The sequence below is a fragment of the Mauremys mutica genome, chromosome 12 (genome assembly GCF_020497125.1).
Source record: "Mauremys mutica isolate MM-2020 ecotype Southern chromosome 12, ASM2049712v1, whole genome shotgun sequence".
Classification (NCBI taxonomy): Eukaryota; Metazoa; Chordata; order Testudines; family Geoemydidae; genus Mauremys; species Mauremys mutica.
In genome coordinates this window covers 48,565,001-48,637,089 of record NC_059083.1, presented here as the reverse complement: position 1 = coordinate 48,637,089, position 72,089 = coordinate 48,565,001, and the positions used below count along the sequence as shown (strand labels likewise).

General features: G+C 43.1%; 2 protein-coding genes and 1 pseudogene across 2 annotated transcripts; 2 read left to right on the top strand and 1 right to left on the bottom strand.

The window, feature by feature from the left end:
- Positions 1–24,377: 24,377 nt before the first annotated feature.
- LOC123346841 (olfactory receptor 6M1-like) lies at positions 24,378–26,343 on the bottom strand. The gene is made up of 2 exons (XM_044984289.1): positions 26,230–26,343; positions 24,378–25,343 (listed from the first exon to the last, which is right to left on the bottom strand). Exons 1-2 carry the CDS (start codon positions 26,341–26,343, stop codon positions 24,378–24,380), a joined length of 1,080 nt encoding a protein of 359 aa, XP_044840224.1.
- A 14,426-nt stretch (positions 26,344–40,769) lies between these two features.
- Positions 40,770–41,721, top strand: LOC123346839 (annotated as a pseudogene).
- A 13,872-nt stretch (positions 41,722–55,593) lies between these two features.
- On the top strand, positions 55,594–56,547 carry LOC123346838 (olfactory receptor 10A7-like). Its single transcript, XM_044984288.1, has one exon. The coding sequence runs from the start codon at positions 55,594–55,596 to the stop codon at positions 56,545–56,547; it is 954 nt and encodes a 317-aa protein (XP_044840223.1).
- The last annotated feature ends 15,542 nt before the right edge of the window (positions 56,548–72,089 follow it).

Here is a 72,089-nt window from a genome sequence, read left to right as displayed (position 1 = left end):
AGAAACCCAGTCTCTATTCATAATGACTGTCTTTCACCCTTCCCTCTGGTAAATGCCACAGGGTAAAAATCTGCCTTGTTTAAATCAAAGGGAATTTTTTATTCCATGGGACCAGGATTTCACCCTTAGTGTCTGGTGTCCAGCAGGACCTGGGAACAGCAAACAGGCTACTTTTACCTTCGAGATCAAGATTAAAAACAGTGAATACTGAAAATATATCCCCTCTGGCCACTTGGATGAGAGCTGGAGGCTTTTGACACCACCATAATGAATTTAAATAAGGGGTCACTTCACTACATCAGCTGTTGATAATAATAAAAAATTTTGATGGTCTAGTTATTTTCTGTTAAGAAAGTATATAGAGCTACTTGGATTTACATCAACTGAAGATCTGGATCCAAGTTTTCAATTGTTCTTTTGTAAGACAATCCATCCATCCATCTAGGCACTCAACCACTATATCCATCCATATTTTACAATGGAACATTTTTCCACTGGAAAATGCCATTTTGTTGAAACCAAAACTTCCCCAGGCAACATGATAATTTTAATTATATTTAATTTCAGTTTTCTGAAAAAAATTCTTTTTGATAATGTTAAAAATGTTTTATTCTAATATTTCTGGAACTGAACATTTTGATTTTCCATTTTAAAAGAACTTTTCGTTTCAAAATTTCTTTAATAGCACGCACACACAGACACACGTATATATACACACATATATATATGGGTGTGCGTGTGTCAAAATCAAAACAAAATGTTTCAGTTTATTAAAAACAAAATATTTTGATTGATCCACATTTTTTTAAAAAAATATTGCTTCAGAGGAAATCTTAGTTACTGTTCCAATTCAGAACAAGAGCAGATTTTGAATCACTGAATTTCCCTCAAAATGGAAATTCTGGTTCCCACACAGCTTTAATTCATCAATCCACAACACCATTATTCTAGCTGTAGCCTTCATTCTTCCTCCAAGGTACTTAGAAAGCGCCTTTCTCTGGAATATCTAAATGCCTGTGCTTCCCCCCTTCCCCCCCCCATTGCGCTGACCTGTTTACAGCTAAGTGACTGGAGTCTGCCTCACTAACTGCAAAAGGAAGATTTACACAGGACACCAAATTAAACAGAAGGGAAAATGGAGACTCACCTGTCACTGTTACTCGGATGGGGTTGCTCTCTTTACATGGGATCTCTCTACTGGATTGCTGTATCCCGTAAATGCATGTGTAGATTCCAGCATCTGCCATACTCAATGCAGGCAACTGAAGTAATTGGGTGTGACTGAATGGAGATGACAGGGCCCATGTGGAGTCTAGTCTCCACCCTTCCCTATGAACTCCCATTGCAGATACCGTGGCTCCCTCGGGAGCAGAACATGTCAGAGCGACAGCTTCTCCAGCTACGTAGACAGGATACTCAGGAGTCAGGGTGAGAGAGGGGGATGCTAGGAGGTGTAGAATATACAAAGAGGGGAAGTGATCATTACTTGCCCAAGGATGGGGTACGGGGTGGTGAGGACTTTTTTTTCCAAGTGGAGTCACGCTTGCTGACTGAATAGAAGGGAATATCAGCGAATGTGTCCATGATCCATGGAAACAAACTTCTTTCAATCTCACTGCCCAGTGCTGTAGGCCAAACTGCCATGCAATCCAATACAAACTCATATAACTGGTCAGAATTTTTTTCCCAAGGGAAATTTTCCATTTTTCAGTGAAAAATCAATAACTGAACATTTTGGGGTGGGGGTGGGGGTGCAGGGGAGGGACGTGAAAATGTTTGGCCAATAAATACATAAAAATCTGAAAACTGAAAAAATGTCATTTGGAAGTGCCACCATGGTGCATCATGGGAGTTGTAGTTCAACTGCCTCATGTTCCCATTCTCCTCTTTTGGTCTTGCACCCTAGCCACACTACATCTCCCATGATACACCCTGGTATCCCCTCTTGCAGACCTTCTGTGTTGCAACAGGGAACTCCCTTGGTGGTGGTGTATTATGGAAGACGGGGAGCTCAGCTCCCAAAGGAGAATGGCCACATTAGTCATCTGAATTACAGCTCCCATAAGGCATCCTGGCGGCATTTCAGAATAGATATTTTAACTGAATATTTGGTTTTCTGACTAAAAATGATTTCAGCTTAATACAAAAATATTGAAAACACCTACTCCTCTAATTACTACACTGAGTGTTTGTTTTTCTAAATCAGAGTTTCAAAATGTTTAATTACAACACTAACAGAATACAGTTGGATAGAGATAATAAAATTAGAGTCTTCAATCTGTATTAAGGAGAAGCTGCCTTTAATGATTTTGAAAATAACATATCTCAACTATTATATTATGTCATAATATGATGATATGTCATATTATCCTATGACCAACATGATATAGTATGCCATGTACTACTATGACTGACGTTTCATGAAAGGATGAAAAAGATAACAAAATAAAATAAAAAATAAAATAAAATTTTCATTTCCAAACAACACTTTGAAAGTTTCAAAAACAAATTATCTCTCCATTTTGTGGGCAATTATGAAAATAATTTTTTTTTATTTGGAATTAAAAACAAAATTCAAATGTCAAAATTTCTCATGAAACAGAACTTCCATTTTTTTCACTAGTTCACCTTACAGAGCACTAGATTAAGTGTATTGGCTCAGGAAAGAGACCTGAGCTTTGTTGTGGACAACTCAATGAAGACATTTGCTCAATGTGCAACTGCAGTCAGAAGAGCAAAACAAGATGTTTGGATGGGATGGAGAGTAATACAGAGAATATCCTAATGCCTTTACGGAAATCAGTGGTGCAGTCTCATCTGCATACTGTGTGTAGTATTTGCCACTGCATCTCTGAAAGGATATTGCAGAAATAGAGGAAGTTCAGAGAAGGTGAATGAGAGGAATCAAGAGCTTGGAATATCTCTCACATAGAGATTGAAAAGACTGTGATTGTTACCTTAGAAAAGAGACAGAGAATATGTATAACAATGCATGGTCTAAAGATGGCAGATCAGGAGCTTCTGTTCTCCTTAACACAAGAGCAAAGGGGCATTCAATGAAATTAAACAATGGCAAATCCAAAACTAGTTAAAGGAAATGCTTGCTTCACCCAGTGGGTGAATAGACTGTGAAACTCATTGCCACATGCCACTGTTCTGGCCAAGAATTTAGCAAGATTAAAAAAGACTGGGCATTTATTTGGATATCAAGAATATCCAGAGAGATCAATCGATGATAAGAAAACTTCTGGAAGAGATATTAAACCTCAGGCTTCAGGGTTTAAGCCAACCTCTAACTATTAGAGACCAGGGTGAGACCTAATAGAGGCCCAACTTCAATGTATACCCCAAATGAAGAAAAACAGTAAAAGAACTAAAAAAGAGCCACCGTGGCTTAACAACCATGTAAAGGAAGCAGTGAGAGATAAAAAGACTTCCTTTAAAAAGTGGAAGTCAAATCCTAGTGAGGCAAATAGAAAGGAGCACAAACACTGCCAACTTAAGTGCAAGAGTGTAATAAGAAAAGCCAAAGAGGAGTTTGAAGAACGGCTAGCCAAAAAGTCCAAAGGTAATAACAAAATGTTTTTTAAGTACATCAGAGGCAGGAAGCCTACTAAACAACCAGTGGGGCCCCTTGACGATCAAAATACAAAAGGAGCGCTTAAAGATGATAAAGTCATTGCGGAGAAACTAAATGGATTCTTTGCTTCAGTCTTCACGGCTGAGGATGTTAGGGAGATTCTCAAACCTGAGCTGGCTTTTGTAGGTGACAAATCTGAGGAACTGTCACAGAATGAAGTGTCACTAAAGGAGGTTTTGGAATTAGTTGATAAACTCAACATTAACAAGTCACCGGGACCAGATGGCATTCACCCAAGAGTTCTGAAAGAACTCAAATGTGAAGTTGCGGAACTATTAACTAAGGTTTGTAACCTGTCCTTTAAATCGGCTTTGGTACCCAATGACTGGAAGTTAGCTAATGTAACGCCAATATTTAAAAAGGGCGTTACTTTAAAAAGGGCTCCAGAGATGATCCCAGCAATTACAGACCAGTAAGTCTAACGTCGGTACGGGGAAATTAGTCAAAACAATAGTTAAGAATAAAATTGTCAGACACATAGAAAAATATAAACTGTTGAGCAATAGTCAACATGGTTTCTGTAAAGGGAAATCGTGTCTTACTAATCTATTAGAGTTCTTTGAAGGGGTCAACAAACATGTGGACAAGGGGGATCCGGTGGACATAGTGTACGTAGATTTCCAGAAAGCCTTTGACAAGGTCCCTCACCAAAGGCTCTTACGTAAATTAAGCGGTCATGGGATAAAAGGGAAGGTCCTTTCAGGGACTTAGAACTGGTTAAAGGACAGGGAACAAGGGTAGGAATTAATGGTAAATTCTCAGAATGGAGAGGGGTAACTAGTGGTGTTCCCCAAGTGTCAGTCCTAGGACCAATCCTATTCAATTTATTCATAAATGATCTGGAGAAAGGGGTAAAAAGTGAGGTGACAAAGTTTGCAGATGATGCTAAACTGCTCAAGATAGTTAAGACCAAAGCAGATTGTGAAGAACTTCAAAAAGATCTCACAAAACTAAGTGATTGGGAAACAAAATGGCAAATGAAATTTAATGTGGATAAATGTAAAGTAATGCACATTGGAAAAAATAACCCCAACTATACATACAACATGATGGGGGCTAATTTAGCTACAACGAGTCAGGAAAAAGATCTTGGAGTCATCATGGATAGTTCTCTGAAGATGTCCACACAGTGTGCAGAGGCGGTCAAAAAAGCAAACAGGATGTTAGGAATCATTAAAAAGGGGATAGAGAACAAGACGGAGAATATATTATTGCCCTTATATAAATCCATGGTACGCCCACATCTCGAATACTGTGTACAGATGTGGTCTCCTCACCTCAAAAAAGATATTCTAGCACTAGAAAAGGTTCAGAAAAGGGCAACTAAAATGATTAGGGGGTTAGAGAGGGTCCCATATGAGGAAAGATTAAAGAGGCTAGGACTCTTCAGCTTGGAGAAGAGAAGACTGAGGGGGGATATGTAGAGGTATATAAAATCATGAGTGATGTTGAGAAAGTGGATAAGGAAAAGTTATTTACTTATTCCCATAATACAAGAACTAGGGGTCACCAAATGAAATTAATAGGCAGCAGGTTTAAAACAAATAAAAGGAAGTTCTTCTTCACGCAGCGCACAGTCAACTTGTGGAACTCCTTACTTGAGGAGGTTGTGAAGGCTAGGACTATAACAATGTTTAAAAGGGGACTGGATAAATTCATGGTGGCTAAGTCCATAAATGGCTATTAGCTAGGATGGGTAAGAATGGTTTCCCTAGCCTCTGTTCATCAGATGATGGAGATGGATGGCAGGAGAGAGATCACTTGATCATTGCCTGTTAGGTTCACTCCCTCCTGGGCACCTGGCATTGGCCACTGTCGGTAGACAGATACTGGGCTAGATGGACCTTTGGTCTGACCTGGTATGGCCGTTCTTATGTTCTTATGTTTAAACGTGGGGGACAGATTATCTCATATTTGCTACTGCTGACCACTATTGGAGACAAGATATTGGGTTATATGGATTTCAGGTCTGATATAGTCTGGAAATTCCTGTGTTCCCCTGTGTTCCTAAGACTCATAGATTTATAGACTCTAATGTCAGAAGGGACCATCATGATTATCTAGTCTGACCTCCTGCACATTGCAAGCCACAGAACCTCGTCCACCTACTCCTGTAATAGACCCATAACCTCTGGCTGAGTTACTGAAATCCTGAATTCATGATTTAAAGACTTCAAGTTACAGAGAATCTGCCATTACACTAGTTTAAACCTATAAGTGACCCATGCCCCATGATGCAGAGGAAGGTGAAAACCCCCCAGCATCTCTGCCAATCTGACCTGGGGGAAATTCCTTCCTGACTCCAAATACTGTAATCAGTTAGACCCTGAGCACGTGGGGAAGACCCATCAGCCAGAAACCTGGGAAAGAATTATCTGTAGTAACTCAGAGCCCTCCCCATCTAGTGTCCCATCACCAGACATTGGGGATATTTGCTGCTAGCAGTTGCAGATCAGATACATATCATTGTGCATAGAGTTCTCCCTTTCCTAGTGTAGACTTACCACAGATAGATATGGAGACAGGGGCACTCTCTGAGGATGAGATTTCCTGGAGCGGCGTATTCAATACTTGCAGGTGTACGAACCTGAGTCCTTCAGGCTGACCTTGTGTAGCTGGTAACTCCAAGTGTCCTGCTGTGGGTATTGTACTGAGGCCACTTCTGACTTCTCCTTGACGAACTGGAATCTGATCAGTGGGTACTTTGCATGCACAGAACATCTGAGAGTAATGGAGTCCCCAATGAGGTAATTTTGAGGGGACACAGTGAGTGTTGGGACTGGGATAGCAATGCCTGAAAACAAAAGGGAATTTAAAAGAAGACCAAAAAATTAGGAATAGACCTGACTGGATTTTTTGGCAAAATTAAAAAAAATGGACTAGAATTTTCAGAATGAAACAAATTGAAAATTTCCATTGAGTTTCTAGTTTAAATTTCCTTTTTATTTTGGTTGTTGAAAACTGATTTTTTTTTATTTTAAAATTTGGGATTTTTATTTATTTTTGCCTTTTCCTCCATGAATGAATCATGTCTAGGTTGGGGAGGAGGTTGTTCTTCACTTATTTATTTTACTTTTCATTTCTCTTTTTCCATTCTATATGTTTAGAACACTTCCTCGACTTTAGACAAGGTGCAGAGCAGCAAATCAAAAAACCAAAATCTGTAACTCTGACACTCACTTGCTTTTCCAAATTTGGAGAAGTTCTGAAATGTTTCAGAGGGGAAGGAAAATTAAAACAAATTAAAAATAAACAAACCCATGACCCTGGACATTATTCATTTTAGTGCACTCAGTGGAAAAAGGGAAAAGAGAGGGAATGGGCAGAAAAGACACAAATTCATAATATGTGAAATTTTGAATTTTTCAAAACAAAAGTGAACATTTTTGAAAAAAATGAGTTTTTCTGTTTCAAACAGTGAGCAATTGAAATAAATTTTTAATTTCAAAATTGTTCATTCAATTGTTTGCCCATTTTCCAGTTAGCACTACTCCAGAGGATGGTAGATACTAATTTTATTTGTTTATTATTTATACTGTGATAGTACCTAAGTGCTCCAGGCACAGACTAGGACCCCACAGTGCTAGATGTTGTACAAACACAGAACAAAAAGATGGTTCCTGCCCCAAACAGGTTACAATCTAATTATAAGACAAAGAAACAACAGGTGAATATGGAAAGACAGAGAAATAGCTCGCAGTTTGATCCCTAGGGCTCAATCCGGCCTCTCTCTGAATCTTCCTGTGATGATACCTCTCATAAGGCTTTATGGAAATATGCTTATGAATGTATATATATAGCATAACTAGAATGTGTTTTATGCTACATATCCCATGTAACATATATCTGTAAAGGTTATAATCCACTGAATGTATTAATCCTATTTATATGTATGTATCATTTTTGTATTCAAAGTTATGAATATTGCCTGTATTGGCTTGATTTCTAAGTAACTTTAGTAGAGCGTTTGGTCAGTTCCTGGAGAAAGGGATGTTGAAATTAAGTACCTAATCAAAAAAACACTTAAAGACCAATGAATCTTGGAATGCTCTAATCCACATAAGAAGTCTACTTGAGGATGCTCAAGTTAGCATGTGACCCATGGCTGCTACCTGGTAAGAAACTGTGAGTCATGCATGGACATGTGACTTGCCCAGGTGACTCCAGAACTCCATCTTGGAGCTGTACTTTGCATAGGAGAGAGGAGGGGGTCTCCATCCACAAGAGAAAATCTATTTAAGCCCATGGGAGACTCCTACATTTTGTCTTCAGCTGACTAAAGAGAGAGCCTCTCCACCCCTAAAGATACCTGAAAGAAACTGGAACAAAAGACAGTAACTACAAGAGGGTGTGAGTGATTGCTGGACCTGGACTAGAAGAAGATTAGTCTGTAAAAGGAAGCTTACTGGAACTGGTGAGATTTTATCCGTACTCAATGGTATTCAGTAATATTAGGCATAGATTTGCGTGGTTTATTTTATTTCATTTGGTAATTCACTTTGTTCTGTCTGTTACTATTTGAAACCACTTAAATCCCACTTTCTGTATTTAATAAAATCACTTTTTACTTATTAATTAACCCAGCGTATATATTAATACCTGGGGGATGGGGGGAAAACAGCTGTGCATATCTTTCTATCAGTGTTATAGAGGATGAACAATTTATAAGTTTACCCTGTATAAGCTTTATACAGGGTAAAATGGATTTATTTGGGTTTAGACCTCATTGGGAGTTGGGCATTTGAGTGTTAAAGACAAGTACACTTCTGTAAGCTGTTTTCAGTTAAGTCTGCAGGTTTTGGGCACTTGGATCAGACCCAGGGCCTGTGTTGGAGCAGACGAGTGTGTCTGGCTCAGCAAGACAGGGTGCTGGATTCCCAGGCTGGCAGAGGCAAAGCAGGGGCAGAAGTAGTCTTGGCAGATCGCTTGGCAGTTCCTAAGGGGGTTTCTGTGATCCAACCTGTCACACTTCCCATATAGAAAATTTCACGGTTGTTTCTAAAAGGCCGTTCCATTTTATTGGGTAACTCTCAATTTCACATCAGCCTCAGAGTCTGTGGTGAGTTGCATCTCCAGGGAGGTTGGAAACAGAGAAGGTAGAACTGGTTGGAACACAGCAAACCATGTTCTAGTAGGAGACAAAGGAGAAGTGATTGTATTTACTTATTTGCTGTTTATACCCTGGATCTCCCCATTCTTCATTCAAGGCATGTATCCCCTTCAACACTACATCTTAATTGGCCTGAAGAGGTTAACTGTTAGGTCTTAACAGAAGATAGTTGTGAGCGGAGAATTATTCACATAAACCACATTTCCTCTGCTACTGTGGATCTATTTATAACTTATATTTTAAATTACTGCTGAAAGGCACCAGCTCAACTGCTTCTCAAGCCTTTCCAGTGGGTGATGGGGACTCAGTCTTCTTGGACCAGTACATTCTCATTACCTTTACTGAGGCTGCCCAAACACAGGGTCACTTAGGGTACGTCCATGCTACCCGCCGGAGTCGGCGGGTAGCAATCGACTTCTCGGAGTTCGATATATCGCGTCTCATCTAGACGTGATATATCGAACTCCGAACACGCTCCCATCGACTCCGGAACTCCACCACCGCAAACGGTGGTGGCGGAGTCGACGGGGGAGCTGCGGACTTCGATCCCGCGCCGTCAGAACGGGTAAGTAGTTCGAACTAAGACAGTTCAACTTCAGCTACGCTATTTGCGTAGCTGAAGTTGCGAACCTTAGTTCGACCCCCCCCCCGCCAGTGTAGACCAGGCCTTAGTGCCCGTTGTGTGGTGTGGGCATCTGTCCTGCTGGGAATGAGGCTGAAAACTCACCCAGTCATTTCATACAGGAAACAAGATGTAGCTATCAGAAGAGAACTAGAGCTCTTTCTTTTTCTACAGAAAATGACTTTTTGACAAAAGGGTAGTTGAAAACTGAAAAATCCCCCCAAAAAATTCTTCATTTTTCGACCCTCCTGCCTCAAAACTTCAACTAAAAAATTCAACAAAAATGAAAAACAAAAGAGATATGTTTGTCATCCCCCCCCCAAAAAAACAACAACAAACAAAAAACAACATGGAAAAGAAGTAATGGGCTTAATATGCAGCAAGGGAGGTTTAGGTTAGATATTAGGAAAAACTGTCTAACTGCAAGGGTAGATATGCTCTGGAATAGGCTTCCCCTGAAGGTTGTGGAATCTCCATTATTGGAGGTTTTTAAGACCAGGATGGACAAACACCTGTCAGGGATGGTCTAGGTTTATTTGGTCCTGTCTCAGAACAGGGGGCTGGGCTCGATGACTTCTCGAGGCCCCTTCCAGCCTGCCATTTCTATGATTCTATGAACCTGAGCAGCTCTAATGATCTGTGGTCTTTTAGTCTCCACTGAGCCTGGGCCTGGAAGGAAGTTTGATGTGAAACAAGATCCTGTGAGTGGAGAAACTCCAGGAAGGTCACAAGATGCCCTTCCCTTAGCTATAGACTAATTCCCTGAACTTTGAAACCGCACAATGAAGGTGGGAGAGTCACAGATTCCAAGACCAGCCCCCTGTGATCCTCCAGTCTCTGACCTCTAGCACAGCACACAGCAGAGAACTTTCCCAAAATAATTCCTGTTTGAACTACAGCAGATTGTTTAGGGAGAAAAAAATCCAATCTTGATTTTAAAATTGCCAGTGCTGGAAAATTCATCATCAACTTTGGCAAGTTGTTCCAATGGTTGTTGTAAGACAGACCTACCTACCCCTTTCCATTTGCCTCCTGTATATCCCCACCCCAAAATAGCACCACAGAAAACACAGGAAGTTACCTGCAGGGGAACCAGCTCAGGAAAAACCTGAAGACAGACTGTAAGAGAAGCAAAGAAAGGGAGTGAGAAATCTAGGCATTAAAGAAAGGTGGCAAAGTGGGGAAGAGACCCTGCGAACAGAGGGTGTGGGGTAAGGAAACCTGGAGATGGAATTAAAGGAGAAAGGGGTCCCAAAGTGTATTTATTTTGTGTTCTGGACATACACAATGTGGGGCAGGGAACTCAGCAGATGATAGAGAAGGAAAAAGTGTTATTGGTTGGTTTTGGTAGATGTTCTGGGGTGACAGGAGATGGGTAGGCTTGGCAGAATTAGATTTTAATATTTTTATAATTTGATGGACAATATCAATTTTAAAGCAATTTTATCAATTTAAATGTTCATAGTTGAGCAAGATTTTGGGTTTTAAGCATTTCCCCCCATTTTTATCAATTTAAATGTTCACAGTTGCAGAATATTATGGAGAGGTCAGAAAATGGAGAGAGTCAGAAAATAATTACTGAATGACATTGAGAGCTAAAGAGCTAAAGCTTTATAACCATTCAAATACATATTGTCAACATCATATGTAAAATATACACTGTAAATATCCTTCAGTCAAATGCTAATAAATTATAAACCAACATTCTTCTTACTTTGCATATCTGTAAATGTAAGTTATTATTGATGGAAATATTTTTTCATCATTTTAGGTGTGTGTGGTGAAATTGATGTTTACTGATAAAAGTCTAATCCTTCCAAACCTAGATATGGAGAGGCAACTCTAAGGATGAGATTGTGTGGGAAAGGGGAGTTGCAGTAGAGGGTAGGGTGTTGTGGGATACAGAGTGTAGTCCACTAAACCCTAGGCATGGAATGGAAGAGGACGGGGTCTCAAGGTGAGGAAGAGATGCTCTAGAGAGAAGGGCAATGGGACAGGGAATTCCAGGGTCGATCAATAATTGTTCTAGGGGAGGAAAGAAAGAACTTACCCAGAGTGGAGAAGAGGACATTTATTTCCATGGTGACTGCAGCCATCTGTGGCTTGAAGCTGGATCTCTAGAGCAGGGACCTGTCCTTGCTAGTGAGAATTACAGCCACTGCTCCTCTGATGATTGCAGACTAAGCTCCACACAGGTAGCACAGAATACGTGCACAGAGAGATGTGGGGGACACCAGGCATGCCAAGAAATAAGGCATCAGTCTTACAGGAAGCACTGCAGCCATTCTGGTCAACTGACCTCAAGCTGGGTTCTCACCTCCCCGTTACTCACAGTGACTTGCAGCCGGGACTGGACGATTGACTCAAAGCACGGCAATATGCACAGTTTCAGAATTGATTATGTGTCTTCAATAGTCCCCAGTGTTTGTGAAACTGAGAAGATGGTTCTGTGGAGCTATTTAAATCTGTTCATTAATAACTTTCACTATATATTAAATCATTCACAGGCCAGATCCTCGTTGTCATGGAGCTGCATTAGTTCATAGCTGGGGATCTGGCCCCAGTGACTCCAAAGGTGTTACAGCTGATTTACACAGCTGGGTATTGATTTATTGTTTTCATTGGAGTCACGCTGATTTACACCAGCTGGGGATCTGACTTATTGACCTGAACTGAGTGACACCTGTTCACACCCTTTGGGGACCTGTCCCATTGACTCCAATGGAGCTACACCAATTTGGAAAGAAATATGAATGGAATAAACATCTCTTAATTTATTGTGGAATATCTATTTTACGCTGATAACTTGGGTTCTTCCTGCTCAATGTCACTCCCTTCAGGATGGGACTGGAATTGCAGGAAGCTCTGATTTAGTGAGTCCACATAGGAGATAAGTCTAGGAGGCAAAGCTCACCGCATATACCACTGTTTTCCTTCCTGCTCATGGATCCCCAAACAACTCCCCCTGCCTGCCTCTAATGGGAGGGTCAGAGGGGAATGGCATAGACAGCACCAGAGGCTCCTCTGAGAATCCATCTTCAAACCCCAGTGGCATGGAATTAGATATCTAGCACCTGGAAAAGGAGAACTGACCTTCCTTCCTCTTGGTCTATCTGTATCTCTCTGGAGCAGCCTTCTGTCTCTTCCAATCTCCATTGTCTGATGTCGCCTGCAAAGAGTGCTATTCACTCTAACAAGTTGTTTTGGGGATAGCAGGTTTCTGGCTGGGGGTGGGGAAGAGGGAGGCTCCCTTTTGCTCATGCGGTGGGGCTCAGAAGCTCAGGGAGTGGTTATCTATAGGGAGCAGCCAGCATAGAGGATGCAGGCTGCTCCCCATACCTCAGACTCTCAATTCACAGGATTCTCCTGTGGGATAAAACTTCAGCATCATCAAACCAGGGTTGTTTTAAAGGAAATCTGTTTTGATTACAGGAAATTTTTCACAGAAAGTGTCTGTTTTCCTCAGAAATATTTCATTTTTCATTGGAAAACCCCAAACTAATAAATTTTGGCCAAAACCAAAAATAATTAGGTTTTCAGATGAAACTTTTGGAGGGTTCTCGGCAGTTTTGGATGAAAACTTTTTGTTGTCAGCCGTAACATCAGTTTTTGGTTCCCCTCAAACTGTTGGGGTTTTTTTTTGGCTTTTTTGATGATGGAAATTTTCTTTACCCTGAAAATATAGATAAAAATTATTATTGTTTTGGTCAAAGTTTTCAATGGACAAAATAACCAAGAGCATTATCTTGCCTGCTGCAGCCCCATAGTTGAGCCAACAGCTAATATCTGAGATCCCACCTAATATCTGAATATTGAATAATCTCCATCCCTGCTACCCTGGGTTCTCTGCACAGCTCATACTGTTACACGGTGTCCCGTCACTAATGGGGATTGAGCCAGGTTCTCTGGATCTAAGAGTACAAACCTCAGCTGAAAGAACCAGCTCTGTTAGCCAAGCTAGCAGCTTTCTATGAAGCTCCAACCTTTCTGTGAGGCTCCACAGGCACCACAGGGGACAGAGGCCACACTGAGTGGGAGTGGGTAATACCAGCAGGACTCACACTTCGGCAGCTGCCAACCTCCCTGCTCCGCCTGGACCTGGAAGCACAGGGGTCACTGATGGCTTTAGTGGTCTTGCTGCTGCTCTGTGCCCATGCCCTGGAAGAGGAGATGAAACTGCAATGCCCCCTGGAGCAGTGCCATGCCTATCCCAGCTGGTACAGGGATGGGGACCACATCATCAGGACTGTCTTATTCCTCCGGAGCCCTGAAATATCTCAGGAAACATGGCAAAGGTAAGGTTTTTGTGGTGCTTCTTGGGATCTTCGTCTTGACCATAGCTGGGAATGTAGTCATCATCTCAATAGCTCTGGTGGATCATCACCTCCAAACCTCCATGTATTTCTTTCTCAGGAACTTCTCCTTCTTGGAAATCATCATAAGCCCCAAAACACTGGCTAACCTCTTGACAGAGAGAAAGACTATCTAATTAGTGAGGTGTTTCACCCACCTTTCCTCTTCTTCATCTTGGGGTTCACAGAGTTCTTCCTCCCATCTATGATGTCCTTAGATTGCTATGTTGCTATTTGCAAACTGTTGCACTATGCTACTATTATGAACAGTCCTGTATGTGCCATGTTGGGTCTATTGTCTTGGGTTGGGGCATCACATTAATTATCAGCCCACCCATTATACTGTTCCCCTTGCCCTTCTGTGGCCCAAATGTCATTAACAATTTATTTTGTGATAGTTCATCACTGATTAAACTTTCCTGTGCAGCACACATTTCCTGGAGTTTATAGGTTTCACTGCAGTGACTGTGACTTTAATAGGTACCTTAATGATAACCACTATCTCCTACATCAACATCATCTCCACTATATTGCGCATCCCATCTGCCAAGGCGAAGACAAAAGTCTTCTCGACCTGCTCATCACATACCACTGCAGCTGCATTTCCATGCACTTGAGACCCAAGCAAGGTGACAGTCTAGACCTCAACAAAGCAATGGCCATTCTCAACACTGTGGTGACATCCTTGGTCAACCCCTTCATATACACCTTTATGAATAAGCAAGTAAAACAAGCCCTGAGAGATGTATTCAACAATGTGTTGGATAAGGATAGGGGCCTGACTTTGGGCACTAGGTAGAGACTGGGATTTTCAAAGGGGCCTAAGGGATTTGGGTTCCCAAGTCAATGGGAACTAGATGCCTCGTCACCCTGTTATAATCTCCTCCAGAAGGAATGGGGAAATTCTACAGTCTGAGATTCACTTTATGAGACAGATCCTCAGCTAGTGGGGATCTAGAACAAGATATCTCCTCACTTCTCTAGGATGGAAAAATCAATGTGCTACTAAAATACAGATAATAAATTATTAGACTTATACTCACATCACTGACTTACCATGGGTTGCAGGTTCTGAGGGGTCAGGAGCTAAGGACAGAATCTCAGGTGGGATCTTGTTGAGACCGTATAAAGGACTCACCTCTTCCTACTCAAGGATTCAACCCCTTACAATTCCAGTAGTCTTTTTTACTTATGGTACTTGCCAGAATCTCATTCTACTCCATCTTCTACTCCAGGTGCTAAGCTGGTATGAACTGGGTTTAGCTCTATTTACTCCAATAGTGCTACATTAATTTACTTCAGCTAAAGATCCCACCATCTATGAGAAAGTGGGATTATTTATTTATGGGATTCTAGGCCAGAATATTTCATGACGCTGCACAGTAATTTTTCATACCGTATCAGTGGAAAGATTCCTTTTGTGGTGTCAGTCTCCATCAGCCAGTTATTCAACCTTATATTTAGGCTTGGAAAGACTGGATTTTAATTGGTAAATGTTGATTTCACTGTATACATGCAACCACTGAAAAAATATTTCCATCGCTGATAATCAAAATTTAAAGAAAAGAAAAGTGAAAAAATGCTGCTTGAGAACTTTTTAGAGTAAAAATCCAGTGATTTAGACTTTCAGATTAGGGCTGTTAAAAATGAACTAGCAAATGAGTAGTAGAAACAGGTATGATTTGTTGATTTAAGGCTATTCACTGTGTATATTTTTGTTGTGTATTTGGTTGTCATGGTTTTTGTTGCTATGGCAACTGAGTTAGATTATTATGGGTTAGCTCAGCCAGCTTCAGCCGGCTGAGTGAGCTCTCTGTCTCTGTAAATAAAATGGTGGTTTTGTTAGCTGTCAGCTCTCTGGCCTCAACTGATTTCTTCCTAAACCGGCTGCCCCCAAGGATATAACAATTTTGACATATGATGTTGACAATTTGTGTTAATAGTTTATAAAGCATCAGCATCTTGAATCTCATTGTCTTCTGTCATTAAATAATTCACTGACCCCCCATAATTTTCCACAATTTTGAAAATTAAAACTAAAAATCTAAAAAATTATTTAAAATAAAAATTGATATTATCCATCAAAGTTAAAAAAAAAAATCAAATTCTGCCAAGCCTACTTACATTGTCTGAATGCTCTGGACTGGGGTTTTCAGTGCAGTTTAAGGGAGTGAGATGCCCAAAATGTATTAACTGTCAATGGGATTTGGGGGCTAGATTCACACTAGGCACCTAAATCCCAGAATCAGTCTGCAGGAAACTGATAAACCAGGGAAAGAAAGGCATTCCTTGGCTTAACTCACCTGCAGGGCCTGATCAGCAAGTGTGCTCAGAGCTTGCTTACTGGATTGGGTCCCTTTAGGTGATCTTCCACAGAATGGCCAGAAGGAGGAGAATGTATCCATAACTTTGAGCCCACCGGTTAGGGTACTTGCCTGGGAGGAGGAAGACCCCTGATTCAAGTCCCACTGTGATGGAGGGGGAGCAGGGATTTAGACCTGGCTCTTCTACATCTCAGCTGAATGCCCTAACCACTGGGCTATGGGATAGTCTGATGCAGGGCTCCTTCCTTCTCTCCTGTTGAAGCTGTTGTACTTTGGATAAAAAATAAAAAAGTCATTGGTATGGGGGAGCCTAGGTCTCCCATTTGTCAGGTGAGTGCTCTAATCGTTGGGTTACAGAGTGATTCTCACACTTGCTCTTTCTCTTTCTTTGGCCCAATGATTATTTCATAATTTAAGTCAGAGTGGAACAGCTTCAATGGGAAAGACCGAGGGAGCTGTTTGTCAAAATATCCCACACTTCACTGATGGTCGGACAAGAAGCAGTGGGCTTAATCTGCAGCAAAGATTTGGTTAGATTAGATATTTGGAAAAATATTTCTAACTCAAAGGGTAGTTAAGTTCTGGAATAGGCTTCCAAGACAGGTTGTGGAATCCCCAGCACTGGAGGTTTTTAGGAACAGTTTGGACCAATACCTGTCAGTGATGATCTACGTTTACGTGGTTCTGCCTCAGTGCCAGGGGCTGGACTTGATGACCTTTTGATGTCCCTTCCAGCCCTACATTTCTATGATTCTATAGTCCAGGAGTTAAGGCACTCACCTGAGAGGTAGGAAATCCCTGCCCCTGCTTGGGCAGAGGGGGAATTTGAACCAGGGGCATGCCACATCTCAAGTGTGAACTTTAACCACTGGTCTAAAAGTTATGAGGGAAGGCCTCTTTCCCCATGCCCCTGGCTTCTTGCAAAAACAGTGTAGGCCACTAGTGTCGAGAGAAGGTTTGCAGCTGAGACTCTCAAACACAGGGAAGCACCTCCAGGACTTAGACACCAATCTCTGCAAGAGGGACACTCCCTCAGGTTGCCATCTCTGATTGGCTAAGTTAGTCAATGAGCTGCCTAGGGTGTTGGCATTTGTGGATCCTCTTCTGAAGTTCCCATCTGTCCCCATTCATTGCATGGGGACCTAGATGCCTAACTTAGGCTTTGTGCTTCACAGTGATTTTTTTTCTGAGCCTAAAAGTTAGATACGGTGAAGAAAATAAGAAGTGTCTTTGTCCATCTAGCCCTGGGTGCCTAACTCTCCTATGTGCCTTTGGAAATCCCAACCATAATTATTAATTATCATACAAATATTTAAAAATGTGGAATAATGATACTTTCCTCTGAAATCTATACATGAAAAATGCTGTAGAAGAGTGAATCATCATTATCCTTTAAAAGCTTTGTACATATCCTGATTACAAAGTTTACCACTTGTGATTCCAGCACTACAGAGGAAGAGTAATTTTTCAAATGTATCTGTAGGTGGAATTTTCAGAAATGTTTAAGTAATTCCAGATAGCTCAGTGGTTTGAGCATTGGCCTGCTAAACCTAGTGTTGTGATTTCAATTTTTGAGGGATCCACTTAGGAATCTGGGCAAAAATTAGTCCTTCTAGTGAGGGCAGGGGGCTGGACTTGATGACCTTTCAAGGTCCCTTCCCGTTCTAGAAGATTAGTATATTTTCAATTATTACCTTTTTTTTAGTGTAGGGGTGTTGAAAGTCAAATGAGTTGCTAAGGATCAGAATTTTAGAGGTGTTTAAGCATCTAAATGGGCAGCTAGATGTCTCGTGGGATTTGCGAAAGCACGCAGGTGCCTAACTCCCATTAAATCTTTTGAGAGCTAGGTGACTAGGCACTTTTGAAAAATCCTGTTTGGTGCCTCTATCATTCTGTAGGCACCTAAGTACACATAAAAATCTAGCCCCTTGAGGGGAATTTTCAAAAGCACTCAAGTGAGATAGGCGCTCAAGTCCCAGAAGAGCCAATGGGATTTGGGCATGTATCTCCCTTAGTCTCCTTTTGAAATCCAAACCATCTTAAAAATATATATGCTGTAGAACCGTTTTCACCTCCCTCTGCTGACAAGGAACTGACCCAAGACCGCTGACATCAAGAAAAGTGACAGTCACAAAGGCAGAAGGCTTCATGCTTTCCATGTGTCGCATCTGAATGTTGAAATATGTGATTTTCCTTTTGAACCAAGTGGGGAAATGAAATTTGAAGTAGTTGAACTGATTTGAAAATAACATTTTCTTACACTGATAATTACAACATGGCCAAACAGCATTTGAAGAAGGATAGAAAGCAGTGGCCTGTGTTATGCCGGTCAGACGAGATGATCCAAGTGGAAACATTCTGGCCTTAAACTGTATGAATCAAACTTGGTCTTGAGGCTAAGGCACTGCGCCAGAACTAAGGAAAGCTAGGTTCAATTTTACACTTTGCAGCACACGCCCTGTATGACCTTAGGTTAAGTCGGTTAATTTTCTCTGCCCCAAGTTTCCCATCTGTAAAACGTGGATGACAATAATAAAGTTTTCTCAAAACATTTGTCTGTCTTGTTATTTAGATTGTAACTCTTTGGATCAGGGATTATCTTTTGCTATGTATTTGTACAGTGGTCAGCAGAGTGGAGACTGTGATCTCATTTGGGGTCTCCGGAACAAAATACAATTAGTGCTAATCAAAAAAATTATTAAACAATTATATTTATTAGGAAAATGTATTTACACAATATAGAGTGGAAGAAGAGGCCACCTAAAAACTCTGAGATCATTCAGGGATTTTTTCCCCCTTTTATGATATAAAATGTGATGGAGTATGTGATGTAGGAGTTGGGCATCACATTTGTATGTAAATAATTGTCCATATACAGTAGATACAAATAAATACATGAAGATCCAAACTCTGGAACTGTGGAGTGAAACTACAGTAAATAGGGCTGGTTAAAACATCATTTCATTGATCTTTTTCAAAGTGTTTTGGGCAAAAAAAATCTTTTGGACTTTTTTTTCAGGATTTTTGCAACATTTGAGTTTCTATCAAAAATCATATTTTTTGTGTGTGTGAAAAAAAAGGAAAAATACATTTTTTGTCCAGCTATAATGGTAAACAATTAAGTCTGATATTTTCAAATCCTTCTAAAGATCAATTAATTAATTTCGTATGGAAATTATTTATTAAATCCATTTTGCAGATTCTAAAATTTCATTCTGTAAGTTTTATTACATTTAATAAAATACACTGTGTCCATAAAATAAACTGCCTTTAATCAAAAATGGGTTTCCCCTCCCCCCAAAATTGACATTGTTGAAAAGTTTATTAGAGAAGGTGAAAAATGAACACTGTTTTTTGAAAAAAATAAGAAATGCTAATGTTGTTTTTATTTCTATGTTTGAAATTAGCCCGTTTTTCATTTGTGCAAATAGTTTTAGATTTAAAAAAAATATCAAAAAGGTTGTCATTTTTTGGTAAACAAGAATGTAAATAACCAGTTTGATAATGTTTTCAGTAACAAAAATCTGCAAAGTGCATGAAATTCTCCATGAAAACTGCCATCAAAAGGCAATTTTTGATTAAAAAAATGGATATTTTCATCAAAAAGTTTAATTTGTGATGGTCTTGTTATGTTTATATGGTGGGGTTATTATTCTAACAAGCACAGGTGATCAGTAATTGGCTTCAAGACTCTTGTGAAAAACAACAAATTCGGCACATCCCTCTCTTTCCATATCTATCTACCTATTCCCATGCTCCAACCCAATATACCCCACTCTCCTATGACACCCAGGAATAGATCCCAGTAATCTCAACTTCCAAGCAGCTATTCTGTCTCTGTTGGCTATGGTTACATAGGATATAGTCTGTGCCAAAATCCCATTGATTTTCAATAGGATTTGGGCACTAAAGTCCCTTTGAAACTTCCAGCTTGAATCTCATTGAGTTTTAGCAGCGCATTTGCAAAATAGGGAAGATTATACTCCCTTCTCCCCACAGGTGTGTCTCTTGCTTACTTAAATTTAAGTTCTATAGGGCAGGAAGTATCTCTCACTACATGTTTGTAAAGTGGCTAGAGCAAGGGAACCTCGATCTAGGTTGATGGAAGTGTTTATATGCTCATATAGAACCAATATTGCTCCTAAGTATTATTATTAAAATATCAAATATGAAATTCAAACATCTCTGTGCTGTAATTGAGAGATGAACAAAACCTTCCAGCAACCACAAAGAAATAGATATTGTGCTGGTAGCATAATGTGCAGTACTAAGTAGTTGGAAATGTGAGGCCAGTTGGGTTACATTGGCAGACCACCAGTGAAATCAACAGAACTGCTCCAATTTACAGGAGCTGAGAGAGTGCCCTCCTGATCTGCTCCATTCATCACAAGGTATTTGTGGTTTAATCAGAATCATTTACAGAAATGTGAACACCACAAGTTTCATTGGGAAAAATACAGTTAATCTAATGATAAAGTGGGGGTGATATAGGCTAACATCTGGTGTGATACTGACCTGCTAAAATAGTTCTGCAGCACCATATGTTTTATATATTATATCTTCAAAACTGTGCTTCTATTTCCAGGAACTAATGGATATTGAGCTAGTGTGATCAAGTCAGTGTTTGGAGGTAAAAACACCCAAGATCCCTAAAGATGAATGTGTCACAGACAGATTCTTAGAGGACTAAATGTAGAAAAATAATCAAAGAGCAGAATAAAATGGAATGTTCTTGTTATTATTATTGGATTGTCTTTATTCAGAAACTTCTTTTTACATTTCTATATCTTCTATTTCAGGATCACAAACTAATTAAAAATGATTAGTGAATGTAATTAATTCTACTATGGGTTCGGACTGAAGGGCATTGGCAAACGTGTGGGGAAAGCCCAGACCTGGGACTGTAGTGGACTCTGGGCTGGTATGCAGGGACATTGGCAGAGCTGGGATAGGGGGCTGCAGGTCACTGTTAAGGGGCATTGACTAAACTAAACTTTCCTACAAATTATGCTTTTGATGATCCTTGTCGCCCTTTTATATTTGACCTTTCTTTGAACTTTCTCTCACATTAAACTTTTTTCTTTTAATTTGAATTTGAATAAAGGATTGTTTAAAAGGTCCGAATTAATCCTTGATATAGCTCTGCTGAAGTCGTTCTCCAGGGATAATTTCAAGAATTGAGGTACAATTTTCAAACTAAGTTGAAGGGCCAGATTTTTAAAGCTAGTGGGATTTTCAGAAGCAACTAAGTGTCCAACTCCCATTGATTTCAATGGGCTTTAGGTACCTAGTTGCTTCTCAAAAATTGCACTAGGTGTCTAACCATTTTAAAAATGTGACTTATGAGATTCATTCATAGTTTCAAAAATGTCTTGGGTTCTTTTTCACAGATTCCAAGGCCAAAAGGGACCATTGTGATCATCTAGTCTGACCTCCTGTATAACACAGATGAGAGAACTTCCCCAACATAATTCCTAGAGCTGATCTTTTGGAAATGCACCCAGTTTTGATTTAAAAATTGTCTGTCATGGACAATCCACTATGACCCTGGGTAAATTGTTCTAATGGTTAATTACTTTTGCTGTTAAAAATGTAAGCCTTATTTTCAGTCTGAATTTGTCTAGCTTCAACTTCTAGCCATTGAATCATTAAAGACCTTTCTCTGTTACAGCAAAGAGCCCGTTATTAAAAATGTGTTCCCATGTAGGTATTTATAGATTGTAATCAAGTCACCCCTTAGCCATCTCTTAGTTAAGTTAAATAGATAGAGATCTTTGGATCTGTCACTATAAGGCAGGGGTGGGAAAAATTTTTGGCCCAAGGGCCACATTGTAGTTGCAAAACTGTATGGAGGGCCAGGTAGGGAAGGCTGTGCCTCCCCAAACAGCCTGCCCCCTGCCCCTTATGCGACCCCTCCCACTTGCCACCCCCTGACTGCCCCCCTGAGAACCTCCATCCATCCAATCCCCCCGCTCCTTATCCCTTAACTGCCCCCTCCTGGGACCCCTCTCCACTAACCTCCCCAGAACCCTACACCCTATCCAACCCCTCTGCTTCCAGTCCCCTGACTGGTCTGACCCCTATCCACACCCTCATCCTCTAACAGGCACCCAATGACTCCCACACTTATCCAAACCCCCATCCTCTGACCACCCCCCAGAACCTCCACCCCATCCAACTGCATCCTTCTCCCTTTCCCTGGATTGCCCCCTGGAACTCCGACCACTTATCCAAACCCACGGGCCCAGCCCCGTTACCATGCCTCTCAGAGTAGCATGTCTGGCAGCTGCACCACCCGGCCGGAGCCAGACACACTGCCGTGCTGCTCGACAGAAATGTGCAATCCTGCTGCCCAGAATGCTGCCCGAGCGGCAGCGTGGCCGCAGAGGAGGGGGAACAGCGGGGGGCAGGGGCTATTCTTCCTGGCCGGGAGCTCAAGGGCCGGGCAGGATGGTCCCACAGGCCGCATGTGGTCCATGGGCCGTAATTTGTCCACCTCTGCTATAAGGCATGTTTTTCTAATCCTTTAATCTTTCTCATGGCTCTTCTCTGAACTCTCTCCAATTTAGCAACATTCTTCTTGAACTGTGGGCACAATTCGAATATTGGTATGAGGCTGCAGAATGTGTTAAAGCAATGGCTAAAACCTGCTAGGCTTTTTTGAAAATCCACCAACAACTCCCTTTGAATATCATTGGGATCTATGTAACTAACTCCCTTAGGTTCCTTTGAAAATGCATCCTCATTTTCACATAGGGCATTGTATAGGCCAATACATCCTTACTAGAACTGGCCAGAGAATGGAGTTGCTTCAATGCATACTGCAGCCTCATACTAACATAGGAATTGTTACAAAGGCTTAGATCCAGGGTCCATGCAGCTCAATATCCTCTCTCTGACAGTGGCCAGTGTCACATGCTTCAGAGGAAGATGTTAGAATCATATCAGGCAGATGCGGGATACTCTTACTCACGTGAATAATGGTGGATAATCAGCTGAACACGAATTCCCGGTGTGACGCTGTGGTCAAAAGAGCTAATGTGATCCTGGGATGCATAGACAGGAGAATCTCGAGTAGGAGAAGAGAGGCTATTTTACCACCATATTTGGTGCTGATGGGACTGCAGTTGGAATACTGTGTCCAGTTCTGATGCCCAGCATTCAAGACAGATGCTGCTAAGTTGGAGAGGATTCAGAGAAGAGTGTCAAGAATGATTAAAAACTACTAGAAAAAAAGCCTTATAGTGATAGACTCAAGGAGTTCAATCTATTTAGTTTAACAAAATGAAGGTTAAGGGGTGACTTGATCACAGTCTATAAGTAGGTACATGGGAAACAAATATTTAATAATGGGCTCTTCAATCTATGGGAGGAAGATATAACATGATCAAATGGCTGGAAGTTGGAGCTAGACAAATTCAGACTGTAAATAAGATATAAATTCTTAATGGGGAGAGTAATTAACCACTGGAACAATTTACCAAGTGTCGTGGTGGATTCTCCATCACTGACCATTTTTAATCAAGATTGAATGTTTCTCTAAAAGATCTGGTTTAGGAATTATTGTAGGCAAGTGCTATGACCTGTGTTATACAGGAAGTCAGACAAGTTTATTACAATTGTCCTTTTACAATCTGTGAATCCATGATGAAGAGCTCATTCTGACTATTAATACTGAGACACTCAGTATTTGGGATTTGCAATGGAGCCTAAAAGAGTTGGGTCAGATTTTTAATAGTATTTAGGCACTTAAACATGCAGATGGACACTTAGTGGGATTTTGAAAAGTGCCTAGTTGCCTATCTTCCATTTAAATCATTGAGAGTTAGGCACCAAGGGCCATATTTTCAAAGGTATTTAGGCAGTGGGGTTTTCAAAAGCATTTAAATTCCTAGAGCCCATTGAAATCAATGGCCCCTCACCATCAAACCTCATTTCAATTTATTAGAAGGTGGGTGACTAACTCCCTTAGACCCCTTTGAAATTCTACATGAATGCCTGTAAATAGAGATTGGGACCCCATTGTGCTAGGCACTGTATAAACGGATGGTGACAGGAGACAATTCTTGCCCTGGAAAGCTTATAGTCTAAGAGTGGGGATGTCAAAAGCAATGGATTGATTGAGGAGTTGGGACTTGAGCTTTTAAATTACTTAGATATTTGGAAAATCCTAACCTAAATGAAAAAAAGGGTGGGAGGAGAAACAGACTCTGCTAAGGTCACACAGCAGGTCCAGGGAATCCTGAGCCTAAGTCAAGCTTCTACCCCACTAAATAACAATGACACTCAATGGATAAAAGCAGCAATTCAATATTGAGATTAAGAAGTATCAAGGCTCTGGTTGCAGAACAGAACTCTTTCTAGTCAAGTATTCCTTGAGGGCCTCTTTGACCTTCTCATTCCTTAAGGTGTAAATGAAAGGATTCAATAAAGGGCTCACTATGATCGTGAACACAGCCACCACTTTCTGGAGGTCCAGGGAGTGGCCCTGACTAGGCCTAGCATACATGAAGATGGCACTGCCGTAGAAGATAGAGGCTACCGTGATGTGGGAGGTGCAGGTGGAAAAGGCTTTTCGCCTGCCTGTGGCTGAGGGGATGTGCAAGACTGTGACGATGATGTAAAGGTAGGAAACTGCAGTAAAAGACAAAGATGTGAGCAGAACCACCGAGGAGAGAACATACTCGATCATGAGGAGGAAGTGTGTGTCGACGCAGGATAGTCTCACTAGTGGGGCATAGTCACAGAAGAAATGGTTTATCACATTGGGGCCACAGAAAGGAAGCTGGCACAGCAAAATAAGTGGGCAAAGGGGGGAGAGAAACCCAATCAACCAACAACCCATGACCAGGAAGACACAAACATGCCCACTCATAATGACAGGGTAGTGGAGCGGGTGGCAGATGGCCACGTAGCGGTCGAAAGACATGACGGCGATGAGGATGAAATCCGCAGTGCCCAGGAAGAAGTAGAAGTAACACTGGGTGATGCAGCCCCAGAAGGAAATGGCTTTGGCCTGGGAGAGCAGGTTCTCCAGCATCTTTGGAGTGATGGAGAGGACAAAGAGTATCTCCAAGAGGGACAGATTGCAGAGGAAGAAGTACATGGGGGTGTGGAGGCGGAGATCCACATACACAATGGTGATGATGGCCATGTTCCCCATTAGAGTCAAGGCAAAGATGGCCAGTAGAAGCATGAAAACCAGGAGCTCCATGGGCTGTGACAGCAAGAAGCTCAGAAGCACAAACTCCATCACCACATTGCTCTGATTGTTCGTTCTTATTTCAGCTTTCGCCTGCAGAATAGAGGAAGTTGAAAAAGCCCGAATGTCAAGTTTTTGACAAATTGATTTCAATAAAATAAAATACTAATGAGAATACAAACAAATGAAATAACTGTTTCTAGGGTTTTTTCTGGCCAGTTACAGAGCTCATAAAATTTTATGACACTTTAAAAAGTTGGCAAAATCTTGACATTTTCAAAGATATAGATTTTCTGGAAAAAAATATTTTCTATTTTTAAATTCCCATTGAAGTTTTTCCATTCTATTAACCACAACTGGAGAAAAATTATTATTATTTACAATGAACATAAACCTTCATTCTAAAACTTTTTGCTAGGCTCTCTCTGGGTGGGATCGGAAAACCAACAATGCAATCAACTTCTCAAGGGGTCCTATGGTGGCCACATAACTGCTTCCCAGTTTAGCACAATGAAAGAATGATCTAAAAGCCAAGATATGTTTCTATTAGTGTCAGACATATTTTATGAAGTATCAGTTTTGACAGATAGATTGGTACCTAGATATCCAAAAGTATCTATACACACATGAATAATCAGACAGAAACACACATACATATATGGGTCTGCATGGGGATAGATAGATAGAGGGACTGAGGGAGGGAGGTAGAGACAGATAGAATTATGCATTTCAATCCCTTTCACTCTTCAGTGCTCTTCAAAAAATCATGCATAGAAAAAAAAATTGGAATGTTTTACCTTACGCCATAGGTGTAATGTGGTTGAGACCTTGGCTTCTGACTTACATGGAAATCTGTTTCTGTGTCTGTACATCCCAAGTTTGTCTCCCATCTTTCTATCTCCCAAGATTCTGTATAATATGCAGGGAGAAAAGTGCTCCTCTGTTATTTATATTTTCCTCTTGATTCCTAGTGCCTTACCTTTGTTACATCCAAAGTGTTCATCTCCATTCGCAGAATATCACAAACAGTGAGTGAAGGTGGTGATTTAAATTCATACTGCTGGGTACCTAGGGAACCATATACCTGCACCATCTAAATTCAATTCAGATAGGCAAATGTCTTTGAGACAACAACACTGTGTAAACACAGCCCTTCCTTGAATTGTGCTCAGCACTGGCTTTGGTGGTGAGAGCATCCCATTCTGCTCCCTGGAGCACAATTCCCCCTAGCACCACACTGGGGCATTGGGGTCAGCACTGACTGTAAGGGGAGAGCATCAGCTATTGAACCCCACACCATTCCTTGCAACAAGGCACCCCCCAGCACCATGCTGGAGTACTGGGCTCAGCATGACTGTGAGGGGAAAGCACGTACTGAGTCATGCACACTGCTCCGGAAACACAACCGCCTCTAGTGCTGCACCAGGGCATTTGGATAAGTAGTGGCTGAGTCACCATCACAAATGCAGTTTCCTACATTTATGGTATTTATTGTTGGTGCCCCATCTAAATGTTGCCCCATCCAAAATCAGGAAGTGATGTAAAAGGTCCCAGCTTAAGGCAGGTAAATCAATAGGTATATGTTACCCAGGTGCTTCTGGCACAGATTTCATAATGCACCAAAGACACAAAGTGTGCTGGATATATTGGACAATAGATGGTTAATGAGTCAGATCCTCAGATGGGATAACTTGGCATAGCTCCATCAAAGTCAATGGGCTAGATCCCCAACTAGTGAAAATCAGTTGTCCCATCACATAAGTGAATAGGACATATCCTCAGCTAGTGTAACTTGACATTAAAGTCAGTGGATCCAATCCACAGCTGGTGTTAATCAGCAGAGCTCAATTGGGCCTTGATTGATCAACACCAGCTGAAGATCTGGCACCAGCTGAGGATCTGGTCCATTGCTGACCTGTCAGAATCTTACTGTATTTCTACAGCTTCTGCCAACGCTAGACCCTGTCTTTGAATTGATCTCGGAAGGCTTTTGGTATATGGGGCATGGAACAGGAGAGCTGGATTTATGGAATAGTTTCTCTAGCTGGACAAGAAAAGAGGTCACCAAAACAAAAAACAAAAATTAGGGGCAAAGATTTTCCAAACTGACTAGAGATTCTGGATGCCCCAATTTCTGGCAACCCACTTTGAGATGCCTTAAAAGGAAGCTGCTTTTAAGAAAGTGCTAGATGTCTGTCCTTAAAAATCAGGTATCTCAAGTTGTGCACTCTAGTATCCAAAGTTATTAGTCATTTTAGAAAATCTTGGCCTAAAAGCCCACTCATCTCAGTGTTGGCACACTGGAAAAGAAAAGAAAAGAAATGTCAGCGGCTTCTAATCTTCTGTCACAGAAGCAAGTTACCAGAGGTTAATTCCCAGCTTCAAAACCAGTGCCAAACTAAATGAACTTTCCTTAACTTTATTCCCAGAAGTTTTAATTACCAAGAAACAAAAGTTTTAATGACAAAGACAAGCTGTGTCGCTTTGAGGCATCTATACAAACAAAACATTGTGAATTGGGAGAGTCTTGGAAGTAACTAGTTGCTGAAAATTTTGGGGAAGACAGTCCACCAACTTTTCCTGAAGTGCCTTATGTCACCAGCTTCTGAAGCAATCAGAACAAGTGAAGATCACTGTTATCCAGGTTCAGCCTCAACTTTGCAACTGGACCTTGCAGAAAATTAGTTCTAATGCTTATCTTTCATGACCCACATTTTCACCTTAAAGGGACATAATTTGAAGAGGGTGGGTGCTCCACCCTTTTTGAACATCCGGCCCCTTGAATGTGTCTCAGGTTGGACACAATAAACAAATAAATCCATAAACCAAAGCAGCAAAAATCACTAGTCACTTTTGAAAATGAGGGCCTCAGACATCCAGCTAGATAGGGCTGGCACAGAGATGTTGATTCTGCTCCTACTCAAGTCAATGGGAAAACTCCTGTTGACTTGAATGGCGCAGGATCATACCATAGTTGTTAACAGTCTCAGTGGTTAAATGACCCAGTTTGTTTGGAGGTTACTCTTAGTCTATACTTGGAGGTTAGGAAGAATTTTACCCTGGAGGTAGTTTATCCCATACCTGACTGCACTGCACAGTTATTTGTGTTGTCAGATGCCACCAGTGTGGTGCTCTGCTCTATCCAATGTTGATAACAGTTGGCTGCGTGCGTGTGTTCCCTCTGTGTGCTGCCCCGGCTCTGTGCTGATCGCTGACACAGAGAGAACCCCCAATGACCACAGACTCCGATAAGGTACAAAGGCACCCGGCCAGGTTTATTGGCAAACGAAACACAGTCTCTAGCTCCCGAGATCAGATGTCTACAGTTCTGCTAGTACATATGTGCTCCCTGATAATGGACATAGCTCAGTCAGTGGCAGGACACTCCACTGCCCCCTAGGCACAAAGACACCACCCCAGGAATGCATTCTTATACACAGGTACAAACAAGTTACCCATCACTCCTGATGTATTGAGGTGCAACCCCTGTACGTTGCAAGGTGCTGCCTCTCACCTTGCACATGTTGGTTTGGGTCCTCTGATGGTGTTGCTAGAGTAGATATGGAGACAGAGTAGGCAACGAGGTTTGCTATAGGGATTGGTTCCTGGGTTGGTGTTTCTGTGGTGTGGTGTGTAGTTGCTGGTGAGTATTTGCTTCAGGTTGAGGGGTTGTCTGTAAGCGAGAAATGGCCTGTCTCCCAACGTCTGTGAGAGCAAGGGATAGTTTTCCAGGCTAGGTTTTAGACAGGGCCTGCTCCAGGCACCAGCGCATCAAGCAGGTGCTTAGGGCGGCCAACGGAAAGGGGTGGCACGTCTGACTCTTCGGTAGCAATTTGGTGGCGGGTCCCTCGGTCCCTCTCAGAGGGAAGGACCTGCTGCTGAATTGCCATTAAAGAATGAAGCAGTGGCAGTAGAGCTGCCACCGAAGTGCCGCCGATCACAGCTTTTGTTTGTTTGTTTGTTTTTTCGCCACTTGGGGTGGCAAAAATGCTGGAGCCGGCCCTGGTTGTATATTGTTTATAATGCACTGGAGAGTTTTTATCTGGGGTCTGTGCATGATGGCCAGTGGTGTTCTGTTATTTTCCTTTTTGGGCCTGTCATGTAGTAGGTTATTTCTGGGTACCTGTCTAGCTCTGTCAATCTGTTTCCTCACTTCCCGAGGTGTGTGTTGTAGCTTTAAGAATGCTTGATAAAGATCTTGTAGGTGTTTGTCTCTGTCTGAGGGATTGCAGCAAATTCGGTTGTATCTTACAGCTTGGTTGTAGACAATGGATTGTGTGATGTGTCCTGGATGGAAGCTGCAGGCATGTAGCTAAGTATAGCAGTCAGTAGGTTTCAAGTATAGAGTGGTGTTTATGTGACCATCATTTATTTTCACTGTAGTGTCCAGGAGGTGGATCTCTCGTGTGGACTTGTCCAGGCTGAGGTTCATGGTGGGGTGGAAACTGTTGAAATCCAGGTTGAATTCTTCAAGGGCCTCCTTTCTGTGGGTCCATACAATGAAGATGTCATCAGTGTAGTGCAAGTAGAAGAGGGGTGCTAAGGGATGAGTCAGGGGTCGGCAACCTTTCATTTATTTACTCTAATTTAAGGTTTTGCGTGCCAGTAAGACATTTTAACATTTTAGAAGGTCTCTTTCTAAAGTCTATAAAAGGGGTCGGCAATCTACGGCACACGTGCCAAAGGTGGCATCTGAGCTGATTTTTTATGGCACGCGGGGTGGGCTGAGCCACTCAGCCTGCTGCCGCTCTGGGGCTTTCTGCCGTTGGCTCCTGCCAGCCGGGGTCCCGCTTCCAGTCCCACTCAGCACCCGCTGTCAGCCTGGGTGAAGGAACCCCAGGCTGGCAGGGGGCTGAGACCCAGCTGGCAGGAGCTGGCGGCTGAAACCCCAGAGTGGGGTGGGCTGAGCTACTCAGTCGCTGCTCTGGGGTTCTGGCTGCTGTGCCCTTGTCAGCCGGGGTCCCCCTCTGCCAGAGCCCCATTCACCTTGTGCAGGCCCCCTGACAGACAGGGTCCAGGACTCCAGCCCTGCTCAGCCCTACCAGCTGCCAGCTCCACTCACTTCAGCTGCCGATCTGGGGTTCCAGTCGCTGACCTCCTGCCAGCCGGGGTCTGGATCTCCAGCCTTGATCAGCCTGCTTTCTGGCCTGGAGTCCCAGCAGACCACCCTGGGCTCTGCTCTTAGCCTTGTATCAGTGCTCAGCAGCCTCCCCGCTGTGGCCCACTGTCCCCAGAGTGGGACAGTGAAAATTGCACACGAGGCAAGAGGGGGTGCAGCTCAGCACCCCCATCTTAAAATTGCTTATCTCAGCCCATGCTGCGTTTGACCTTGTGCCTGCCTTCTATCGCCATTTTTTTTCCTACTGAGAGTTGAAGGGAACATTTGACAAAATGGCAGCTCCTAAGAAAGCGAAGCTACATGTCCAATCATTTCAGCCTGCTTGGACATGCAAAAACTGGAATCAGAATTTTCTGACAGATTTCAAGATTTCCAGCGATTTGGCCCAATGCTTTCTTTTCTAATTAAACCTGAAAAGTTAAACGAAAGCGACTTGGATTTGTCTGTATTTCAGTGGATGGGTGTTGAAGATTTCGAAATGCAGCTCATTCAGTTAAAAAGCTCAGAATTGTGAACATCAAAGTTTAGAGATATGTGGAGTGCACTTGAAGCTACCGAGAGAGATCACAGGGCTTCTATTCTGACCTGCTGGATGTCCCTTCAGTGAAATTTAACTGTTTGCAATGCGTTTGCAATGCTTTCAGCATTTGGATCCACATACGTGTGTGAACAGATAGTTTCACACATGAAATCTGTCCTATGTCCCTCTCGGAGCCGGTTAACAAGTGATCACTTAGAAGCCTGTGTGCAGCTTAAAGTATCCAAATAGGTGCCAGACATTGGAAAACTCAGCAAGGAGAAGCAGGGGCAAGGATCACACTAAACTGATAAGATCTGCATTTTAATTTAATTTTAAATGAAGTTTCTTAAACATTTTGAAAACCTTGTTTACTTTACATATAACAGTAGTTTGGTTGTATATTATAGACTTATAGAGAGACCGTCTAAAAAACATTAAAATGTATGACTGGCACACGAAGGCTTAAATTAGAGTGAATAAATGAAAACTCGGCACACCACCTCTGAAAGGTTGGCTGGTCTATAATATATAACTAATACATAACTAAACTACTGTTGTATGTAAATAAATAAGGTTTTTTAAAATGTTTAAGAAGCTTCATTAAAAATTAAATTAAAATGCAGAACCCCCCTGTTCTGGGACTGGAGGGGAAGGAGAATTCTGTGTCTCACTTAATCATTTCCCTGCCATTTTGAGGGCCGCGGGCATTGGTGGACCTCGGTCCCTCCTGTCCCCTGTCTGTGGCACATCATAGTCTAGTCTCCTGTGGGATGTGATACTTTGGTCTCATTTTGGTTGTTGGGGTTGGTGTGCGGGTGATGGGTGGCCTGTGCTACATGGGAGGTCAGACTAGATGATCTGGTGGTCCCTTTTGGGTTCAAATACTATGGCTTTATGACTGAATCCAAATGAAAACTTGGAGAGAGGGGGAAAGGAGGAGGAAGTTGACAGATCTGGGATTTGGCCAGACTTGAAACCTTGAGTACAGGGGTCATTGACAGTGGAATTTTCAAGAGACCCTAAGGGCTCTAGGTGTCCAACAACTATCCTACTTCAGTGATATTTAGGTGCTCCACTCACTTAGGCGCCTTTCAAAATCCAAGCCATAGAAATTACAAGCTGAAGGGCATCGATGTTATTTTTCAGCCAAAAGATGGTGCATCCTGCCATTCATCGTCCACTTGCCAAATCCTAGGACACTGGTATCAACAGCGCCACCCATGGAGCCCCCACCCTGGTCTCTGCAGCACAGCACGCCCTAGCACTGCACTGGGGCACTGGGCCTAGCACTGACTGCTGGGGGGAGCTCCCCCTATGGAGCCTCCACCCCAGTCCTCGCAGCATGGCTGGATATCGTGGTCAGCACTCACTGGGAAAGCAGCAAGTTTTGTCACCCACACCACCTCCTATGGCACAGTGCCCTCTAGTGTCACACTGGGGTCAGCAACAGGGTAGTACTCTTTACTGAGCTTCCCACTCTGTTCCTTCCCATTGCACAGCTCAGCTATGGTTCATCTTTTCTTCTTCTCTCTAACCCTCTTTGGTCAGCTAAGCTTCAGGGCTGGTGGGCTCTGGCTTCCATCTCCCACCGAGGGAAAGTGTGTCCGGTGATGCCAGTGAGGATTTCATCCCACTCCCACCCCTCTGCCATGGGGAATTGTTTGCTGGTGAATGTTCTTCTGTAAGTTTAAGCTTAGTTTTTATATAAACCTCTGTTTTGGAAGTAGTGGTTAAGTTTACTTTCATGTTTATAAGTCGCCACCGTTAGCTGAACTGTTGTGATGCCACCTATTGACTAGTCAAAGTGATTGCGGTGAGTACTTCTATTGCATTGTCATTGTATCTCACTATATTACTTGTAAGTAAAGCTGTTCCTCATGCCAACTTGGGTGTTTAATGCTTTCTGTAGAGCACTAAGTATCATTTGCCCTTATCTGCTAGGCCTATTGATGGTTTAGGCTGGAGTTGTACCTGGGAGGTATACAGTGCAAATCCAAGAGGAGGCATCACCAACAGTCATTCTTCCTGTGACTAGAGAGATGCTGCAGATGAGTGGAGAGAAGCTTCCTACCTATTCAATACCACCTTTGGGACCACCCCAGGATCTCCATTATCTGCAGGAACACTAGGTGCCCAGGGAGAGAGGGTTACATAAACAGATGACAAATATTTTTATTTGGGACAATCAAAAATTTTTGCAAAAATTGAACAAAAAATCAGTTTTCTGTTGATGTATTGTTTGTTTCTGACAAACAATTGGAATTATGGGAGGAAAGCAAATGAAACCAAATTTCTGTCAGAAAAAAAAAGTAGAATATTTTTGACCTGCCATAAGTGTGAGTTTAATGTCCCAGGCTCTGCTCGCAAGGCCAGTGGAAGAGAGACGAGCTAATGGGATTTCTGAGTCTTTGAACACAGCAGCTCTGCACGGTGTGTGTAAACAATGAGACTGAGTCAGTAGAACCTGTAAAGAAACAGGCAAGCAGACGGACTCTTCTTAGGCCAGTGCTAATGTTCCTGTTTTGGATTTAAGCCAATAGGAGCTGCCCTCATGCAATTTTCTCCAGGGATAAAAGGAATGGGTTTTGCCCAGGAAATCTGCTGGGAAGTGCACAATGCTTCTGGGAGAGAGGTGGCCTGAAGTCAGCATCCCTGACTCAAGGCTGAAGGATCCCCACCATCATACCTCTGTACTCAGTGGCCTTAGGGGCTGGATTGCATATTCAGTTTCTCAGTCTGTGTAGTAATTTACAGCCATGGTGTCAAGGGTAATTGCATCGTCATTTCTGGCACCCCTAGCAGTGCAATCCTCCGTGTTACCAAAATGTGCCCATGTTCCAGACAACCCACAAAGGGCCAGAGCCAGAAGAAGTGAGTGGTTGGATTGCCTTCACTGCATGCCTTCATGCCCATGGTACACCCAGCACTCGGAGACTCTTGGGAATGCTGTAGCATCCCCAGCCACACCCTGCCGTGGGGTGGGTTATAATGCTTTCATATTAACAGATGCATTCACAGAGACCACAACTGGATACAAAGCAGTTGCTACCCCAAAATTACATGCAAATGCTGCATCCCTCAAGTGGACAGAGTTAAGGCTGTGTAGGAATACAAGCATACATTAGGCCTGAGTCAACTGTGGTTTTAAACTGAGCTTGGATGTTAGCATAAGCGATAGGCCAAAGAGCATGTGACCAAAAAGACCTGAGATCATGAGAAAAGAAAAGAGTTGTTTGTGTTAAACTAGTAGCAACCCTTGAAATACAGCAGAATCTTATTTAAGGGTTGTGTTGAGGTCATCAAAATAAAGAATATATGGTTAATTGGGTACCTGGTGCAGTCAATAATAAAGAAATGCTTAGTCCAGTTGGTGGGATGAAATATGGCAAAATAAAATAAGAAGAAAACCTTGGAGAGGTCCCATCATTAATCTTGTCTTGAGCGGGTCAGAAGGCAGGGTTCAGCCCTAACTGCCTCTTCTGGCTTTAGCTAAGTATCAAGATCCAGCAATGACATCACTTGTTTATTCTAGTGTATAAAAGACAAGGTATGTAGAGATTACTTTGTCAGAGCTTTTTCTTACCCCTGTGGAGTCTCATCATGATGGGAAAGTATCTCCCGAGCCTGATCCTCTTTTGGGTATTTGGCCAATGCTTATAACTGAATTATTGTTAGGAGATAGAGTATAAGTGGGCATATGCTTGTGTTTGTATTTGGGATGTAATCAACACTGAGTGACCTTTCGGTCAATAAAGGAATACTTGTGTGGAAATTGAGTCATGGTAAACTTTACTAAATGTATTAGGAGATTTTTTTCCCAACAGGCTGAATTATGCTACATTGCCCAGGGGAGCAGTGGAGTGTGCAACTTCATCATTTCCTGAATGTTAAGGGCCTAACTCTGCAATTTCCCACACTTGGGTAGTGTATCTTTTGTTGTGGAATTTACAGTTAAATCATCAGATGACATCACCTTCCATAAAAGACCAAAATTAAAAAAAAAAGACTCCAGCTCCTTGTGGTGGCCTTGTCCTGAACCCGGTGGTCCTATGGCTAGAATGCAGCTGCATTTACACTCTGAATGCGAGCAAGGGGAGACTATTGGCCTTGCTGCCAACATTACATACCTCTCACAGGCAGATCTGGGTGTAGATATAGGAGGGGGTAAACCATCTTATGTAGTTGTATAGCAGGGATACAGTGATAGAGCTTCGAACAGAACCAAGCCCCAAATGTCTTGACTCCAGTGTCCTACCCCTAGACCATGCTGGCTATCAATGTTTTCCTTATCGCTAGCTAGGTAGATGCAGCGTGTCTCATAGGTAGAACATATGGTTCTAGTCTTGGCTCAGCCACTCACCTCCTAGCTGAAATTGGAACAAATCATTTCTCCTCTCTGGGCCTCTGTTTCTCCACCTTCCCTTTCCCTGCTCCACCTTTGTCTATCTTGCATATTTAGATTTTAATCCTTTAAGAACTGCAAGTGTCTCTTCCAGTGTGTCTGTACAGTGCCTAGCACAATGGGACACTAGTCTTGGGGCCCTTCAATCTTCAAGCTCATGTAAATCAGGAGCAAAGGAGTCAATTTACTGTTCTACAGTATGTTAAATTAGGCTCAGGAAAAGTCAAACTAACTTATCTTCAAATCTCCAAACTGACCAGCAGTGGGGTTTTGGATCTGTTCTTATCTCATCGGAAGCACTTCCCAGAAAACTGAGTTCTGAGCTCATTTGTTTTGTGGCAATCAGTAATAGTTAATGAATAAAAACCAATTTGAATTAATAATATATAGTACTATACGCAGAAGCAGAACAATCTTATACTAACACATTACTTAAATTGTAAGGTCTTTGGGGAAGTGACTTTTTTTTTGTTATGTGTTTATACAGTGCCTAGCACAATGGGGGCTTGGTCCATGATTGGAGCTCTTAGGTGCTACTGCATTACAAATCATTATCATCATCATGGAGTAATTCAGACTACAAAATGGTCAGGAGATCAGCTCCCAAAGGGGACAGTGCAGATAAATAATAAAAACTGCCATCCTGCCTGATGAAGCAATGCATCCTTTGGAGTGTGTGAAGAGATCACCACCTTCTGTTCCAGATGTGCATGAGGAAGTGGTCCTTGGTGCAGCTAGTTGGTGAGACTATACAGAAACACTCCGGAATTTAGATAAGTGCAAAACTCTCCAATTTTAAGTTCATGCTCTTCTTCCAACAGTTTAATGCCACTTCCTTCTAGGAGCATTTAAGCGTCAAGCCCTGCAATCCCTTACTTCAGGGGGCAGTGCTTACTGCCACAAGAAGCCTGCAGTGGGATAATTTATTCACCCACTCCCATAAAGATTTACACAGTTGTGTCTGGAAAGGGTTATTCTGGAATAGTTTTTCCTGATTAACTCCTAGGTGTGGATGCTCTTATTCTGGAATAAAAGTGTCTTTGATTTCATCTAAATTTTCCACAGGGGGAAAAAAAATCTTCATATTAGCTTTGATTTGGAGTATGATCCTCTGTGTCCCTTTCTCATAATCATCTGCTCTGGACCCACAGCTCATTGGGTAGGTGGCATGTTGTCTCTGCCTTTCTCCCAGAGTTTGGGAACACCTTTTTTCAACCTTGCTTTTGATATAATGTCTTTTATGTTGCTTGATATTTTGCAGAAAATCTTACTCTTTTTCATATTTGGTGCATTGGAGATGAAAGTGTCTCCATCACAATCTCTCATCTGTCACATTGGCTGCATAATCACTGCAAGAGCTGGGTGAATTTTTTTCAGATGAAACTTCTTCCCACTAAAAACTGTGTATTCAGGTCAAGCAAAACAGTTCATGAATTCAGGTTGAATTCAGCAAATTGTTGTGGCTGAAAAAAATGCTGAAAAATTGAAAACATTTTGTTTTGACATTTTCTAAATGAAACATTTTGATTCTTCAATTTGGAATGACTTTTAATTTCAAATTTTACTTCCATTTTGTGTTTTAAAACCAGTACCAAAGATCCCTAAAAAATGAAGTGAAATGTTTCATTTTGGGTGAAACGAAATGTTTTGCTAGACCTAAAATGAAAGTTTTTTACTTTTTAATTTGCAATTTTTTTTGTTTTGGGTCAATCCAATCTCTCCCTCCACCCAATTTTTCATCACTACTCTTTGTGTTTAAACTTTTTTGTGCCTCCCAGTTTGTGATCCCTAATTCTGTATTTGGTGGAAATCTGCCTTAGCTTTGCACATGTCACTGTGGTGAGGAGTCTGCAAATGTGATCATTCCATGCAGGGATCTGTAGGCATGTGGCTTGTTGCTGTTTTTGAGTTGTTCTTCCAGTGATTCATATATTGGTAATTTAGTTGTGCACAGCACCAAGCATATTGTTGGTCCTTAACAAATACATATATAAATAATAAGACTGTCCATATTAGCAGGTCTTTTTCCCATAACAAATTGCCTCTTTTCCAGTCATTTGAAGATGAAGGGCAGTTGCAAAATTTTGATCGTTAAGTTGGATTTGAATTTCAGACACCTCAAATATGGGGCTGGTAGGATCTCAGGAGTAGATTGGGACAGTAATGAGTTAGGATTCATTTCAAACACTTCGTATCTTGGGCTTTTTGCAATCCAGGGTTTGATTCACATCCTTTTCTATTCAGGTCAGTGGTAATTTCCCTTTACTATATATCAGGTACTATGCATTGTGCAATCCATGCTTTATGAGCCCTGACCCAAATTACCACAGATATTAAGTGCATCCACTTTTGAATGACCAACTCGGGACAACTTAGCTTGATTTTTCAGTCATCCTATATGTCGATTACTTTTACTCCACTTTACCAGTTTTAGGACCATTGTAGCGCCTTTGAAATTCAAGGGCCAGATCCTTATCTGGTGTAAATCCACATAGCTCCATTAACTGATTTACACCAGATTATTCTTGCCCATTGGACCTACACGGGCATAATGCACCAAAACTCAGTGGTGAATCAGCCCCAAAGCAATTATATTTGCATCGAGCTTGTGACAGAGTAAAGAATCACGCAAAATCACTGGTCCCTTTTACAGTTTTGGCCTTATGGGACTGCGCTAAAGTTAACATTACACAGAACTGTCTACTTGAACGGTGAGTTTTGAAAGTGCCCAAAGTCCACATGCATAGGCAGACCCACTTGAAAATTGGACAGAGTAGGTTAGAAATAGTGTTCTAATATTGGTGTCATTTGGTTAAGGGATTCATGAGATATATCCCCGCTCACCCCCAAATTGACTTTGTTTGAAAATTTGCTGGATCTCATAACATATTTTAGTCACTAAATTGGGGAGGATCCATGGGTAAAAGCCACATAAAACATCCATCACTGAACTGCTCTAAGATCCAGCACAGAGTACCCAGAAATTCAAAGTTTATGAGATATTCATTCGGTTCTAAGAAGTGTTGCACAGGACAGCTCTGAGCATTAGTGACGTAGATACACACTAAGTGCTGGACTAGATTAATAACTTGTAAATTTCTGGTATGGGAAATATAGGAGAGAGTGACTCCACAGCAGACCCCAGAACTTGAGCAGACCCCAGAATTTGGCCTGACCATTAAAAAGAAATATATTTCTCAGCTAACCTGTTGAGTCTGTGTTGATTGTAGAAGCACATCCAGAGACTAAGAGTTTGTTCTAAAAGTAAGAAGATAACAGCTGTCCTTTATGACTGGTACAACTTTGTTTTCCTGAACTCCAGTATAACCCCCCTCCCCCCAACACACACACACACACTCCTGCATGATTATCTTATTTGTTTCCTTTTAAATGTAACAAGTGGGATAAATAGACTTATTGAAGTCTGCCATGTCCCACTGATTTTAGAATGGTTGTGTTAAAGGGTTAAAATGCAGATGTTGACAGGATATACGCTGCAGTGTGATTATATGTATGATTGAATAAGAAATGAAAAATTAAAGGTTAAGGTGCCAGCCTGAGAATTACAACCCCAACATCAATTGGCTGAAGAATGCATGGAGTGAAATGACTGGGTGACCCCGAGGGCAAACCGAAATCTGCAATCCATCCCCAAGCACTCCAGCACACCAAGGACGGAAGCGGTGGGGGCAAAGAACTGAAGAACAGGATAACACCAAGCTGTCATGGACGGGCCATCTGCTGATTAAACATCACTTCAAACATAACAGTGATTGATTATCACTTCAAACGTAAAAGCAGCATGATGAAGATGATTTTAGCAAAGCTTTTGATACAGTCTCCCACAGTATTCTTGCCAGCAAGTTAAAGAAGTCTGGGCTGGATGAATGGACGGTAAGGTGGATAGAAAACTGGCTAGATGGTCGGGCTCAACGGGTAGTGATCATGGTTCCATGTCTAGATGGCAGCCGGTATCAAGTGGAGTGCCCCAAGGGTCGGTGCTGGGGCCGGTTTTGTTCAATATCTTCATTAACGATCTGGAGGATGGTGTGGACTGCACCCTTAGCAAGTTTGCAGATGACACTAAACTGGGAGGAGTGGTTGATACGCTGGAGGGTAGGGATAGGATACAGAGGGACCTAGACAAATTAGAGGATTGGGCCAAAAGAAATATGATGAGGTTCAACAAGGACAAGTGCAGAGTCCTGCACTTAGGACGGAAGAATCCCATGCACTGCTACAGACTAGGGACCGAATGGCTGGGTAGCAGTTCTGCAGAAAAGGACCTAGGGGTTACGGTGGACGAAAAGCTGAATATGAGTCAACAGTGTGCCCTTGTTGCAAAGAAGGCTAATGGCATTTTGGGTTGTATAAGTAGGGGCATTTCCAGCAGATCAAGGGATGTGATCATCCCCCTCTACTCAGCACTGGTGAGGCCTCATTTGGAGTACTGTGTCCAGTTTTGGGCCCCACACTACAAGAAGGATGTGGATAAATTGGAGAGAGTCCAGCGGAGGGCAACAAAAATGATTAGGGGGCTGGAGCACATGACTTATGAGGAGAGGCTGAGGGAACTGGGATTGTTTAGTCTGCAGAAGAGAAGAATGAGGGGGGATTTGATAGCTGCTTTCAACTACCTGAAAGGGGGTTCCAAAGAGGATGGATCTAGACTGTTCTCAGTGGTAGAAGATGACAGAACAAGGAGTAATGGTCTCAAGTTGCAGAGCGGGAGGTTTAGGTTGGATATTAGGAAAAACTTTTTCACTAGTAGGGTGGTGAAGAACTGGAATGGGTTACCTAGGGAGGTAGTGGAATCTCCTTCATTAGAGGTTTTTAAGGTCAGGCTTGACAAAGCCCTGGCTGGGATGATTTAGTTGGGTTTGGTCCTGCTTTGAGCAGGGGGTTGGACTAGATGACCTCCTGAGGTCCCTTCCAACCCTGAGATTCTATGATTCTATGATTCTATGATTCCACAGACTGGTATAGGGATAAATTCCTATAAAAACAGAACCTAGAGACTGAGAACTTTGAGTCAGGTTCCGTCACCATCCTCCAAGAGCATCGGGTGCGCACCTGATAAGACTTGAGTCCATCCTCATGTTCAGGCTACCTGGCCAGTGATGTGGTCTGAGCAAGCTCCAGGCTGGTAACTATAACTACCTTGCAAAACTTTGTGTGAATGAATGAATGAATGTGTGAGTGAATGAAATGTTATAGCTATAACTGATTGCTTATTCGGATTATTTTTGTATTCACAATAAATACGGCATTTTGCCTTCTCCCCTTTAATAAGATCCTCCTGGCTTTTATTCCATTGGTATAACACAGGTTGCAGCAAACTGTAAAAAGAGAAAATTCTTAGCTTCCTAAAATTCACAGGAAGACTCAGATTATCTTGAGAAATTGTATGACAGTGGAGGACGGCGGAGTGGGGGAAAGTATTCTGTGACAGCCTATTGTTTCCTCTTCTTTTTCAGGATGAAAACTAGCCAAGAAACAGTGGGAAGAAACAGCACAACAATCACTAGATTCATTCTCCTGGGCTTTTCTGACATTCCCAGCCTGCAGCATTTTTTTTTCAGTGTTTCTGGTCACCTACATAGTCACCTTGGCTGGAAACCTTCTAATCATTGTCCTCACATTGGCTGACCCAGCCCTTCATACCCCCATGTACTTCTTCCTCAGGAACCTGTCCTTTCTGGAGATGTGCTACACATCAGTCAATGTCCCCAAGATGCTTAGGAATCTGCTCTCTGGGGATAAAGCCATCTCTTTCATTGGCTGTGCTATGCAAACCTATTTCACCTTTTTCCTGGGTGGGTCAGAGTGTTTTCTCCTGGCCTCCATGGCCTACGATCGCTATGTTGCAATATGCAAGCCTCTGCATTACCCCGTGGTTATGAACAGGAAGGGGTCCACTGGACTGGCTGCTGGATCCTGGCTCAGTGGTCTCCTCGTGCATTTTGGTCTCACCAGCATCATATTCACCCTACCCTTCTGCAGATCCCACGAGATTAATCATTTCTTCTGTGACATCCCTCCACTGCTCAAGCTGGCTTGTGGGGACACCTCCCGCAAAGAAATGGCTCTGTTCATGGTGGCTCTGTTCTTTGTCTCCTTCCCCTTCATGCTGATTCTCCTTTCCTAAGTCTGCATCATCTCCACCATCCTGAGGGTCCCCTCCGAGGCGGGCAGGAGAAAGTCCTTCTCCACCTGCTCCTCACACCTCATGGTGGTTACATTGTTCTTTGGCTCTGCTTGCATTATGTATATGAAGCCTAATTCCTCCTACTCACCAGACACAGACAAGTTTCTCTCTCTGTCCTACACAGTACTCACACCCATGCTAAACCCCATCATCTACAGCCTGAGGAACAAAGGGGTGAAGGGCGCCTTCTGGAGAATGGTGGGCAGAAGAAGATTCTGTTGAATAAAGGAATATTTATTCACAATTTTTAATGGATTTAACCTCAGACTGCCTCTGTGCAGTAGGAAAATGCTATAATTTCAGTTTTAAAGATGGAGCAATGAATCACAATGGCCAGATTTGAAAATGTGTTTAGGGGCTTCAGTATGCAGATAGGTGCCTAATGGGACTTTCAGAAATGCTTAAGCAGTTTAAGCACCTAACTCCCATTCACCTAACTACATTTGTAAATCCCAGTAGGCATCTATCTGCATCTTTAGGTACCTAAATAAATACCTTTGAAAATCTGTCCCTAAGATTGTTAAAGGTATTAGACGATGCTGTGGTCAGCCTAACTGATTTAGGTGCCTAAGTCTCATTTTCAAAATGGAGTAAGGCACTTAGGAGCCTAAATCCCTGTGACTGTAAATGAGATTTTGTCTCCTAAGTGCCCAATTTTCTTTTGAAAATGAGACTTAGAGACCTAAATCAGTCAGGTGTTGCAATTCTCAGCACAGCAATGCTTCAATATTTAGGCACCATCCTGAAGATGCCATTGGTGGAGGGCAGTTGTAAGCCTTCTCCACCTGCTCCTCTCACCTCATCTTAATGGCACTCTTCTATTGGTCTGCTAGCGTTATGTACTTACAACTCATATCAGCTACTAGCTGGACTGGGACAGGTTCCTTTCCCTGTTCTACACAATGATAATGACCATGCTAAGCCCAATCATCTAAAAAACAAAACAAAAAGGTTTTTTTAGAATTTGTCAAAAAATTGAAAAATTTTCACTGAAAAATTTAAAAAGGGAAATTTTTCTTCAAAATTTTTAATCAGAGAAAAATTTTGATTTTATCTAGGCTGAGATTTTCAAAGCCAGCTATTGGATGTGGATGTCCACATCATAGAAATTTTAATGGGAATTGGGAATTCAAGTTGCTTACACACCTTTGAAAATCTAAGCCGTAGATTGCTTTAGGCCAGCGATACTGTATGTGTGTATGTACAGCATCTGGAACAGTGGAGCCCTGATCACTCTTAGCACGGTTGGAGCTATTAGTTGCTCCTTTAATACAAGTAATAAATAGTAATAATCCACAGGATGGTGAAATTATGAGTCTGCATTTTCTCACGGTGCTCTCTGACAGTGGTTTGGGGCTGTGATCTAGGACACTGTCTCCTGTCGTTTGATTCCTCACATGGTCAGGGAAACAGGACTTTGATTTCTTGTGGTAAATAAACATGATTGCATCAAAGATAGCAGGCTCCAGCATCAAAATGTCCTAACTGGAACAACCTGCAAGACCCTGATTTTTTGGCCAGCTGCTCAGGACAAAAGCACTAATATTTAGGGCTGTCAATTAATCACCATTAACGCAAAACAAATTAACTCGATTAAAAAAATTAATTGCTATTTATCACAGTCTTAATCTCACTGTTAAACAATAATAGAATACCCATTTAAATGTATTATAAGTGTTTTTGGATTTTTTCTACATTTTCAAAGATATTGATTTAAATTACAACACAGAATACAAAGTCTACAGTGCTCACATTACATTAATATTACATTTGTATTTGTATTTAAATTATTAATACTAAAATTAAATTGGTATTCTATTATCTAACACTGCAATTAATGCGATTAATTTTTTTTATTCTCGTGATTAATCACAATTATTGTTTAATAGTTTTACAGCCTCATAATCATCCATCCCTTTTCTGAACAGTTAATCACAGACCCCAATGATACACAGCAGTGAGTCACCAAGCATTGTTTCAAGATGTAAGCAGAGTCAGGATGAGCTCTACCCTGACATCTGGTGGTAGATTATGGGGAGTGCAGAGTGGAAGTTTTCAAGTATTCACATTAGCATTTCAGTTATTTGCATGGGCACTCCCACCCCACTTAGCATACCGCAAAGCAGCATGGAATGGTTATTTTCACAGCTGTGGGAGCCCCAACTTCTTTGTTATTGGGGAAGGAGGAATGAAATGTTGTCACCCTGATTGGGTAAATGGGGAACTACAAAATTGTCTTGTGATGGGGGGTTTCATTGTCAGCTGGATAGCGCTTGCTAGGTGGGGCACATGGGTTCCAAAACCCATTGAAAGGTGAGAGGCTGGGGACAAATATCTGTACTGGGTGGTGCAGGCGTCTTGTGTGAGCCAGAAGCACCAATTCCACCTGTGCCTCTCTCCACTGTGGAATGTCAGAGTTAAGTTTTGATTCCCTTAAGAATCTAGATACAGGTTACTGAGTGGAACTCACTGGCACTGGGGCTCCCCTACTATAAGCTGGAGTCACTGAAGAGCTGGACTTGCTGAGCTGAGAGCACTGAGTACTGTGCTTATGAGTGGGGGAGCCTGAAGCCATATGGTGGAGCAGAGCAGCTGGCAGAGCGGAGTGGAGCCAAGCAGCTTGCGAGGATGGCCGGAGCAGATCACAGGACAGCTGGTGGACCAGAGCAGCTGGCAGAGCGGAGCAGCTCACAGAGCCAACGGAGCTGAGCGTTTGCGGGGGACGGCTAGTGGAAGCAGAACCCCACGAAGAGGCAGGGCAGTTGGCCCCGAAACCACGTAAGGTGCCCCTTTCTACCCAGGCTGGGGAGGGGGACCTTTGCAGAGAGACTCTTGAGCTCTGGGGCTGCACTGACCTGGGACTGAGACTTTGGAATTGTGGGACTTTTGGGACTGTGGGTGATTTGGGGGTTGCTGGATTCAAGGACCCCGAGAGAAGGACATGGCCCAATTTGCTGGAGTGGGTCTTTGCTCATGGTTTGACCTATGAACTCTAGCTGAGGTATTTTCCCAATTTAATGCTTGTTGTTTGTCATGTATTAAACCTTTTCTGCTACACCAAGACTCTGTGCTTGCGAGAGGGGAAGTATTGCCTCTTCGAGGCGCCCAGGGGTGTGTGTAAGATTTTCCCAGGTCACTGGGTGGGGGCTCGAGCTGGTTTTGCATTATGTTGTGGGATAGGGACCCCTATGTATTGAACCCGGCCCTTGCTGCTATCGTCTCGGCCCGGCAGAAGGGTTACAAAAACGTATTTATTTTCCTGAGCTTTAAAATTGTCAGTATCACTGGATGCTCTTTTTATGCCGCAGCATCTCACTAGGAGGTTCTTTTTTGTTGTTGATCCACTGAAATCCTGAAATCATTTCTATTATTTATATGATTTTATGTGTATCACCATTGTGTATAGGATCCCTAGTCATGGATCAAGACTCCACTGGGCGAGATGCTGTACAAATATAGAACAAAAAAGAGCCTCAAAGAGCTTATAATTCAAATATAAGAGACGACACAACAAATGGATAAAGGTAGATCAGCAGGGGAGTACAAGCAGCATGACAGGGACTGGTCTCAATGCCCCAGCAGCCTAGTTGTTGTCAAGTTCTTGTACACATCACGGCAAAGGAGAGTTTTAAGGCACACTTTGAAGGATAATGAGTTTGTTTTGCAGGTGTTTATGGGGAACTTCTCCCAGAAATAAGGGGAGAAGTTCACTTGCACAAGCGATAGCAATCTCCCTTCCCCCACATCATTCCCTGCTACCCAGCCACCTGATTCTGTAAAAAATTATCACGCTATCCTGCCCTCCTCTTTCCTCCTTCATCCAATGGCCCCAAAGTATTTAGACACCAATTCCCACCATGAGTCACCAGCAGAGGCTGAATCTGGAGGTAAAGGAGTAGTGATGTCCGCTGGGTAGCGGTAGCAGACTGTTATCCTCCATGATGCCCAGTCACTGGTGGGTGACCCAGCACATTAAGAGATTATGTTCCTCAGTCGATTGATCACTAGGGCTGGCCAGAAAACAAGAATTCTATTTTGTGAAAAGCTGAGGTTTCAACATTTGTTTTCAGTCCACACTGCAATGAAAATGAAACCTTTCAAAAGAGAGTGAGACACACTCCAGATCAACCAATAGCACAGTGGTTAAGGCACTCACCTGAGCTGTGAGAGGTCAACGTTCAAGTTCCTGCTCTTCCTGAGTGAGAGGAAGAACTTCAAAGGGGGTCTCCCACATCCCAGATGATAGCTCTAACCACCAGGCTACTGGCTATTCTGGGATAGCTCTGCCTCTTTCTTACCAGAAATTCCATCATTGAAACTCATATGCTTCTGCAAAACATTTTGGTTTGGTGAAAAGCCATTTTTTTAATGGAAAATGTTTTCTCTTGAATATTTTTCAATCAGCTCGATTGACAATGGGCCTCAAACACAAGAAACCTAGTTCTGCTCCCCGCTGTATGGAAACTTTTCATTGCCATAATGGCAAAATGTTCTGTTTGGATTTTATCATTTCAATGTGTTTTGTTCTGGCTTTTGTAGTAAGAGGAGGCCCTAAGATATAAACCTTGGAATCAGAGGCCTGAGTCCTAAACTAAAGTAATGGTCAAGACTTTGCTAACATAAAGCAAAGTTAAGTTGTGAGCCAGAGGTAGGCCCTGCTCACAGAAGCTGGCAAGGAAAGGGCTGATGCTGCAAGAAGATATGTACCTAAAAGGTACTGAACATTCACATACTTGCACATTCTACACAGATAACAAGGGACAGGCTGGCCCATCCCAATGACAGGGCCAAAAGAGTAATATGATGGATAGAGCTGTTTTGATCGAACCAACATGTACAAGGTGAAAGGCAGCACCTTAAGAGGGGTTGTACCTTGCTACGTGGAGGGGTTGTACCTCATACGTCAGGTGTGATGTGTAACTTGTTTGTACCTGTGTATAAGAATGCATCCCTGGGGCGGTGTCTTTGTCCGGCCGAGGGGGCAGTGGAAAGTCCCGCCACTGACTGAGCCGGGTCCATTGCCAAGAGGCACTTTCTCGTAGTATGCCCTGAGTTAGGCTAAGAAACCTACAGGGAACTGCAATTGTGTCCGAGGTCGCAATAAACCTAGCCGACGTGGCTTTGCATCTTACTAGACTCTGTGGTTTTTGGGGGTTCTCATTGGGTGTGCTGTGTCAGCTATCTGCGCAGAGCTGGGGCAGCACACAGAGGGAACACACGATGGCAGCAGAGTGATATCAACATTGGAGAAAGCAGAGCACCACACCGGTAGCACTCTGACAACAGCTATTATATTATATTGTAATAGCAATTCCCTGGTTCTGGAGCAAAATTTATCTGAATATTCATTCAGCAGGAATTTTTGGCTTTTCATCCCAATTTGGAAAGAAAACAAGTTTTGTTATTTCCCATGGAATGGAAACTCTGTGTTGCAACCATCTCTAGACATGAACTTGATACTTGCCCAGAAGGAGGCAGCATAGAATCACATCCTGGCATCCGTTGCTAACATTTCATCCATGGGAGAGGCTGGGTGACCCTAACAGGATGGGGAGCCCTCCTGAGATTTCCCCGCTCCTATATCCACCATGCACCTCATATCTCTTGTTGGTGACATCCTCCATGTTCTCACACATCACTCCCTCTACCTTACTGCTGACAGCAAAGCCACAGGCTCCCATCTCCATCCCCAGACACTGTTTTACCCTCAGGTGCTCAGCTTCTCAAGGGGAAGGGGCATGTGGCCTCTGCTAGAATGCCAAAGCAGGATATTTTGAGCTACCAGCTGCCCAGCACTGGTGTGATGGACTCTGGATCATACACATGCTATATACACTGGATACCCACCAGGTGCAGGAAAGACCATGTCTTATAAGAGCAGTTCCCTCTCCCTGTCTGTGCCCACACCATCAGTATCAGTGGCAGGAGAGTCATGATTCCTCTGCTGATTGATTCACAGATTCCAAGGCCAGAAGGGACCATTGGGATCATCTCGTCTGACCTCCTGAATAGCATGTGCCACCTGACTTCCCCAACTTAATTCCTGTTTGAACAAGAGAGACCCCCTGCAAGTAGTCTGGAGGTTAGTCTCGGTCAATTCTTGGCCTCAACTTCTTTCTGTGGCAATGAGTTTCACCTTTGCTGGTATCACTGGTGTTGCTGTGTTTTGGTTTTTGAAACTTTTGGATATTTGGAAATTTGGAATTCTCGTATGCCCCTCTTTGTAACCTTGAACATAGACACACACACTTATTCTTTCCCTTTCTCCAATCTGTAACTTGTCAAAATGTTTCTCACTTTCCCCAAGTTCAGCGGGAGCTCCCCAGGGTAAGCTATGTCCAACTCTAATTCATTTTGAGGTGCCTCAAAGGGCCATGTGCACAGGGCTGGCTTCACCCACCTGCCAAAATGCAGCTGCCTCTGGATGGAGAACGGCAGCTGTTCTGGGACTGGAGGGAAAGGAGAATCCTGTGGCTCACTTAATCGTTTCCCTGCCATTGTGGGGGCCTCAGGCATTGGTGCACCTCGGTCTCTCCTGTCCCCTGTCTGTGGCACATCATTTTCTAGTCTCCTGTGGGCTGTGATACTTTGGTCTCATTTTGGTTGTTGGGGTTAGTGTGAGGGTGCTGGGTGGTGCTGGTGGCCTGTATTACATGGGAGGTCAGACTAGATAATCTGGTGGTCCCTTGTGGCTTTAAATAGTATGGCTCTATGACTGAATCCAAATGAAAAGATGGAGAGAGGGGAAAGGAGGAAGCTGACAGATCAGGCATTTGGCTAGACTTGAAACCATGAGTACAGGGGACATGGACGGTGGTATTTTCAAGAGACCCCTAAGGGTTCTAGGTGTCCAACAACCATTCTATTTCAGTGGGATTTAGGTGCCCAACTCACTTAGGCTCCTTTCAAAATCCAAGCCATAGAAATTACAAGTTAAAGGACATCGGTATAGTTATTTTTCAGCCAAAAGATGGTGCATCCTGCCATTCATCGTCCACTTGCCAAATCCTAGGAAATTGATATCAACAGTAGCACAGAGGGGAGAGCCCCCCCCATGGAGCCCCCACCCCGGTCCCTGCAGCACAGCATGCCCTAGCACTGCACTGGGGCACTGGGCTTAGCACTGACTGTCATGGGGGAGAGCCCCCTATGGAACCCCCATCCTAGTCCTTGCAGCATGGCTGGGTATCGTGCTCAGCACCCACTGGGAGAGCAGCACACTACTTGTTTTGTCACCCACACCACCTCCTATGGCACAGTGCCCTCTAGTGTCACACTGCAGTCAGCAGCAGGATAATACTCTCTCTACTGAGCTTCCCACTCTGTTCTTTCCCATTGCACAGCTCAGCTATGGTTCATCTTTTCTTCGTCTCTCTAACCCTTCTTTGGTCAGCTAAGCTGGAGGGCTGGTGGGCTCTGGCCTCCGTCCCCCCAGAGGGAAATTGTGTGGGGTGATGCCAGTGACGATTTCATCCCTCCCCCATGCCTCTGCCATGGGCAATTCTTTGCTGGTGAATGTTTTTCTGTAAGTTTAAGCTTAGGTTTTACTTAAACCTCTGTTTTGGAAGTAGTGGTTAAGTTTACTTTCATGTTGCCACCATTAGCTGAACTGTTGTGATGCCACCTATTGACTAGTCACAGTAATTGCGGTGAGTACTTCTATTCTACTGCATCGTCATTGTATCTCCTTATATTACTTGTAAGTAAAGCTGTTCCTCATGCCAACTTGGGTGTTTAATGCTTTCTGTAGAGCAATAAGTATCATTTGCACTTATCTGCGAGGCCTATTGCTAGTTTAGGCTGGAGTTGTACCTGGAATCTACCAAGCTACTGTAACAGGTATTCAGTGCAAATCCAGGAGGAGGCACCGTCAATTGTCGTTCTTCCTATGAGTAGAAAGGTACTGCAGATGGGTGGAGAGAAGCTTCCCACCTATCCAATACCAACTTTGGGATCACCCCAGGATCTCCATTATCTGCAGGAACACCAGGTGGCCAGGGAAAAGAGGGTTACACATTAAAAAACAAATGAAAACCTGACAAATATTTTTATTTGGGGCAATCCAATTTTTTCAGCAAAAAAATAAACAAAAAATCAGTTTTCTGATGATGTATTGTTTGTTTCTGACAACTGAAATTTTGGGAGGAAAGCAGAAACCAATTTTCTGTCAGAAAAAAAATAGAAAAATTTTGACCTGCCCTAAGTGTGAGTTTAATGTCCCAGCCTCTGCTCGCAAGGCCAGCGGAAGGTTGAGGAACTAATGGTGTTTCTCAGTCTTTGAACACAGCAATTCTGCACTCTGTGTGTGTAAACAATGAGACTGAGTCAGTAGACCCTGTAAAGAAACAGAGGCAAGCAGACGGACTCTTCCTAGGCCAGTGCTAATGTTCCTGTTTTGGATTTCAGCCAATAGGAGCTTCCCACATGCAGTTTTCTCCAGAGATAAAAGGTATGGGTTTTTCCCATGAAACCTGCACAATGCTTCTGAAGTGAGAATCCCTGATTCAAGGCTGAAGGATCCCACCATCATACCTCTGTACTCAATGGCCCTTAGGGGCCTGATTACATATTCAGTTTATCAGTATGTGTCCTAACTCACAGCCATGGTGTTGAGGGTAATTGCATCTGCATTTCTGGCAACCCTAGCAGTGCAATCCTCCTTGTTACCAACATGTGCCCGTGTTCCAGCCAACCCACAAAGGGCAAGAGCCCAAAGAACAGCCTCCACGCCCCTGGTACAACCAGCGCTCCAGGAGTGGGTAAACATTTTGGCCCGAGGGCACCTTGGGGTTGCAAAACTGTATGGAGGACCGGGTAGGGAAGCCTGTGCCTCCCCAAACAGCCTGGCCCCCACCCCCTATCCGCCCCCTCCCCCTTCCCACCCCTTGACTGCCCCCCTCAGAACCTCCAACCCATCCAACCCCCCCCCGCTCCATGTCCCCTGACTGCCCCCTCCTGGGACCCCCTGCCCCATTCAACCCCCCCTGCTCCCTGTCCCCTGACTGCCCCGACCCCTATTCACACCCCCAACCCCTGACAGGCCATCCGGGTCTCTCACACCTTTCCAACCCCTCCCTTCCCCGTCCCCTGACCGCCCCCCCAGAACCTCCACCCCATCCAACCAGCACTTGACAGCCCCCCTGGGACTTCCACACGTATCCAATTTGTTCCCTGCCCCCTGGATCCTCCCCGCCCTGGCCCTGGCCCCCTTACCATGCCGCTCAAAGCGGCATGTCTAGCAGGTGCGCCACCAGCTGGAGCCAGACATGCTGCTGCGCTGCTTTGCAGGAGCATGCAGCCCCGCTGCCCAGAGCACTGCCTGTAGCATAGCTGCGGAGGAGGGAGGACAGCTCCTCGGCTGGGAGCTCAAGGGCCAGGCAGGATGGTACTGCGGGCTGGATGTGGCCCGCGGGCCATAGTTTGCCCACGTCTGCTCTAGGGAGTCCTGTAGCTCAGCACCCGCAGCTGCACCCTGCCGTGAGGTGGGTTATAATGCTTTCACATTAACAGATGCATTCGCAGAAACCACAATTGGATACAAAGCACTTACTACCCCAAGATTATATGCAAATGCTGCATCCCCCAAGCGGACAGAGTTAAGGCTGTGCAGGAATACAGGCATACATTAGGCCTGAGTCAACAATGGTTTTAAACTGAGTTTGGATGTTAGCCTGAGCGATAGACCCAAAAAGCATGTGACCAAAAAGACCTGAGATCATGAGAAAAGAAAAGGGTTGTTTGTGTTAAACTAATAGTGACCCTTGAAATACAGCAGTATCTTATTTAAGGGTTGGGTTGAGGACATCAAAATAAAGAAAATATGGTTAATTCGGTTAATGCTATATAGGTTGTTTTAAAAAAATGCTTACCCCAGTTGCTGGGAAGAAATATGGCAAAATAAGATAAGAAGAAAACCTTGAAGAAAGAGGCCCCAACATTAATCTTGTCTTGACTGGGTCAGAAGTCAGGGTTCAGCCCTAACCGCCTCTTCTGGCTTTTCCTAACTGTCAAGATCCAGCAATGACATCACTTCTTTATTATAGTATATAAAAGACAAGGTATGTAGCGGTTTCTTTGTCAGAGAGTTTTCTTACCCCTGTGCAGTCACATGATGATGGGAAAATATCTCCCGTGCCTGATCCTCTTTTGGGTATTTGCCCAAAGCTTATAACTGAATTCTTGCTAGGAGGTGGAGTATAGGTGGGCACATGCTTGTGTTTGTATTTGGGATGTAATCAACACCGAGTGACCTTTGGATCAATAAATGAATATTTGTGTGGAAACTGAGTTATGGTAAACTTTAATAAATGTATTAGGAGATTTTTTTCCCAACAGGCTCACTATGCTACATTGCCCAGGAGAGCGTGGAGTGTGCAACTTCATCATTTACTGACCGTGAAGGGACTAACCCTGCAATTTCCCACACTTCGGTAGTGTATCTTTTGTTGTGGAATTTACAGTTACATCATCAGATGACATCACCTTCCATAAAAGACAGAGATTAAAAAAAAAAGAGCCCAGCTTCTTGTGGTGGCCTTGTCCTGACCCCAATGTTCCTATGGCTAGAGCGCAGCTGCATTTACACTCTGAATGCGAACAAGGGGAGACTATTGACCTTGCTACCAACATTACATACCTCTCACAGGGAGATCTGGGTGTAGATATAGGAACGGGTAAAGGTAAACCATCTTATGTAGTTGCATAGCAGGGATACACTGGTAGAGCTTTGAACAGAACCAAGGCCCCAAATTTCTTGACTCCAGTGTCCTACCCCTGGACCATGCTGCCTTTTAATGTTTTCCTGATCACTAGCTAGGTAGATGCAGTGTGTCTCATGGGTAAAACATATGGTTCTATTCTTGGCTCAACCACTCACCTGCTTGCTGACCTTGGGACAAGTCATTTCTTCTCTTTGAGCCTCTGTATCTCCATCTACCCTCCCCCTGCCCAACCTTTGTCTTTCATGTTTAGATTTTAAGCCTTTGAGGACTGCAAGTATCTCTTCCAATGTGTCTGCAAAGTGCCTAGAAGAATGGGACACTAATCTTGAGTCCCTTCAATATTCATGTTCATGTAAATCATGAGGAAAGAGTCAATTTACTGTTCTACAGCATGTTAAATAAGGCCCATGAAAAGTCAAATCTCCAAACTGACCGGCAGTGGGGTTTTGGATCTGTTCTTATCTCATTGCTAGCACTTCCCAGAAAACTGGGTTCTGATCTCATTTGTTTTGTGACTATCAGTAATAGTTAATGATTAAAAAAAAATTAAATTAATAATATATAGTACTATACGCATGCTCTCTTGTGAGAATTCCCCTGCATACTGTATCAAAGCAGAACAATCTTATACTAACACATTACTGAGGTTGTAATGTCTTTGGGGAAGAGACTGTCTTTTTGTTATGTGTTTATCTAGTGCCTAGCACAATAGGCTCTTGGTCCATGACTGGAGCTCTTAGGTGCTACTGCATTACAAATCATTATCATCGTCATGGAGTTATTCAGACTACAAAATGGTCGGGAGATCAGCTCCCAAAGGGGACAGTGCAGATAAATAATAAAAACTGCCATCCTGCCTGATGAAGCAATGCATCCTTTGGAGTGTGTGAAGAGATCAACGCTCTCTTTTCCAGATGTGCATGAGGAAATGGTCTTTGGTGCAGCTAGTTGGTGAGGACTGTACAGAAACTCTCCCGAATTTCAGTAAGTGCAAAACTTTCCAATTTTAAGTTCATGCTCTTCTTCCAACTGTTTAATGCCACTTCTTTCTAGGAGCATTTAAGCATCAAGTCCTGCGATCCCTTACTTCGGTGGAATTATTCATTCACCCACTCCCATAAAGATTTACACAGTTGTGTATGGAGATGGTTATTCTGGAATAGATTTTCCTGATTAACTCCTGGAGTGGATGCTCTTATTCTGGAATAAAAGTGTCTTTGTTTTTTATCTAAATTTTCCACAAGGGGAAAAAAAATCTTCATATTAGCTTTGATTTGGAGTATGATCCGCTGTGTCCCTTTCTCATAATCTGTTCCGGACGAACGGCTCAATAGGTAGGTGTCTTGATATTGTCTCTGCCTTGCTCCCAGAGTTTGAGAACACTTTTTCTACCTTGCTTTTGATAGGATGTCTTTTATAGTTCTTGATAGAGCAAGAGATTCTGCAAACTCTTTCATATTTGGTACACTGAAGATGAAAGTGTCTCTCCATCACAATCTTTCCTCTGTCACATTGGCTGCATAATCACTGCAAGAGCTGAGTGATTTTTTTTCAGATGGAACTTCTTCCCACTAAAAACTGTGTATTCAGGTCAAACAAATTCAGGTTGAATTCAGAAAAATGTTGTACCCCAACAAAAAAATCTTGAAAGATTGAAACGTTTTGATTTTTCAATTTAGAATGACTTTTAATTTCAAAATTTACTTCCATTTTGTGTTTTAAAAACAGTAAAGAAGACTCCTCAAAAATTAAATGAAATATTTCATTTTGGGTGAAACTAAATGTTTTGTTTGACCTAAAATTAACATTTTTGACTTTTTCATTCCACTGAAAAATGTGGATTTTTTTGTTTTGGGTCAATCCAATTCCCCCCTCCCCCCCCCCCCAATTTTTTTTTTCATCACTACTCTCTGTGTTTAAACTTTTTTGTGCCTCCCAGTTTCCATTTCTAGTTTGTGATCCCCAATTCTGTATTTGGTGAGAAGTCTGCCTTAGCTTTGCACATGTCACTGTGGTGAGAGTTTGCAAATGTGATCATTCCATGCAGAGATCTGTAGGTATCTGGATTGTTGCTGTTTTTGAGTTGTTCTTTCAGTGATTCATATATTGGTAATTTAGTTGTGCACAGCACCAAGCATATTGTTGGTCCTTAAGAAATACATATATAAACAATCAGCCTGTACATATTAGCAGGTCATTTTTTCCATAACAAAATTGCTGCTTTTTTAGTCATTTGAAGCTAGAGGGCAGTTGCAAAATTTTGATCTTAAGTTGGATTTGAATTTCAGACACCTCAACTATAGAGGTGGTAGGATCTCGGGTATAGATTGGGACAGAATGAATTAGGAATCATTTTAAACACCTCATATCTTGAGCTTTTTGCAATCCAGGATTTGATGCATTTCCTTTTCTATTCAGGTCAGTGGTAATTTCCCTTTACTATACATCAGTTACTATGCATTGTGCAATCCATGCTTTATGAGCCCTGATCCAAATTACCACAGATATTGAGTGCCTCCACTTTTGGATGACCAACTCGGGACAACTTAGCTTGATTTTCAGACATCCTATAGGTCTTGATTACTTGTACTCCACTACACCAGTTTTAGGACCAGTGTAGCTCCTTTGAAATTTAAGGGCAGTGTAAATCCACATAACTAATTACACCAGATGATTCTGGCCCATTGGACCTACATGGGCATAATGGTATACAAACTCAGTGGTGAATCAGACTCAAAGCTATTCCATTTGCATTGAGCTCGTGAGAGAGTGAAGAATCACACAAAATCACTCGTCGCTTTTATAGTTTTGGCCTTATGGGACTGTCATAGTTAACATTACACAGAGCTATCTGTTTGAAAGGTGAGTTTTCAAAGTGCCCAAAGTCCACATGCATAGGCAGATGCACTTGAAAATTGGATGGACTAGGTTAGAAATAGTGTTCTAAAACTGGAGTAATTTGGTTAAGGGATTCCTGAGATACATCCCTGCTCATTCCCAAATTAACCTTGTTTGAAAATTTGCAGGATCTCATAACACATTTTAGTCACAAAACTGGGGGGGGAAGGATCCATGGGTAAAAGCCACATAAAACATCCATCACTGAACTGCTCTAAGATCCAGCACAGAGTACCCAGAAATTCAAACTTTATTAGATATTCATTCAGGTTCCAAGAAATGTTGCACAGGACAGCTCTGAGGATTAGTGCATTAGAGACACAGGTTGCAGCAATTTGTAAAAAAGATAATATTCTTAGCTTCCTAAAATTCACAGGAAGACTCAGATTATCTGGAGAAGTTGTATGACAGTGGAGGATGGCAGAGTGGGGGAAAGTATTCTGTGACAATTTATTTTTTCCTTTTCTTCTTCAGGATGAAAACTAGCCAAGAAACAGAGGGAAGAAACAGCACGACAATCACTGGATTCATTCTCCTCGGTTTTTCTGACATTCCCAGCCTGCAGCATTTATTTTTTTCAGTGTTTCTGGTCACCTACATAGTCACCTTGGCTGGAAACCTTCTAATCATTGTCCTCACATTGGCTGACCCAGCCCTTCATACTCCCATGTACTTCTTCCTCAGGAACCTGTCCTTCCTGGAGATGTGCTACACATCAGTCAATGTCCCCAAGATGCTTGGAAATCTGTTCTCTTGGAATAAAGCCATCTCTTTCATTGGCTGTGCTATGCAAACCTATTTCTTTTTTTTCCTTGGTGGGTCAGAGTGTTTTCTCTTGGCATTCATGGCCTACGATCGCTATGTTGCAATATGCAAGCCTCTGCATTACCCCATGGTTATGAACAGGAAGGTGTCCATTGGACTGGCTGCTGGATCCTGGCTGAGTGGTTTCCCCATGTCCTTTGGTCTCACCAGCATGGTATTCATCCTACCCTTCTGCAGATCCCACGAGATTAATCATTTCTTCTGTGACATCCCTCCACTGCTGAAGCTGGCATGTGGAGACACCTCCCGCAATGAAATGTCTGTCTTCATGGTGGCTATGTCCTTTGTCACCTTCCCCTTCATGCTGATTCTCATGTCCTACGTCTGCATCATCTCCACCATCCTGAGGATGCCATCCGGGGAGGGCAGGAGGAAGTCCTTCTCTACCTGCTCCTCACACCTCGTTTTGGTGACACTGTTCTATGGCTCTGCTTGCATTATGTATCTGAAGCCCAATTCCTCCTACTCACCAGACACAGACAAGTTTCTCTCTCTGTCCTACACGGTCATCGCGCCCATGTTAAACCCCATCATCTACAGCCTGAGGAACAAAGAGGTGAAGGGAGCATTCTGGAGAATGGTGCGGAGAAGAAGGTTCCATTGAATAAAGGAATTTGATTGACTGCAAATGTCTCCAGCTCAGTTCTTTTAAGGGCTTTATTTCTATATTAGGACCTTATCTGGCCTGATTACCATGGTAACTGAGCACCTCATAATCTTTAATGGATTTAACCTCATACTGCCTCTGTGCAGTAGGAAAATGCTGTAATTTAAGTTTTAAAGATGGAGCTGTGACAGGTTGAATCACAGAAACCTCCTTGGGGGCTGCCACCTTATGTGCTGACACTACCCCTGAGCCTGTTTCCCCTGGCAGCTAAGGACTTCAGTGCCCTGCCTGATGTGAGCCAGACACACTTGCCTGCTGCAAACAGAGACCCAGGTCTGAACAATATCCCCAAAAAGCAGGGTTTATTGAAAACATCTTAAAAAGTGTTGGGGGAGGGATAGCTCAGTGGTTTGCGTATTGGCCTGCTAAACCCAGGGCTGTGAGCTCAATTCTTGAGAGGTCTGTTTAGGGAACTGGGGTAAAGACATGTCCAGTGATTAGTCCTACTTTAAGCATGAGGTTGGACTATACAACCTTCTGAGGTCCCTGATATTCTAAGTGTTCCTATCTCCACCACTCAGATGCCCAAACCTCACATAAATCCTTTCCACACTGTATAAAGCTTATGCAGGGTAAACTCATAAATTGTTCACCCTCTATAACACCAATAGATAGATATGCACAGCTGTTTGCGTCCCCTCCCCAGGTATTGATACATACTCTGGGTTAGTTAGCAAGTAAAAAAATGATTTATTAAATACAAAAAAGTAGGATTTACTTGGGTCCCAGTAATAACAGACAGAACAAAGTGAATTGCCAAGCAAAATAAAAGAAAACACACAAGTCTATGCCTAATACCATAAGAAAATGATTACAGATGAAATCTCACCCTCAAAGATGTTCCAGTAAGCTTCTTTTACAGACTAGCCTCCTTCTAGTCTGGGTCCAGAAATCACTCACACCCCTCGTGGTTATTGTCCTTTCTTTCCGTTTCTTTCAGGTATCATTTGGGGATGGAGAGGCTATCTCTTGAGCCAGCTGAAGACAAAATGGAGGAGTTTCCAGGGGCTTTGTCATAAACAGGTAGTTAAGGGTTAACAAGCTCAGTGAACCTGGCAAACACCTGACCAATCAGGGGACAAGATACTTTCAAACCTCGGTGGAGGGAAGCCTTTGTTTGGGTTCTTTGTTTTGGGGTGGGTTCTCTCTTGAGATTAAGAGAGGCCAGACGTACATCCAGGCTCTCCAAGCTTCCTGAAATATTCTCTTCTATTCACTATAGTGAGTATTAGACAAGGTGGATTAGTCTTTTGATTGATTTCTGTATTTGCAAATGTGTGTTTGCTGGAACAATATTTTACCTCTTTGCTGTAACTGTACTTATGCTAGAGTCCCTCTAGTTTTTATAAGATGTATACCCTGTAAGCATTTCCATCCTGATTTTACAGAGATAGTTTTTACTTTTTCTTTCTTTAATTAAAAGCTTTTCTTTTTAAGAACCTGTTTGATTTTTCCCTTGTTTGAGACCCCAGGGGATTAGTCTGACTCACCAGGGACAGGTGGGGAAAAGAATGGATGGGGGGAGGTGAATCTCTCTTTGTTTAGATTCAAGGAGTTGAATCAAGGTAATCTCTCCCAACGACTAAGGGAGAGCGAAAGGTGGGGGAATGGTTTATTTCCCTTTGTGTTAAGATCCAAGGAGTTTGGATCTGTGTTCCCCAGGGAAAGTTTTGGGGGAACAGAAAGTGTACAAAAACACTATATTTTTTGGTTAGTGGCAGCATTACCAGATCTAAACTAGGATTTAAGTTTAGAAGGATCCATGCAGGTCCCCATCTTTTGGATGCTAAAGTTCAAAGTGGGGAACAAACCTATGACAAGCTTAAATAGACTTTCTCTCGTGGGTGGTTCCCCTCCTCTCTCGTGGGTGGTTCCCCTCCTCTCTCCTATCCAGAATTCAGTTCCAAGATGGAGTTTTAGAGACACGTGGTCAAGTCACATGTCCATGCATGACTCAGAACTTACAGGTAGCGTCCATTGTTCACATGGTCCTCAGGTAGACTTCTTATGTGGATAGAAGCCTTCCAAGATCCATTGTCCATTAAATGTTTATTGATTGGACACTTAACTTGCAAATTCCTTTCTAAAGAAGCTGACCAAATGCCTTATTAGGCTACTTAAAATCAACCAAGTAAACAGCCAATATTCATAACTTTAAATACAAAAATGATACATGCATACAAATAGGATGAACATATTCAATAGATCATAACCTTTGCAGAGATATGTTACATCACATATGTAGCTTAAAACATATCTCAGTTATGTCATATATATATTCATAAGCATATTCCCATAAAGCACTATGGGGTGCAACGTCACAGGGGCAATGAGGTACAATGGCCAAATTTGAAAAGGTGTTTAGGTGCCTCAGTATGCAGATAGGTGCTTAATGAGACTTTCAGAAATGCTTAAGCAGTTTAGGCACTAACTCCCATTGATCTAGCTACATTTGTGAATCCCAGTAGGCATCCATCTGCATCCTTAGATAACTAAATAAATACCTTTGAAAATCTGTCCCTAAGATTGTTAAAGGTATAGATGATGCTGTGGTCAGCCTAACTGATTTAGGAGCCTGTCTCATTTTCAAAATGGAGTAAGGCACTTAGGAGCCTAAATCCCTGTGACTGTAAATGAGATTTTGTCCCTAAGTGCCTAAATCTCTTTTGAAAAATGAGACTTAGACTCCTAAATCAGTTAAGTGTTGCAATTCTGAGTATGCAACACATAAATACTTTTAAAAATTGGGGCCTGGTGTCCTTTTAAAATTTTCTCAAGGGTCAACATTCTTAAAGGTATTTAGGTTCCTAGCAGGATTTACAAAAGCCCCTGCACACCTAATACCCATTGATTTCAATATCTGAATACTTTTCAAAACCTGTGCCTATGTTATTTGTCACACAAGAACGCTGTGGCAGAACAGGGAGTTGAATGCATGTCTTCCGAGTCCCAGGCTAACACCATAACCCTTACACCACACTTCCTTTCTGTCTCATCTTCTGAGCTCATGTAGACTTGTATAATTCTGGAGTAAGGCCACTGAAGTCAACTAGTGAAAGCAGAGTAAATCTGGTGTGACATCACAGCTGTAGATCTGAAAACTGGATAGTGATGCAACCACATTAAAAATTAAGTTGGAGAGACAAAAAGAGGGAATGCATTAATTCTGGAGATGCAGCATTGTGCACACCACCAGAGATCACTCTTTCCCATTAATATTTACTCCATCACAATATTCAAGGAGATCCTGTGGGGTGAAATTTTGCTGCACAGGTTTTGAGAGACAGTCTGGGACCTAGAGAGCCTTAGAGAACCAAAGGATCCATGTCCAACAGCCACAATATTCAGTTTTATATCCATTACCACTGATCCCTGTCTCTTCTCTACTTATCACTGTAGCAACATGAGTGCAGAGTTAAAGTTGCACATAGTGCCTTCCCTAAGAAGTCAGAGTTAAGGCTACATATTCCTTATCACATGAGAGATCATATTCTATAACACAAGGAGGCAGAGTTAAGGTTATACATGATTTACCATAGAAAATTTCATCCAATCCAGGTTTATATGTCTTTACCTTCTACCCAAACAAAGTACAAGCAACAGCAGAGTCTCAGAAAGAGTATCGCCCGTAATTCCCCTTTCCCAAACTATTGTCTAGAACCAATTTTTACACATCAGGAGGACCTCATGGTCAAAGAAGGAAAAGGTAACCATCTGCTTCCTAGCAAAAAGAAAATTCCTTCCACAGAAAGAAGCTGATTGTTCTGGCTTCCTATTGATCTAAGAACCCTTTCCTGGGCTTCAAGCGACAACAAGTGATGCAAGTGTTCTTCATGCGTTCCTCAGAGTGGAGCTGAGGATCTGGCCTCAGCAAAATCTGCACTGTAAACCAAGGTAACTGTGCTGGGATCAATGGAGCTAATTTCCCTCTCCTCATCCCAATGTGAATCAGGAGTAACTACAATGGAATCAGTGGACCTGATTCTTCTCACACTCAGTTGGGTGAGAATCAGGAATAGCTTAATTAACATCAGAAGGCGTGCTGCTATGCTCATTCATCCCAAAGTGAATCAGCTCAATAACTCAATCAAAGGCAATGATCTTTATACTTTTTTCAGTTACACTTGTGTTTAATTAGGCTAAATCTGCTGAAGTTAGTGGCCTAGTTTATATGCTTTGTCCATAGAGTGCTGTGCATAGCACCAGTAACTTGCTGGGAGGAAGGAAAGATCGCTGCAAGATGCTGCCAGATGCTTTTATGGCTCTCTGTTCTCTAGGCCAATTTGAAGGCCTATTCAGCTTGTTTCCACTTAGAGTACTGTGGAAGCAGGGAAAGCTTCAATAAGGATTTGAAGCAGATTTTAATGCGTGTCAGTCAGTTAGCAAGAGTCAGGCCATACTGTAACCCTAATGACGTGAGACTTGTAGGAGCAAAGATAGTGCGAGGCGACAGGACAAGAACTGTGTACAAAGTTATTACGACCTTGCAATCACTAACCAAAATGCAGGCTTGCTTTTCTTAAGAGAGAGACAAATAAGATAAGCCTTTCTGCTATGTATAAACAAAATGTATTTGTTGCTTTTTACTGTCTCCATGATTGCTAGAAATTGTCTGTAACAAAGGTATAAAGGCTTGATGTAATTGTTTACCAGTTGAGAGACCTGTCCAGGACTGGGGCGACCCTGTGTCCTATGGCATTCTCTCCCTCCATTGTAATTACTGGAGAAATAATAAAGTATTTGATTTTGCTGCACCCAAACAAAAAGCGAGAACTGAGTTTTTCTTCGACAGTACCCTCTGGGTTTCCCTAAATTGCAGTAACGTGATGATGCTGTCAAGAGGCCCTTCCAACAACCAGGGATCATTGAAATTTTAAACTTGGACAAATGTACCAGCTCTGGCTTTGATCAAGCTAGCTCACAAAAAATAGCAGTGTAGTGGCAGCTGCATGGTTGGCAGGATGGACTAACTTCCTGAATCCATACCCCGGTTTTCAGATGGGACTGGCAGGGGTGTCCCACTCTGGACAAGATGCAGGGTCCCTCCTGGCTGGACATCGCATATGCCTGTCAAAAATGGGAGCTGGAGATGATCCTGAGACATTCTTAGTAACCTTTGAACGGGTGGCCAGAGCCATTAGGTGGTCCCCAGAACAGTAGGTCACCTTGCTGGCCCCCTACCTGACAGGGACAGCTCAGGCAGCATACTGGGGCTTAGACCCCCAGCGATGCTTTGGACTACAGGAAAGTGAAGGCTGCTATCCTGGACCAAATGGGTATTAACCCATACACTTACCACAGGTGATTCTGTCAGGAAAGGTACCCAGCAGTGGCTAGACCCTGGGTGCTAGCGCAACACTTGCGTGACAGTGCCTGGTGGTGGCTGGAGCCAGACCGTAAGTTGGGGGCCCAAGTGGTGGAAACTGTGGTGCTAGAACAGTTCACTCATATCGTCCTGGCTGGGGGCAAGGAGTGGGCGCAGCAGCCACGACTGACCACATTCGCCGAAGCCATAGACCTAATGGAGGACTACTTGGCCACTGATGGGTCTGAACCATGTCCCCAAAGGTCAGGGAGTCCAAGAGGGAAGGATGTAGCGGCCGGGGATATCCATTGCCTGATGATGCCAGTGGGCCTACCCTGCCTTCCTCCACGACCAGTCAGCCCACTGAACCCTGAACATAGGCGACTGATCAGCCGGGTGCAGACCCGAAGAGAAGGAGACCCACTGGGGGAACCTAGCCTACCAAAACCCGATCCAGGGACCAGGTAAGATTGTTATGTATGCTGGGAGTGTGGCCAAAGGGGGCACTTTCGGTGAGACTCCTCATATATGGACTGTGCCAATGGACAGGCCTGGGTAGCTGGCTCTTAGGCCAAGAAACAGGGCCCAGCTAAGCTCCTGACCCCTGTCTGAGTGGAGGGGATAACCACAATGGCTCTAGTCAACTCAGGCTGCAGCCAGACGCTCGTGCGGGAAGGCCTGGTCCCTGACCTCCCACTCTTCAAAGCAATGATACACCTCCAATGTATCCATGGGGACATCCAACCCTATCTGACCACCACAGTAAGGCTAGAGATTTGGCACCGAGAGGAGGTCCTTGAGGTTGGCCTTGTCCCCAAACTGACCTACACTGTGGTATTGGGATGCGATTGGCCAGCCTTTTTGGAAGATCCTGAGGGAATATGACCTCTGGAACCCTGGGACAGTGGGGGACGGTCCCGCCCAAAAAGAACTACTCGGCCATCCCTCAGAGTCTGATCTCAGAGAAGGACCATCTCACTCCACAAATACACCTGTGGATCCACGTTCAGAGACAGGACATCCTGTGAGAGATGCCCAGACAGAGCTGGAACGCGATGAGGACTTCGTCCAGGAACAAAGGGAAGACCCGACCTTGAGTAGGGCTTGGGGGCAGGCAACAGATTCCAAACAAGATGGGGGGGGCTGCCTCCCCAAACACCACAGGGACCCCGGTTCAGGATCAAGAGGGATCACTTATATTGGGTGGTACATGACCCTCAGATGCAAGAAGTCATCTGACAGCTTTTAGTCCCCCGGAGGTTGTGCCAAAGCCTCCTGTACCTGGCCCATGCAGTACCCTGGGTGGGTCATCTGGGCAGGGAAAAGACGCTCCAGCGTGTAACACGTCACTTATTCTGGCCAGGTATACACCAGGAGATAAGGAATTATTGCACCTCCTGTCTGGAATATCAGCAGGCTGGGCCAAAGAGAGTGCCTTGGGCCCCACTCCTTCCCCTCCGCGTGGTAGGCAAACCCTTCAAGTGCATCAGTATCGATCATGTGCAGCCTCTAGAGAAGAGTAAAACGGGCAGTCACTTTATTTTAGTCATCGTTGACTATGCAATGTGCTATCCCGAAGCCGTTCCATTATGCACGGCGACTATCCCCAACATCATGGCCGAGCTGATGAAGATGTTCGCCTGGGTCAGGATACTGAAGGAGATCCTGATAGACCAGGGCACTAACGTGACCTTGTGTTTGATGGCTGAACTGTGTCACCTCCTATGCATCCGAACCCTCAGGACTTCAGTATACCACCCACAGATAGACGGATTGGTTGAACATTTTAATCGTACACTGAAGTCAATGTTGCATAAGTTCATAGAAGACGACCCAGGACATTGGGACTCCCTGTTGACAGCCCTACTGTTTGTACGTCAAACCTCGACGGGCTTCTCACCCTTCAAATTCCTCTATGGAAGGCAGCCACGGGGCATCCTCGACCTCCTAAGGGAGAATTGGGAGAAACAGGAGAGGCGAGTTCAGGGAACTGCCCAGTACACTTTCCAGCTTCACGAGCAGCTACAGGCCCTTGGGACCTCCACATAGGACAACCTATTAGAAGCCCAAAAGACACAAGAACGGCAATACAACTAAGGGGCTAAGGCACGCAGCTTCAAGCCCAGTGACAGCATTCGCCTCCTGTTACCCTTCACTGAGTCCAAGCTTTTGGCTAAGTGCCAGGGCCCCTTTGAAGTGGCCCAATGCATGGGACCAGTCAACTACAAGGTCTGGGTATCAGTGAGAGAGGCTCAACGTCTCCCAGCAAGAATGGTCGCAATGAGTCGTGCAAGATTTCTCTGACGTCTTATTGACACACGCGGAGCGGACCACCCTCATGAGCCACCACAACACTATGCCCCGGGACAGAGAGTGTGAGATGACCACAGGCCCCTTCCCAAGAAGATGTGAGCCACTGTCTGTCAAGAACTGGAAACTATGCTTGTCAGAGTCTCCCCCGCCCCCCGACTCTGAGGTACAGATGTGGGGACCCGCATGAAAGACCCCCTGTAAGCTTATAGGAGGAACCCCAGAGCCTACGGCTGCCCTGCTGCCCCTGAACCCTTGGGAAGTTCTACTGACTCTGGCTGTTGGGCCTTACTATCTGAATCTCAGGACAAAGATAGCAGTTCTCAACTTTAAGCCACACTGTAGAAGCCTAAGGACCGACCCCTGGACGTCGACTGCGGGATGTCATAACCCTGTTCTGCCCCCAAGAGTGACAGGATGTGTCTGCCTCACAACACAGATCCTGATGATTTCAGTTGCATCAAGGTAAATCCAGAGTCACTCCGCTGACATTAAAGGAGCTCCTCCAGCACAAGGTTCTGGGGATTCTCTCTGACCTGCAGGGGGAATTCCACTGAGCACCATTGAGATCCTGTAAAACTAAAATAAAGTAAGGATACTGTGGCTGAGCTAATAGGAACTGGGAGACCAAATCCCTTACAGAGCTTGGAAAATCTCAACCTCCATTTTAATTGCACTGTTAAACAATAATGGAATACCAATTCAAATTTATTATAAATATTTTTGGATGTTTTTCAACATTTTCAAATATACAGATTTCAAGTACAATGCAGAATACAAAGTGTAGAGTGCTTGAATTAACTGTGGTTAATTGACAGCCGTAATTGTGCCTCTTCAAATCATAAATAGAGCTGGTCAAAAAAAATTGAGTAGACCAATTGAAATCAGTGGGACTAGTCACAGAGTAAGGTATTACTCCATGTGAGTGAGGAAGGAAGAATTGGGCCTTTAAATTCTCAGAGGTTGGAGTGCTAAGTAAAGGCAACATTGTGAATCTTTCACTTGTACTGGTAAACAAATACTGTCACTAATAGCTTCATTGACTTCAGTGGAACTATTCATGTGTGCGACTATTCACTAATGTGACCAAGGGGTTCATCAGAGGATCCTCAGTTAGCACCCAGAACTGGTCACTAGCACCCAAGATGGCAGGTTTCAACCAGTGTGACATAGATTTGAAAAAACAACCTGAATCCCTGAGCTGTGCAGCACTGAATTGTTCTGATGGTTCTGCTAATAGCATGTAGACCATACTTACCCATGGTGTAATTTCACTGCCTAGAGTGGAGTTAGTCCAGGAACAAATCTATCCCCCTGATGTTTACAAAGAACTAGCTGGTTTCCCTCTTTTGACCTTTGGAATTAATAGCTGTTTTGTTTCTACCAAGGAAGAATTGCCTTGGCCCCAAAGACATTTCCATCACTTGCTACTCTGGGACCCAAGGGGGATGGGTGTTGGAGGATATTCCTCTTGTGAGAATGAAGTCATGCATTAATTCTGCTACACATAATGAGACTGGATCCCCAGCTAGTGAAAAAAAAACATAGTTCTATTGATTTGCATGAGGCAATGCCAATTTACACCAGCTGAGGATATGGCCCAGCAAGTTTCGTTCCTCCTCTTTGGTCTATCCTGCAAGGTCTCCTTTAGTTGCTATAATTTAACATTAATTTCATATTAGCCTTAAGCACCACTGAGAAGTCCTGAAGCACCTCCTATCTCTAGGCATTGAATGAAATGGGCCACATTCATCCTGAATGTAATACTGTCAATTCCAGTGGTGCTACACCAAATGGGCCCACTGAATTTTAACTATCCTCTCTGCAACCTGTTTGAAGTTGAAACTCCTTTTAATGATCATTGCAAAGACTTTTTAATAATGCCCGGTGGGACCCATTAATAGTAACCTCCTTTCATTGTGCGCTACTTAGCGGAGCTTAATTTTGAAGGGATAAATTGATACAAGTTATAGCTCAATAACATTATTATAATAAAAGTTGTAGTAGATCTCTGACTCACCACCACGGCACCTCCTGCTGGTCAGTCCAGGAATTAGCTCTTTTCCAGCCCCAGAGCACCTCCTGCTGGCTGGTGTCTCATCTGCTGCAGGCCCCTGTAGCCTTCCCAGACCCCAGTGCCCCTTTTTCTTGAGGTGCTGCCCAAAGCAGCGCACATACACTCTGGGATTCCCTTCCCACTGGAACCCCCTCCCCCTATGCACACCTTGCTTCAGTGGCTACTGCCAGTCATCATCCAGCCCCCTTTCTCTGGGGCAGACTGCAGTCTGTAATGGCCACTCATCATTGAGCACCGAATCTGAGTAATGGGACAATCCCTGAATCTGAAGTGATTGGCTCCTGGCAATTCCAAACTCTGGAGGAGGTACCTTTACAGGGTCAGTGAAAAAATGGCCTGCATCCTGCTGCCCCCATATGTGCTTGTTGGCTCAATCATGCTTCAGGTGCTCAGGGTGGCCGGGCAGCTGGCCAGAGCGTACGACTGCCAGAACTGGACTGCCAAGTCTACCCAAATTTCTTGGTCCAAGAAGGGTAACACCATGCATAGATCTATGATGGTGGCACCTCGTTCCCTTGCAAACATTGAGGGTGTTTGTCATCAAGGGAATATGCTGGGAACCACCATATCATGCAGCAGCTTAGGCTGGGAGTTTTCAGATGGGTTTAAGTGAGTTAGGAACCCCATGTCCACTGAAATCTAGAGGGAGTTAGATGCCTAATTCTTTAAGTCCCTTTAAAAATATCACTACATTTATGTTATGTGTTTGGTGGGAGTTGGGGGGCTAACTCACTTAGACCCATCTGAAAATGTCCCCTGCCCCATTCCTCACTCCCATGAGGTCAAATGGGATTGTGATAGCTGGAGATATGGGACATCTCAGGTAGAGCTGTTCAGAAAACAGGGACTTTTTGGTGAAACTATTTTAGCAACCAAAACCCAAATATTTACAGCCCCCAAACAGCACTATTTAAGCATGGAAGGCATTCCAGGAAGCTGTACGTGTAACCTGACAGGCCCTGGCCTGTTCCTACAACAGCGCCTGCTCTTGTTCCCTGCTTCAGACTCTGGCTGTGTTCTCCAGATCTGATTCCTGGCTTGACTCCTGACTTGGCTCTGGCCCTTGGCTTGGATCTTTATCCCTGACTAGACTCTTGATGCTGACTCTGAATTTAGGACTGACTCCTGGTTTCTGACTCTGGCTCTGACCCCTGCTTCAGCCACTAGGCCCTTCTCCTGCTCTGACCACAAGACCTAAGTCCAGGGCCAGACTGCTATGGCTGGAGAGCACCATAGACTCACATGTAAAAACCCAGACCATCTTGCTGCAAAAGTGCCATCTCTGGCCTCTTGAGCTCATGGAGTTCAGCCCTTTGCTGTTCACCATGTAAGGGTGGGATTGTCACAAGTACCAAAGCATGAATGGGACGCTTGCTCCTAGATGACTTAGGGTTCATCTACACTGCAATAAAAACTCACGCATGGCCATGGCTGTCCTAGGTAAGCTGACTTGGGCTCATGGGGCTATAAATCTGCAGTGTTGATGCTCCCACTCGAGCTGGAGCCTGGGCTCTGATACCTGGTAAGCAGGGAGAGTCTCGGAGCCTGGGCTTCACACCGTGCAGGAACATCTATGCTGCTATTTGTAACCCTGCAGCCCAAGCCCCATGAGCCCAAGTCAATTGAGACTCGGTGCCGCAGATTTTTTATTGCAGTGTAGACGTACCCTTAGGTGCTTTTGAATATCTCACCCAAAGAGTCTATGGCACATTGCTGTGCAGTGCCAACTCTCAGAGCATAAATCTATCTCCTTCGCTGGCTGTGCCACACAGATGTATTTCCTCCTCTTCTTGGATACAGTCAAGTGTTTGCTTCCATGTCCTACAATCATTACCTGCCAATATGCCACCCACTGCACTACACGTGCAGAATGACCAAGGGGGAACGTGTATGGCTGACACTGATCTCCTGACTGGGCCTCTGTTTCTCCACCTTTCCTCTCCCTGCCCCACCTTTTTCTGTCTTGCATGTTTAGATTTTAAGCCTTTGACATCTGAAAGTGTCTCTTCCAGTGTGTCTATACAGTGCCTAGCACAATGAGACACTAATCTTGGGGCCCTTCAATGTTCGTGTAAATCAGGAGCAAAGGAGTCAATTTACTGTTCTACAGTATATTAAATTAGGCTCAGGAAAAGTCAAACTAACATATCTTCAAATCTCCAAACTGAGGAGCAGTGGGGTTTTGGATCTGTTCTTATCTCATTGCTAGCACTTCCCAGAAAACTGGGTTCTGAGCTCATTTGTTTTGTGGCAATCAGTAATAGTTAATGATTAAAAACCAATTTGAATTAATAATATATAGTACTATATGCATGCTCTGTTGTGAGAGTTCCCCTGCATACTGTATCAAAGCAGAACAATCTTATACTAACACATTACTTAGGTTGTAAGGTCTTTGGGTAGTGACTGTCTTTTTGTTATGTGTTTATACAGTGCCTAGCACAATGGGGGCTTGGTCCATGATTGGAGCTCTTAGGTGCTACAGCATTACAAATCATTATCATCATCATGGAGTTATTCAGACTACAAAATGGTCGGGAGATCAGCTCCCAAAGAGGATAGTGCAGATAAAAGATAAAAACTGCCATCCTGCCTGATGAAGCAACGCATTCTTCCTAGTGTGTGAAGAGATCACCACCCTCTGTTCCAGATGTGCATGAGGAAGTGGTCCTTGGTGCAGCTAGTTGGTGAGGACTATACAGAAATGCTCCCAAATTTCAGTAAGTGCAAAACTCTCCAATTTTAAGTTCATGCTCTTCTTCCAACTGTTTAATGCCACTTACTTCTAGGAGCATTTAAGCATCAAGCCCTGCAATCCCTTACTTCAGAGGGCAGTGCTTACTGCCAAAAGAAGCCTGTGGTGGGATTATTTATTCACCCGCTTCCATAAAGATTTACACAGTTGTGTCTGGAGAGGGTTATTCTGGAATAGTTTTTCCTGATTAACTCCCAGGTGTGGATGCTCTTATTCTGGAATAAAAGTGTCTTTGTTTTTATCTAAATTTTCCTCAGGAGGAAAAAATCTACATATTAGCTTTGATTTGGAGTATGATCCGCTGTGTCCCTTTCTCAGAATCATTTGCTCTGGACCCACAGCTCGTTGGGTAGGTGGCATGTTTTCTCTGCCTTTCTCCCAGGGTTTGGGAACACCTTTTTTCAACCTTGCTTTTGATATAATGTCTTTTATGTTGCTTGATATTTTGCAGAAAATCTTACTCTTTCTCATATTTGGTGCATTGGAGATGAAAGTGTCTCTCCATCACAATCTCTCATTTGTCACATTGGCTACATAATCACTGCAAGAGCTGGGTGAATTTTTTTCAGATGAAACTTCTTCCCACTAAAAACTGTGTATTCAGGCCAAGCAAAACAGTTCATGAATTCAGGTGGAATTCAGAAAATTGCTGTATCTGGAAAAAAAAGAATACTGAAAAATTGAAAACATTTTGTTTTGACATTTTCTAAATGAAACATTTTGATTTTTCAATTTGGAATTACTTTTCATTTCAAATTTACTTCCATTTTGTGTTTTAAAAACAGTAACGAAGATCCCTAAAAAATAAAGTGAAATGTTTCATTTTGGGTGAAACAAAATGTTTTGTTTGACCTAAAATGAAAGTTTTTGATTTTTTAATTTCACTGAAAAAATTGCAAATTTCTTGTTTTGTGTCAACCCAATCTCTCCCTCCACCCAATTTTTCATCACTACTCTCTGTTTAAACTTTTTTGTGCCTCCCAGTTTATGATCCCCAATTCTGTATTTGGTGAGAAGTCTGCCTTAGCTTTGCACATGTCACTGTGGTGAGGTGTCTGCAAATGTGATCATTCTATGCAGGGATCTGTAGGCATCTGGCTTGTTGCTGTTTTTGAGTTGTTCTTCCAATGATTCATATACTGGTAATTTAGTTGTGCACAGCACCAAGCATATTGCTGGTCGTTAACAAATACATATATAAATAATAAGACTGTCCATATTAGCAGGTCTTTTTCCCATAACACAATTGCTGCTTTTTCAGTCATTTGAAGATAAAGGGCAGTTGCAAAATTTTGATTTTAAGTTGGATTTGAATTTCAGACACCTCAAATATGGGGGTGGTCGGATCTCTGGCATAGATTGGGACAGTATGAGTTATATTGGGCTTTTTGCAATCCAGGGTTTGATTCACATCCTTTTCTATTCAGGTCAGTTGTAATTTCCCTTTACTATATATCAGGTACTATGCATTGTGCAATCCATGCTTTCTGAGCTGTGACCCAAATTACCACAGATATTACGTGCATCCACTTTTGAATGACCAGCTCGGGACAACTTAGCTTGATTTTCCAGTCATCCTATATGTCGATTACTTTTACTCCACTTGACCAATTTGAGGACCATTGTAGCTCCTTTGAAATTCAAGGGCCAGATCCTTATCTGGTGTAAATCCACATAGCTCCATTAACTGATTTACACCAGATTATTCTTGCCCATTGGACCTAAACGGGCATAATGCTATAGAAACTCAGTGGTGAATCAGCCCCAAAGCAATTATATTTGCATCGAGCTTGTGACAGAGTGAAGAATCACACAAAATCACTGGTCCCTTTTATAGTTTTGGCCTTATGGGACTGCGCTAAAGTTAACATTACACAGAACTGTCTATTTGAAAGGTGAGTTTTCAAAGTGCCCAAAGTCCACATCATAGGCAGACCCACTTGAAAATTGGACGGAGTAGGTTAGAAATAGTGTTCTAAAATTGGTGTCATTTGGTTAAGGGATTCATGAGATACATCCCGGCTCACCCCCAAATTGACTTTGTTTGAAAATTTGCTGGATCTCATAACACATTTTAGTCACAAAACTCGGGAGGGGGGGGAGAATCCATGGGTAAAAGGCACATAAAACATCCATCACTGAACTGCTCTAAGATCCAGCACAGAGTACCCAGAAATTCAAACTTTATGAGATATTCATTCGGGTTCTAAGAAGTGTTGCACAGGAAAGCTCTGAGCATTAGTGAAGTAGATACACAGGTGCTGGACTAGATTAATAACTGGTAAATTTCTGATATGGGAAATAGAAGAAAGAGTGACTCCACAGCAGACGGCAGAACTTGAGCAGACCCCAGAATTTGGCCTGACCATTAAAAAGAAATATGTTTCTCAGCTAACCTGTTGAGTCTGTGTTAATTGTAGAAGCACATCCAGAGACTAAGAGTTTGTTCTAAAAGTAACAAGATAACAGCTGTCCTTTATGGCTGGTACAACTTTGTTTTACTGAACTCCAGTATAACCCCCTCTCCCCCCCCAACACACACACACACTCCTGCATGATTATCTTACTTGTTTCCTTTTAAATGTAACAAGTGGGATAAATAGACTTATTGAAGTCTGCCATGTCCCACTGATTTTAGAATGGTTGTGTTAAAGGGTTAAAATGCAGATGTTGACAGGATATACGCTGGAGTGTGATTGTATGTATGATTGAATACGAAATGAAAAATTAAAGGTTAAGGTGCCAGCCTGAGAATTACAACCCCAACATCAATTGGCTGAAGAATGCATGGAGTGAAATGACTGGGTGACCCCGAGGGCAAACCGAAATCTGCAATCCATCCCCAAGCACTCCAGCACACCAAGGACGGAAGCGGTGGGGGCAAAGAACTGAAGAACAGGATAACACCAAGCTGTCATAGATGGGCCATCTGCTGATTAAACATCACTTCAAACATAACAGTGATTGATTATCACTTCAAACGTAAAAGCAGCATGATGAAGAAGATTCTACAGACTGGTATAGGGATCAAT

Bases quoted from the DNA above. Each gene is read 5' to 3' on its own strand.
- LOC123346841 (XM_044984289.1), bottom strand. From the start codon at position 26,343: ATGGTGCAGGTATATGGTTCCCTAGGTACCCAGCAGTATGAATTTAAA. The intron at 25,344-26,229 runs GTAAGGCACTAG...TCTATTCTGCAG, and splicing joins ACACTTTGGATGTAACAAAG to GCGAAAGCTGAAATAAGAAC.
- LOC123346838 (XM_044984288.1), top strand. From the start codon at position 55,594: ATGAAAACTAGCCAAGAAACAGAGGGAAGAAACAGCACGACAATCACT.